Here is a 72,089-nt window from a genome sequence, read left to right on the forward strand (position 1 = left end):
GCTAGCATTAGTGCTGCTATCTTTCAGGGGTTTTCTCATTTTCTCTTATGGTTTCACTTCCTGGGGTTCTTGCAGAGGTACTCTCCTGGTTCTTGACTAGGCACCAGACGTGTCAACAGACGCCAGCTGCCGGGCGACAGTGGCCCTGGGAAAGGCTCTGCCAAAGTCACCCTTGCATTTACTGGGAGCTGGGTGAAGAGTATTCCCAGCCATCAAGGGTTCGCCTAGATGGGCAGTTTGTGCCAAGTGCATATGTGACTGCGCCTTTGTTGCTTTGGTATCAGTCTTGCTGGGTCCCCCTGCACAGAACATACCATATACATTGTAGGAGCAATTACACTCCTGTCAGTGTGTAGCTCGCTGCTGGGTAGAACAGTCACATCTGCTGACGTGACTGTTCTACAAGTGAGATCGTCATGGGACACTATGGATGACGTGGATTACGGTGGATAGGTGAGTATTATGGTGGTTTATTATTTTTTTCTCTTTTACAGGTGACATGGGCTTCCGGGATTAGGCGTTAATGAGAGTATTATGGTGTTTTGTTTTTACAGGGGACAAGAGCTTAAAGGGGTTTTCCCACGAACAAAAGTTAATTTTAAAAATTGGCTGTGTCTGACTGTGTACGGAACATGGTCTGATCATACCACATCTCCTGGGCAGAGGAGGACGCAAAAGAGTGTACAGATATTACAGCAGGGGATCGCAAAGGATTCATTTTGTGAGGTAAAATATTGTTTAAAAACAGGCAGTGAAATATTTTACCTCACAAAATGAATCCTCTGCGATCCTCTGCTGTAATGTCTGTTTTGTCTTTTGCTTCCTCCCCTGCCCAGGAGCTGTGCTATGTTCCGTACATGGTCAGACACAGCCAATTTTTAAAATGAACTTTTGTTCGTGGGAAAACCCCTTTAAGGTATTAAGTGTTAGATGAGTATAACTGTGTTTTTTATTTTTATTTCAATATGTATTTATTTATTTAACCTTTTTTTTCTTACTTTGAGCACAGGCGCTGGCTGATGACTATTCCCATCAACGGCGCGGCTCTGTTATCAGTGACAGCAGGTGTAGGCTGGTAGTGGTAGTAGTACTCTCATCAGCCTACACCTGTGACTAGCGGTAAGCTTTTTACTGGGGGTCACAGTCACAGCTGCAGGATCACGCAGACCTCTGACAGAGTGATCCCGCAGTGCTCTGACCAACAGTAACGCTCTTACTGCCGATCAGAGCCGGGAAACAGCCGGTGCTCTGGCTGCCGAACCCAAACAGTAACACGGAAGTTCATGTTCGGGGTCTGTGCCCGAACACTAGGTGTTCGGTACGGACCCCGAACTTTACTGTTCCAGTTCGCCCATCTCTAGTTAAGACTAGTGTTGAGCCACCCCCGCAGTGTTCGAGTTCGGTTTGTCGAACACCCGTGTGTTCGCTGAACTGTTCGTCGAACTGTTCATCGAACACCTTCGAACACCGTTAAAAACAATGGCAGGCAAACAAAAACACATAGAAACACATAGAAAACACCTTCAAAGGTGTCCAAAACCTGACAAACTGCTCAGAAGACACAACTAACACATGGAAAAGTGACAAGTACATATAGTCATGCGAAAAGAAAAGAGGTGGAGGAGTAAAAGGTGGGGGAGACACAGATATAGGCATGCTATGCCCTTCTAAAAGCAAAGAAGTGCGAAGCCAACACGGCCAGTCCATTCCTGCCCGTGCCACCTCCGTGTTGCCGGGTTTGTGCCAGAGCCGCGGTGGACCCTGACGGCCTGTCCCCCCTCTCCCAATACTGGTGCCTGTCCGCTGCTGGGTCGAGCCCCCCCGCGGTGGGGGGGGGGGGGACATCTGCAGAAGAAAGACCATCTTCCAGCCAAACTAAGATGTCGACATCTTTTCGTGGATAATGTGATAAGATCCCTTTCTTACGGCCACGCCAATCGCTACAAATTCCAGATGAGGCACAAAAACAGCAGGTGCTTCAACGGATATCAAGTGCTCCTTCAAGTGGGCTCTCCTCCACCTCAACTTCAACATCACAAATACTCCAGTCCTCAGAGGTGTCACCCCAATCGCACTTGCTTCCTCACAGCTCCCAAGTCTCCAGTTGCCCGTCTGAATATGGGGTAACACAGATGGTTGAGTCTGCACAGCTGTTTACTCATACTATAGCCTGGGAAACGGAGGTCTGCTCAAGAGCTTCTGTTAATCCAGACGAGGAAATGATCTGCACTGATGCCCAGAATCTTTATAAGTCGGATCCAGGACCAGATGAAGAAGGTTCTGAGCATAATTTAGACCCTCGTTCCCAAACTGTAACTCCTGTTCGTGGAGATAATGAGGAAGATGATGATGAGACTCAAATACCTGATTGGAGCGACAACTTGACTTTTCGGTCAGGGCAGGAAGAGGCTGGCTCTGAGGACGACGGGTGTGAGAACACACAGGGTGATGATGATGAGGTTGGAGATCCCACTTACTGTCAACCCACAGTCAGCCAGTCGATGAGGTCAGCAGAGGAGGTGGAGGAGGATGTGACTAGCCCAGGGGATGGGGATGACTCAGTACCCGGGCCTTTGCCTGGCCTTGGGGATGTCGCGGTGGTCGGCTCCCTGGCCCGTACCCTGGGGTCACTCTTTAAAAGGGTGGATAATTGTTAATTTAATAAGAGTTTGTGATGCCACCTGTGGTATCTGGTGAGAAGCACCAGCGCTGCAGCAGTCCACTGAGGCCTGTGATAAGGCAGCTCGATGGTATAGCTTCCCACAGGTGGAGCTAGGTCTCAGGGCAGCGTATGCAGGGGGAATGCAGGACAGGCAAGACCCAGCTGGGTCAGAGCAAGAACGGGAACGGACATGGTAGTCACTTCAGTACCTTTTACTGATGGAAATTCAGGCACATCCCGGAGCACTGTAGGGTGAAGGATGCATATCAGGATCCTCCCCAATGAGCGGGTTTAGGGCCTCCTGTTTCTTGCCTCTGCGTAGTAAGTTTCTGACCTGCCTGGAGCTAGGCCTAACTTTGTCTCTGTCCTGCGCTGGCTGACCTTGTGGTAGGGCCTTCTCTTGGAGTTCACGCTCCCAGTATGCGGGGCCTAAGCGTCTCCTGGCTCTGTTACGTATCAGCACCTTAGCGATCCTGCGACTTGTAGTTCTCCAGGGATTTTGGTTATGCCTTACTGGGTCATAGAGATCCCGGTAAGCTCGGATCCGTTGCCCGGTAAATGCTTCAGGGTGAGCTGGTTAAGCTCATCTGCCCCTTATGTACTAACTTTCCATTTGCCTTCGGCCTACTCGGGCCCTCACTAGGCTATACACACTAACAGCAGCTTGCTGCGCTTCACCGATCTTATGACGCCGGCACACCTTAAGCTCTATGTGGGCTCCCTGAATCTAGCTAGCAGGAGCCTCGTGCTCCACTGCTGAACTATTAACTGAGTTCTCTAGACTAGACTGAGCTCCACTGCAAACTGACCTCTCTTAGGCTTCTCTACTGCAGGAACTCTTCAGAGGAACTGAACTGCCTAGCTCCACCTTCCCTATTTATATCCCTAACGGGCTCCCTCTGCTGGTCTGAGGTGGAAGGTGGAGATGTGTGAATGTTTATGGGGGCCTCTTGTGGAGGGTTCCATCAATGCACTCTTCTAGGATCTGTTATACCAAGCGCAGCGGGGCGTCACAGATGCTACTGAGGATGAGGTTAGGTTGTGCCTTCCTGGACAGAGACGGAGTACTGGAAGCACGTCAACAACTGCATCCTCAACCACAACTCTGCCTCTGACCACAAGTCGTGGTGGCTCTTCAGGTCGCATGGGCTCTAAGCCTTGCATAGCCTGGGCATTTTTTCAGATCGATAAGGATGACCCAACTCGTGTTATCTGTAATATTTGTCACCAAAAGCTAAGTAGAGGCCAAAAAATCCATAGTTTGAGTACTTCATGCATGTACCGTCACATGGATATGAAGCATAAGTTGCAGTGGGAAGCTCACTGTGCTACAATGCGGCCTAGCGGGCCGGGCCAACCACTGTCTGCCCCATCTTGTGCATCTGCAGCCTCTTCATCCTCTGTGACTGGGGGGACAGCAGTCACACATGTTTTTGGACGCAGACCTGCCACCTCTTTAGCAGCAACAGCCAGTGTGATTGGCAGGTCGTCAGTTCATTGGGAAGTGGAAACACCTGCTGGTGTTGAGCCCTCTCCGACATCGAGAGCACCACCTTTGGATCAAGGCAACCTAACATGTCCGCCTGCATCTTCCTCACAGACCGGCAGTTTGCCGGGGACACCCTTCTCAACCCCGTCTAAGCACAACAGCCAGCCCTCGGTCCCTCAGATGTGGACAAGTAAAAGACCATTTCCTCCTAGCCAAGAGAAAGCTAAGAGGTTGAATTTCACCATCTGCAAGCTCTTGGCTACAGAAATGCTTCCTTTCCGCCTGGTGGACACAGAGGATTTTCGAGACCTTATGTCCGTCGCAGTGCCCCAGTACCAGATGCCCAGTCGGCACTACTTCTCAAAGAAAGGTGTGCCTGCGTTCCACCAGCATGTCGCACACAACATCACCACTTCTTTGAGAAACTCTGTGTGTGACAGGGTGCATTTCACCACAGACACTTGAACGAGTAGGCATGGACAGGGGAGTTACATGTCGCTGACTGGGCACTGGGTAACTATGGTGACAGCAGGACAAGGGGCTGCTGTCCAAGTCTTGCCGTCCCCATGAGTTGTGCATCAATCCTCTTTATCTCAAAGTTCCTCCACTGCTTCTGCCTCTTCAACCTCCTCTCGGTCCTCCACCTGCACCCAAAGCCTGTCTGGTCATGCCACAAGCTTTCTAATTGCGCAGAAGGGATCCTGCACACCTCCTTACTATGCTGGCAGCAGGGCTCAACGTCATCAGGCGGTTTTTACTTTGAAATGTCTGGGAAATGTGAGTCACACAGCTGAGGAGTTGTGGTCAGCTCTGGAGACCCAGTTTCATGAATGGTTGTCTCCACTGGACCTGCAACCAGGGAAGGCCTTGTGCGGCAATGCTGCAAACCTGGGTGCAGCCCTTCGCCGGGGCAATGTCACACACATGCCTTGTATGGCTCACGTGTTGAACCTGGTTGTCCATCAAGTTTTAGCCCACTAGCCTTCTGCAGACGGCACTGTCTCTGTGTGCTCAGTTCCGCCATTCGCATCCCGCAGCTCAACGACTTACATCTGTACAGAAGTCGTTGGGCCTACCAGTTCACCGGCTGAAATGCGATGTGCCGACTCGGTGGAATTCAACTCTGCACATGTTGCAGCGACTGTGGCAGCACCGACAAGCCCTGGTGCAATACGTTCTGACATATAGCATGGGCCAACGAGATCCAGAGGTGGGGCAAATCACGCTGCAGGAGTGGTCTCAGATCAGGGACCTATGAAGTTGACGCGCCCCCTGGGCCGTGGGATACCCGGAGCCGGGCCGGTAGACGCTGGGGGTTGTAGTCACTGTGGCGGTGACCCGGTCCGTGACCCAGGGCGGTCAATCCAAGGGTAATTTGTATATATGGGTTTTATAATGTCAGACTATGCCACCTCTGGAGTGCGGCAAAAGGGGCCGCCGCTGCGGAACAGTCCTCTGAAGCTGGTGGTTTTGCAGCAATGGTATTATTACTCCCCACAGGAAGAGTGTAGCTTCAGGGCAGTGTGGGTGGATGATGGTGGTTGTAGTGCAGGGAGTCAGTAATGAACATAGAGTCCGTGTGATGCAGTCCCAAGATCTTTACTCACAGTTGTTGCAGTCCAGATTACAGGTACCAGAGCAATCTCCCCCGTCGTGCTGTGCGTACTCAGTGAGGGGCTCAGTCCACCCCCAGATAGCTCTGAAGTACTTAGCAGGACCCCCTTCTGTGTGTCCTTTCTCTGGCCTTCTCCCTGCACCTCACACCCAGTGACACTTCTATCCGGTATCCTCGGGCCTTGGCGGGCGACGTGTGTTCCGTCCCCTGGGTCCTATGTGGCTACCTTCTTAGTGAGACTGGTGTGGACTTTGGCCTGCAGTACATGAAATGCTGCAGCCTCCGGTTTCTAGTTTAGCCTTGCTGTTTCTCCACTAGTTGAGGGACCGGTTCCCCTTATCTGGCCTGACCCCTCTATCTCCTGGTAGCAGCGGGAGTACGGGTGGCCTTCTGCACAGCCCATACCCCTAGGGTCCCTTCGGTTCCTGGAGCCTTCCTGCTCCCACTCCTCTCTTCTCTCCTTCAGTCCTGGGCCTCCCAGGCTAGGCCCGCCTCTGGAGCAGAGCTCATGCAGAGCCTCTGCTCCTGTCACTTTTCCTCCTCTGACTGGCTTGCTCTTTCTAAGATGGCTTCCTATTTATACTCTCCCTGTCATGTGCTCCCCTAAGCACCCACTGCATAGGACCCTCCCGCCAGCTAGGGACCTGGGACTGTGCTCTCCCTTAGGAGTAATCCTTCCTTACCTGAGGGTGAGATACCACACCTCTGGGTGAGATGCAGTAACTCTGTGGCGACTGAACCCTCAGGGGTGCCACACACCCTTCTGCACAGTTTTGAAATGGTGACGAAGATGTTTAGTGCTGACGACGATGCCATTATCAGCATGACTATTCCGGTGATTTACATGCTGGAGCACACATTAAACAGAATTCAGAGTCAGGTGGTGGGACAAGAGGAGGTGGAGGAAGTAGAGGAGGAGTCGTATGCGGAAGGGATAACATCTCCAAGGTCCAGACGGTCGGCAGCACCAAGGCGGCAGGCATGTGAGGGTGGGGGAGAGGGATTAACCAGGGCGCATGGTAGCAGCTAAACTGTTGAGGAAGGTGCAGGAGCTGAGGAAGAAGTGGAGGACGAACTGGCGATGGGCATAGAAGACTCATCAGATGAGGGAGACCTTGATCACATTTCTGTTGTGCGAGGTTGGGGGGAGAGGGCAGAGGAAGGAAGCATGGTTCTTACCTCGCTACCAACACAACAAGGACTTGGTCCTCCTGGATGCGCAAGACACATGAGTGCCTTCTTGCTGCACTACCTGCAACATGACCCTCGGATTGTCAGAATTCGAAGTAATCCTGACTACTGGGTTGCCACACTCTTAGATCCCCGGTTCAAAAGTAAATTTGCCGAAATAATTCCTGCCATAAAAAGGGATTTAACCATGCAGGAGTATCTGCAGACGCTGTTGCAGAATCTTACATGTGCTTTTCCACAAAACACCAGTGGTGCACGTAGTAAATCTCACAGTTCTAACTTGCCAACCGTGGGACTGTCGAGTCTTCATCACTCAAACCGTAACAGTAAAACAGTATCTGCTGGTAACAGCAATTTTGTGGAATCGTTTCACCTCTTTTTTAGACCATCCTTTGCAAGGCCACAGGAGACAAGAAGTCTGACACATAGTCAACGCCTAGACAGGATGGTACAGGAGTATCTCGAAGTAAACATTGAAGCCATGACTGTGTCACTGGACCCTTGCTCATTTTGGGATTCCAATCTGGAAAAATGGCCGGAGCTCGCCACTCACGCCTTGGAGACCTTGTCATGCTCCGCAGCCAGCGTTCTCTCTGAACGTGTGTTCAGCGCTGCTGGTGGTGTGCTGACAGATAAGCGCACGCGGCTCTCCACTGATAATGTAGACAGACTCACTTTCATAAAGATGAACAAATCATGGATTCGCAAAGACTTTTCTACCCCTGTGTCATCCTGGGGGAGACTAAAAGCTTGAGGATTTCGTAAAATCACCTCACCAACCGTTTTAAGCAACTGTGGGGCAATTGATGCCACTTAACCCTAGAACGCATGACCATAAAAATCTACACTTTCACATACCTGGGACCTTTTAGGCCCGTGTGCAAATAACATGGAATAACTCAAAGTCAAATGACAAACAACTATATACATGAAGAATACCTAGAGTTTCAAAATTCTAACTAAAGTAATCTTGCAGAAAATAGAAAACATCAGGGCGGGCCTGCGAGGCCCCTGGTATGCGTTCTAGGGTTAAGTGGTGTCTGTGCCACAATTTTGGGAAAAAATGGAGACTCTTTTTGGAGTCCCCTTGCTGTGTCTTACGTGACGTTGGCATCGTCAATTCCAGGTGGGTTGGGTCGCCCCCCCCCCTTTTAACTGTAAGAAACTACATACACTATGGCTTGGGGTAACACAGATGGTTGAGTGTGAAGAGCTGTTTACTCAGAGGTCTGCTCCAAAGCTTCAGTGTCTGCTAGTCAGTGTAGAATTTTTAACTGCATCTAGCCTAGGCAATACTTTGGGCGTAGTAGTCCAGCTGCGAAGCAAGCTGCACCGCCTGTGTATCTAATAAGAATTTTTAAATGCATCTAGCCTAGGCAGACTGTGGGGACCCCCAACCAAACCCAGACGCTCAGCCCCCCTACCGCCCCCCTTTCATTGACAATACAATAATGTAACTCTTACAACTGGATGGGTGAGGATCGGTCACAGCTTTATTAACTCTTTAACTCAATCCATTAGAAAGGCATTTTATTTCTAAAATAATTCAGCTTGTTGCAGCATGCCCTGGGTCTCCACTCCGGCAAGTTGGCCAACAAGTGTAACTCTCCAACATGTCCTTTCTATTTCCAGGCCACGCAGGATCCTGCGTACTCGTATGCAGGACTCTGACCCCCACCCATCACTCTTAACGCTTGTTCCACTCCATCCTGGAGTCCTGACAGGAATATGTCCAGTCCAATATCCATTAAGTGAAAACCGTCGGGCCGTATAAGGCCTGCTTTATCTCCTTCCAGTTGTCGGTGTCTTATCACTACACCGCCTCTGTCTCTTCTAAATTTTGCCATCCGAATATTTATTACCCGCCTTGTCCGTTCGATGGCCGTGATGTCTCGCGCACCTTGCCATACCGTTCTCGGCACAATCTCTGACCATACTATAGCTAGTTTTGTGAAAAATTCTCTGAAGCGCTCAGTGCCTACTTTCATTATTGCCATTAGTTATGCGCTCTTGTGATGACCTCGGTTGCTTCCCCCGGCCTGTATAACTAAGATGACCAAACCTCTTGCCTCTCTCCCTACCTTGATTACCTCCATTAGTACCTGTGGCCATAGCAGGCCTCTAATACCTCTCCAGTTGAAATATGTGTTATGAAACTCTAATTTCCTCCCGCCTGGGCGGACTTTCGCCCTTTTTTCTGCCAAATATATATACGAGTGGCCTATCACCCACACTGTTGGCTTAGCGTCACCTGTAAAAGAAACAAACCACGTTAGGATAATAAGTCCGGTCTTATGTATCTCGCCAAACACCTGGATCGCCATCTCCCTATCGTCTGAACTTCCGTTTCTGACAGTCCTGCTCTTGCTGCTTCTGTGGTCGCGCCTATGTGGAATGAGTGTGTCCTGTAATATTTGGGCTGGTTCCCTGCCGATGTTATGCATTTATTAAACATAGCTTGGAACTGGTATCTTGATAATGGCGTTCCATCAATGTGTGATAGGAAGAAATTACTTTGTGATCTGATGGTTATATATGTTTTTACTATTGTTACCCGACTCAGTGTACCGTTTGTGGGTTGTAGAAGTACCCAAGTGCCCCTGCCCGCTGGAACCGTTTTCGATTGGCGTATGCGTAGACGTATTGCATTATTGGCTATGACTACGTCCTGGTGTAATAAGCCTCCACTGGTGGTAATTTTGGATTGAGGGACTAATTCGCTTATGCATAGCGCCCCAAAGAAGGCGATCGCAAATGCAGTAGACAGTAGTGTTGCTTCAAATTGTGAGTGTCATATTAATGGTGTTAGGGATATGATGTGAGAAATCAGTTTTAGTGACACGGGACGGGACGTCTACACTCCTGACTTGGCTGACCCCTTTTCCACCCTTTTATGGATTGTCTGATGATGAATCTTTGTCACATGTCCCCAATTCAGTAGTTGGAAGTGAAATGCTACTCCGGTCAGACACTGCTGCGCTGACGCCCCTGATATGCCCCTCATCATTAGCTGGTGGAGAAATTCTATGGTGACTTGTCATCTGGCTTATTCACATTGGTCAACCCGTCTGCCTGCTACTAGTCGTGTCCACTCTTCCCGTGCCTTACCGTATGCTTGCCACATCGACGGGGCAACTGACGCTCTGATTAATGGCATCAACTATTCGCCACTAGATCCCATAGGGAGGGTGGGCAACTGCTGCCCGATGGGTGGGCGTTGGGGAAGAGCTCTGTGAAAATCTGCCAATTAAATTTTTATAAAGCGTTAGCAGCAGCTTTACACCCCTCAGGATAGTGGCTAGCGCGGACCCATACATTGTGTTTTAGGAACAGGAATACTAGCCTGGGTAGTAGGCCTAGCACTGGGAGAGACGATGATGCCATCTTATTAATGCAATGCGCTAGTCTGGTGTTTTTTGTTATGAAGCGCATATTTTTGTTAGCCAGGCGCGCCCCCCATATTTCTATTGCTACCACTATTGGGAAGAAAAATTATTTTCAGGGCTAGATGCAGCTAAAAATTATTATTAATTTCAAAGCTGGTGGAGCTTGGTACAGATGGCCTAATACAATGAGTACCACACACTGCTAGAAGCAGAAAGATTTTTTCAGAGCTAGATGCAGAAAAAAATTATATTGAATTTGCAACCTGATGGAGGTCAGTATAGATGGACTAATAGACCAAGTCCCACACACTGCTAGAAGCCCAAATATTTTTTCAGAGTTAGATGCTGAAAAAAATTATATTCAATTTGCAACCTGATGGAGGTCAGTATAGATGGACTAATAGACCAAGTCCCACACACTGCTTGAAGCCCAAATATTTTTTCAGAGCTAGATGCAGAAAAAAATTATATTGAATTTGAAACCTGATGGAGGTCAGTATAGATGGACTAATAGAACAAGTCTCACACACTGCTAGAAGCCCAAATATTTTTTCAGAGCTAGATGCAGATAAAAATTATTTTTAATTTGCAACCTGGTGGAGGTTAGTATAGATGGACTAATAGACCAAGTCCCACACACTGCTAGAAGCCCAAATATTTTTTCAGAGCTAGATGCAGATAAAAAATATTTTTAATTTGCAACCTGGTGGAGGTTAGTATAGATGGACTAATAGACCAAGTCCCACACACTGCTGGAAGCCCAAATATTTTTTCAGAGCTAGATGCAAAAAAAAATTATATTGAATTTGCAACCTGATGGAGGTCAGTATAGATGGACTAATAGAACAAGTCCCACACACTGCTAGAAGCCCAAATATTTTTTCAGAGCTAGATGCAGATAAAAATTATTTTTAATTTGCAACCTGGTGGAGGTTAGTATAGATGGACTAATAGACCAAGTCCCACACACAGCTAGAAGCCCAAATATTTTTTCAGAGGTAGATGCAGATAAAAATTATTTTTAATTTGCAACCTGATGGAGGTCAGTATAGATGGACTAATAGAGAAAGTCCCACACACTGCTAGAAGCCCAAATATTTTTTCATAGCTAGATGCAGATAAAAATTATTTTTAATTTGCAACCTGGTGGAGGTTAGTATAGATGGACTAATAGACCAAGTCCCACACACTGCTGGATGCCCAAATATTTTTTCAGAGCTAGATGCAGAAAAAATTATATTGAATTTGCAACCTGATGGAGGTTAGTATAGATGGACTAATAGACCAAGTCCCACACACTGCTTGAAGCCCAAATATTTTTTCAGAGCTAGATGCAAAAAAAAATTATATTGAATTTGCAACCTGATGGAGGTCAGTATAGATGGACTAATAGAACAAGTCCCACACACTGCTAGAAGCCCAAATATTTTTTCAGAGCTAGATGCAGATAAAAATTATTTTTAATTTGCAACCTGGTGGAGGTTAGTATAGATGGACTAATAGACCAAGTCCCACACAGTGCTAGAAGCCCAAATATTTTTTCAGAGCTAGATGCAGATAAAAATTATTTTTAATTTGCAACCTGGTGGTGGTTAGTATAGATGGACTAATAGACCAAGTCCCACACACTGCTGGAAGCCCAAATATTTTTTCAGAGCTAGATGCAGAAAAAAATTATATTGAATTTGCAACCTGATGGAGGTCAGTATCGATGGACTAATAGACCAAGTCCCACACACTGCTAGAAGCCCAAATATTTTTTCAGAGCTAGATGCAGAAAAAATTATATTGAATTTGCAACCTGATGGAGGTCAGTATAGATGGACTAATAGAACAAGTCCCACACACTGCTAGAAGCCCAAATATTTTTTCACAGCTAGATGCAGATAAAAATTATTTTTAATTTGCAACCTGGTGGAGGTTAGTATAGATGGACTAATAGACCAAGTCCCACACACTGCTAGAAGCCCAAATATTTTTTCAGAGCTAGATGCAGATAAAAATTATTTTTAATTTGCAACCTGGTGGAGGTTAGTATAGATGGACTAATAGACCAAGTCCCACACACTGCTGGAAGCCCAAATATTTTTTCAGAGCTAGATGCAGAAAAAAATTATATTGAATTTGCAACCTGATGGAGGTCAGTATAGATGGACTAATAGACCAAGTCCCACACACTGCTTGAAGCCCAAATATTTTTTCAGAGCTAGATGCAGAAAAAAATTATATTGAATTTGCAACCTGATGGAGGTCAGTATAGATGGACTAATAAAACAAGTCCCACACACTGCTAGAAGCCCAAATATTTTTTCAGAGCTAAATGCAGATAAAAAATATTTTTAATTTGCAACCTGGTGGAGGTTAGTATAGATGGACTAATAGACCAAGTCCCACACACTGCTGGAAGCCCAAATATTTTTTCAGAGCTAGATGCAGAAAAAAATTATATTGAATTTGCAACCTGATGGAGGTCAGTATAGATGGACTAATAGACCAAGTCCCACACACTGCTAGAAGCCCAAATATTTTTTCAGCGCTAGATGCAGAAAAAAATTATATTGAATTTGCAACCTGATGGAGGTCAGTATAGATGGACTAATAGAACAAATCCCACACACTGCTAGAAGCCCAAATATTTTTTCAGAGCTAGATGCAGATAAAAATTATTTTTAATTTGCAACCTGGTGGAGGTTAGTATAGATGGACTAATAGAACAAGTTCCACACACTGCTAGAAGCCCAAATATTTTTTCAGAGCTAGATGCAGATAAAAATTATTTTTAATTTGCAACCTGGTGGAGGTTAGTATAGATGGACTAATAGACCAAGTCCCACACACTGCTGGATGCCGAAATATTTTTTCAGAGCTAGATGCAGAAAAAATTATATTGAATTTGCAACCTGATGGAGGTTAGTATAGATGGACTAATAGACCAAGTCCCACACACTGCTTGAAGCCCAAATATTTTTTCAGAGCTAGATGCAGAAAAAAAAATTATATTGAATTTGCAACCTGATGGAGGTCAGTATAGATGGACTAATAGAACAAGTCCCACACACTGCTAGAAGCCCAAATATTTTTTCAGAGCTAGATGCAGATAAAAATTATTTTTAATTTGCAACCTGGTGGAGGTTAGTATAGATGGACTAATAGACCAAGTCCCACACACTGCTGGAAGCCCAAAGATTTTTTCAGAGCTAGATGCAGAAAAAAATTATATTGAATTTGCAACCTGATGGAGGTCAGTATCGATGGACTAATAGACCAAGTCCCACACACTGCTAGAAGCCCAAATATTTTTTCAGAGCTAGATGCAGAAAAAATTATATTGAATTTGCAACCTGATGGAGGTCAGTATAGATGGACTAATAGAACAAATCCCACACACTGCTAGAAGCCCAAATATTTTTTCAGAGCTAGATGCAGATAAAAATTATTTTTAATTTGCAACCTGGTGGAGGTTAGTATAGATGGACTAATAGAACAAGTTCCACACACTGCTAGAAGCCCAAATATTTTTTCAGAGCTAGATGCAGAAAAAATTATATTGAATTTGCAACCTGATGGAGGTCAGTATAGATGGACGAATAGAACAAATCCCACACACTGCTAGAAGCCCAAATATTTTTTCAGAGCTAGATGCAGAAAAAAATTATATTGAATTTGCAACCTGATGGAGGTCAGTATAGATGGACTAATAGAACAAGTCCCACACACTGCTAGAAGCCCAAATATTTTTTCAGAGCTAGATGCAGATAAAAATTATTTTTAATTTGCAACCTGGTGGAGGTTAGTATAGATGGACTAATAGACCAAGTCCCACACAATGCTAGAAGCCCAAATATTTTTTCAGAGCTAGATGCAGATAAAAATTATTTTTAATTTGCAACCTGGTGGAGGTTAGTATAGATGGACTAATAGACCAAGTCCCACACACTGCTGGAAGCCAAAATATTTTTTCAGAGCTAGATGCAGAAAAAAATTATATTGAATTTGCAACCTGATGCAGGTCAGTATCGATGGACTTGTAGACCAAGTCCCACACACTGCTAGAAGCCCAAATATTTTTTCAGAGCTAGATGCAGAAAAAATTATATTGAATTTGCAACCTGATGGAGGTCAGTATAGATGTACTAATAGAACAAGTCCCACACACTGCTAGAAGCCCAAATATTTTTTCACAGCTAGATGCAGATAAAAATTATTTTTAATTTGCAACCTGGTGGAGGTTAGTATAGATGGACTAATAGAACAAGTTCCACACACTGCTAGAAGCCCAAATATTTTTTCAGAGCTAGATGCAGAAAAAATTATATTGAATTTGCAACCTGATGGAGGTCAGTATAGATGGACGAATAGAACAAATCCCACACACTGCTAGAAGCCCAAATATTTTTTCAGAGCTAGATGCAGAAAAAAATTATATTGAATTTGCAACCTGATGGAGGTCAGTATAGATGGACTAATAGAACAAGTCCCACACACTGCTAGAAGCCCAAATATTTTTTCAGAGCTAGATGCAGATAAAAATTATTTTTAATTTGCAACCTGGTGGAGGTTAGTATAGATGGACTAATAGACCAAGTCCCACACAGTGCTAGAAGCCCAAATATTTTTTCAGAGCTAGATGCAGATAAAAATTATTTTTAATTTGCAACCTGGTGGAGGTTAGTATAGATGGACTAATAGACCAAGTCCCACACACTGCTGGAAGCCAAAATATTGTTTCAGAGCTAGATGCAGAAAAAAATTATATTGAATTTGCAACCTGATGCAGGTCAGTATCGATGGACTTGTAGACCAAGTCCCACACACTGCTAGAAGCCCAAATATTTTTTCAGAGCTAGATGCAGAAAAAATTATATTGAATTTGCAACCTGATGGAGGTCAGTATAGATGTACTAATAGAACAAGTCCCACACACTGCTAGAAGCCCAAATATTTTTTCACAGCTAGATGCAGATAAAAATTATTTTTAATTTGCAACCTGGTGGAGGTTAGTATAGATGGACTAATAGACCAAGTCCCACACACTGCTAGAAGCCCAAATATTTTTTCAGAGCTAGATGCAGATAAAAATTATTTTTAATTTGCAACCTGGTGGAGGTTAGTATAGATGGACTAATAGACCAAGTCCCACACACTGCTGGAAGCCCAAATATTTTTTCAGAGCTAGATGCAGAAAAAAATTATATTGAATTTGCAACCTGATGGAGGTCAGTATAGATGGACTAATAGAACAAATCCCACACACTGCTAGAAGCCCAAATATTTTTTCAGAGCTAGATGCAAATAAAAATTATTTTTAATTTGCAACCTGGTGGAGGTTAGTATAGATGGACTAATAGAACAAGTCCCACACACTGCTGAAAGCCCAAATATTTTTTCAGAGCTAGATTCACATAAAAATTATTTTTAATTTGCAACCTGGTGGAGGTTAGTATAGATGGACTAATAGACCAAGTCCCACACACTGCTAGAAGCCCAAATATTTTTTCAGAGCTAGATGCAGAAAAAAAATACATTGAATTTGCAACCTGATGGAGGTCAGTATAGATGGACTAATAGACCAAGTCCCACACACTGCTAGAAGCTCAAATATTTTTTCAGAGCTAGATGCAGAAAAAATTATATTGAATTTGCAACCTGATGGAGGTTAGTATAGATGGACTAATAGACCAAGTCCCACACACTGCTTGAAGCCCAAATATTTTTTCAGAGCTAGATGCAAAAAAAAATTATATTGAATTTGCAACCTGATGGAGGTCAGTATAGATGGACTAATAGAACAAGTCCCACACACTACTAGAAGCCCAAATATTTTTTCACAGCTAGATGCAGATAAAAATTATTTTTAATTTGCAACCTGGTGGAGGTTAGTATAGATGGACTAATAGACCAAGTCCCACACACTGCTAGAAGCCCAAATATTTTTTCAGAGCTAGATGCAGATAAAAATTATTTTTAATTTGCAACCTGGTGGAGGTTAGTATAGATGGACTAATAGACCAAGTCCCACACACTGCTGGAAGCCCAAATATTTTTTCAGAGCTAGATGCAGAAAAAAATTATATTGAATTTGCAACCTGATGGAGGTTAGTATAGATGGACTAATAGACCAAGTCCCACACACTGCTTGAAGCCCAAATATTTTTTCAGAGCTAGATGCAGAAAAAAATTACATTGAATTTGCAACCTGATGGAGGTCAGTATAGATGGACTAATAAAACAAGTCCCACACACTGCTAGAAGCCCAAATATTTTTTCAGAGCTAAATGCAGATAAAAAATATTTTTAATTTGCAACCTGGTGGAGGTTAGTATAGATGGACTAATAGACCAAGTCTCACACACTGCTGGAAGCCCAAATATTTTTTCAGAGCTAGATGCAGAAAAAAATTATATTGAATTTGCAACCTGATGGAGGTCAGTATAGATGGACTAATAGAGCAAATCCCACACACTGCTAGTAGCCCAAATATTTTTTCAGAGCTAGATGCAGATTAAAATTATTTTTAATTTGCAACCTGGTGGAGGTTAGTATAGATGGACTAATAGAACAAGTCCCACACACTGCTGAAAGCCCAAATATTTTTTCAGAGCTAGATGCAGATAAAAATTATTTTTAATTTGCAACCTGGTGGAGGTTAGTATTGATGGAGTAATAGACCAAGCCCCACACACTGCTAGAAGCCCAAATATTTTTTCAGAGCTAGATGCAGAAAAAAAATATATTGAATTTGCAACCTGATGGAGGTCAGTATAGATGGACTAATAGACCAAGTCCCACACACTGCTAGAAGCTCAAATATTTTTTCAGAGCTAGATGCAGAAAAAATTATATTGAATTTGCAACCTGATGGAGGTTAGTATAGATGGACTAATAGACCAAGTCCCACACAGTGCTTGAAGCCCAAATATTTTTTCAGAGCTAGATGCAAAAAAAAATTATATTGAATTTGCAACCTGATGGAGGTCAGTATAGATGGACTAATAGAACAAGTCCCACACACTGCTAGAAGCCCAAATATTTTTTCAGAGCTAGATGCAGATAAAAATTATTTTTAATTTGCAACCTGGTGGAGGTTAGTATACATGGACTAATAGACCAAGTCCCACACAGTGCTAGAAGCCCAAATATTTTTTCAGAGCTAGATGCAGATAAAAATTATTTTTAATTTGCAACCTGATGGAGGTTAGTATAGATGGACTAATAGACCAAGTCCCACACACTGCTGGAAGCCCAAATATTTTTTCAGAGCTAGATGCAGAAAAAAATTATATTGAATTTGCAACCTGATGGAGGTCAGTATCGATGGACTAATAGACCAAGTCCCACACACTGCTAGAAGCCCAAATATTTTTTCAGAGCTAGATGCAGAAAAAATTATATTGAATTTGCAACCTGATGGAGGTCAGTATAGATGGACTAATAGAACAAGTCCCACACACTGCTAGAAGCCCAAATATTTTTTCACAGCTAGATGCAGATAAAAATAATTTTTAATTTGCAACCTGGTGGAGGTTAGTATAGATGGACTAATAGACCAAGTCCCACACACTGCTAGAAGCCCAAATATTTTTTCAGCGCTAGATGCAGATAAAAATTATTTTTAATTTGCAACCTGGTGGAGGTTAGTATAGATGGACTAATAGACCAAGTCCCACACACTGCTGGAAGCCCAAATATTTTTTCAGAGCTAGATGCAGAAAAAAATTATATTGAATTTGCAACCTGATGGAGGTCAGTATAGATGGTCTAATAGAACAAGTCCCACACACTGCTAGAAGCCCAAATATTTTTTCAGAGCTAAATGCAGATAAAAAATATTTTTAATTTGCAACCTGGTGGAGGTTAGTATAGATGGACTAATAGACCAAGTCCCACACACTGCTGGATGCCCAAATATTTTTTCAGAGCTAGATGCAGAAAAAATTATATTGAGTTTGCAACCTGATGGAGGTTAGTATAGATGGACTAATAGACCAAGTCCTACACACTGCTTGAAGCCCAAATATTTTTTCAGAGCTAGATGCAAAAAAAAATTATATTGAATTTGCAACCTGATGGAGGTCAGTATAGATGGACTAATAGAACAAGTCCCACACACTGCTAGAAGCCCAAATATTTTTTCAGAGCTAGATGCAGATAAAAATTATTTTTAATTTGCAATCTGGTGGAGGTTAGTATAGATGGACTAATAGACCAAGTCCCACACAGTGCTAGAAGCCCAAATATTTTTTCAGAGCTAGATGCAGATAAAAATTATTTTTAATTTGCAACCTGGTGGAGGTTAGTATAGATGGACTAATAGACCAAGTCCCACACACTGCTGGAAGCCAAAATATTTTTTCAGAGCTAGATGCAGAAAAAAATTATATTGAATTTGCAACCTGATGCAGGTCAGTATCGATGGACTTGTAGACCAAGTCCCACACACTGCTAGAAGCCCAAATATTTTTTCAGAGCTAGATGCAGAAAAAATTATATTGAATTTGCAACCTGATGGAGGTCAGTATAGATGTACTAATAGAACAAGTCCCACACACTGCTAGAAGCCCAAATATTTTTTCACAGCTAGATGCAGATAAAAATTATTTTTAATTTGCAACCTGGTGGAGGTTAGTATAGATGGACTAATAGACCAAGTCCCACACACTGCTAGAAGCCCAAATATTTTTTCAGAGCTAGATGCAGATAAAAATTATTTTTAATTTGCAACCTGGTGGAGGTTAGTATAGATGGACTAATAGACCAAGTCCCACACACTGCTGGAAGCCCAAATATTTTTTCAGAGCTTGATGCAGAAAATTTTTTTATTGAATTTGCAACCTGATGGAGGTTAGTATAGATGGACTAATAGACCAAGTCCCACACACTGCTTGAAGCCCAAATATTTTTTCAGAGCTAGATGCAGAAAAAAATTACATTGAATTTGCAACCTGATGGAGGTCAGTATAGATGGACTAATAAAACAAGTCCCACACACTGCTAGAAGCCCAAATATTTTTTCAGAGCTAAATGCAGATAAAAAATATTTTTAATTTGCAACCTGGTGGAGGTTAGTATAGATGGACTAATAGACCAAGTCTCACACACTGCTGGAAGCCCAAATATTTTTTCAGAGCTAGATGCAGAAAAAAATTATATTGAATTTGCAACCTGATGGAGGTCAGTATAGATGGACTAATAGACCAAGTCCCACACACTGCTAGAAGCCCAAATATTTTTTCAGAGCTAGATGCAGAAAAAAATTATATTGAATTTGCAACCTGATGGAGGTCAGTATAGATGGACTAATAGAACAAATCCCACACACTGCTAGAAGCCCAAATATTTTTTCAGAGTAGGATGCAAATAAAAATTATTTTTAATTTGCAACCTGGTGGAGGTTAGTATAGATGGACTAATAGAACAAGTCCCACACACTGCTGAAAGCCCAAATATTTTTTCAGAGCTAGATGCAGATAAAAATTGTTTTTAATTTGCAACCTGGTGGAGGTTAGTATAGATGAACTAATAGACCAAGTCCCACACACTGCTGGAAGCCCAAATATTTTTTCAGAGCTAGATGCAGAAAAAAATTATATTGAATTTGCAACCTGATGGAGGTTAGTATAGATGGACTAATAGACCAAGTCCCACACACTGCTTGAAGCCCAAATATTTTTTCAGAGCTAGATGCAGAAAAAAATTACATTGAATTTGCAACCTGATGGAGGTCAGTATAGATGGACTAATAAAACAAGTCCCACACACTGCTAGAACCCCAAATATTTTTTCAGAGCTAAATGCAGATAAAAAATATTTTTAATTTGCAACCTGGTGGAGGTTAGTATAGATGGACTAATAGACCAAGTCTCACACACTGCTGGAAGCCCAAATATTTTTTCAGAGCTAGATGCAGAAAAAAATTATATTGAATTTGCAACCTGATGGAGGTCAGTCTAGATGGACTAATAGACCAAGTCCCACACACTGCTAGAAGCCCAAATATTTTTTCAGAGCTAGATGCAGAAAAAAATTATATTGAATTTGCAACCTGATGGAGGTCAGTATAGATGGACTAATAGAACAAATCCCACACACTGCTAGAAGCCCAAATATTTTTTCAGAGTAGGATGCAAATAAAAATTATTTTTAATTTGCAACCTGGTGGAGGTTAGTATAGATGGACTAATAGAACAAGTCCCACACACTGCTGAAAGCCCAAATATTTTTTCAGAGCTAGATGCAGATAAAAATTGTTTTTAATTTGCAACCTGGTGGAGGTTAGTATAGATGAACTAATAGACCAAGTCCCACACACTGCTGGAAGCCCAAATATTTTTTCAGAGCTAGATGCAGAAAAAAATTATATTGAATTTGCAACCTGATGGAGGTTAGTATAGATGGACTAATAGACCAAGTCCCACACACTGCTTGAAGCCCAAATATTTTTTCAGAGCTAGATGCAGAAAAAAATTACATTGAATTTGCAACCTGATGGAGGTCAGTATAGATGGACTAATAAAACAAGTCCCACACACTGCTAGAACCCCAAATATTTTTTCAGAGCTAAATGCAGATAAAAAATATTTTTAATTTGCAACCTGGTGGAGGTTAGTATAGATGGACTAATAGACCAAGTCTCACACACTGCTGGAAGCCCAAATATTTTTTCAGAGCTAGATGCAGAAAAAAATTATATTGAATTTGCAACCTGATGGAGGTCAGTCTAGATGGACTAATAGACCAAGTCCCACACACTGCTAGAAGCCCAAATATTTTTTCAGAGCTAGATGCAGAAAAAAATTATATTGAATTTGCAACCTGATGGAGGTCAATATAGATGGACTAATAGAACAAATCCCACACACTGCTAGAAGCCCAAATATTTTTTCAGAGCTAGATGCAGATAAAAATTATTTTTAGTTTGCAACCTGGTGGAGGTTAGTATAGATGGACTAATAGAACAAGTCCCACACACTGCTGAAAGCCCAAATATTTTTTCAGAGCTAGATGCAGAAAAAAATTATATTGAATTTGCAACCTGATGGAGGTCAGTATAGATGGACTAATAGAACAAGTCCCACACACTGCTAGAAGCCCAAATATTTTTTCAGAGCTAGATGCAGATAAAAATTATTTTTAATTTGCAACCTGGTGGAGGTTAGTATAGATGGACTAATAGACCAAGTCCCACACAGTGCTAGAAGCCCAAATATTTTTTCAGAGCTAGATGCAGATAAAAATTATTTTTAATTTGCAACCTGGTGGAGGTTAGTATAGATGGACTAATAGACCAAGTCCCACACACTGCTGGAAGCCCAAATATTTTTTCAGAGCTAGATGCAGAAAAAAATTATATTGAATTTGCAACCTGATGGAGGTCAGTATCGATGGACTAATAGACCAAGTCCCACACACTGCTAGAAGCCCAAATATTTTTTCAGAGCTAGATGCTGAAAAAATTATATTGAATTTGCAACCTGATGGAGGTCAGTATAGATGGACTAATAGAACAAGTCCCACACACTGCTAGAAGCCCAAATATTTTTTCACAGCTAGATGCAGATAAAAATTATTTTTAATTTGCAACCTGGTGGAGGTTAGTATAGATGGACTAATAGACCAAGTCCCACACACTGCTGGAAGTTCAAATATTTTTTCAGAGCTAGATGCAGAAAAAAATTATATTGAATTTGCAACCTGATGGAGGTCAGTATAGATGGACTAATAGAACAAGTCCCACACACTGCTAGAAGCCCAAATATTTTTTCAGAGCTAAATGCAGATAAAAAATATTTTTAATTTGCAACCTGGTGGAGGTTAGTATAGATGGACTAATAGACCAAGTCCCACACACTGCTGGAAGCCCAAATATTTTTTCAGAGCTAGATGCAGAAAAAAATTATATTGAATTTGCAACCTGATGGAGGTCAGTATAGATGGACTAATAGACCAAGTCCCACACACTGCTAGAAGCCCAAATATTTTTTCAGAGCTAGATGCAGAAAAAAATTATATTGAATTTGCAACCTGATGGAGGTCAGTATAGATGGACTAATAGAACAAATCCCACACACTGCTAGAAGCCCAAATATTTTTTCAGAGCTAGATGCAGATAAAAATTATTTTTAATTTGCAACCTGGTGGAGGTTAGTATAGATGGACTAATAGACCAAGTCCCACACAGTGCTAGAAGCCCAAATATTTTTTCAGAGCTAGATGCAGATAAAAATTATTTTTAATTTGCAACCTGGTGGAGTTTAGTACAGATGGACTAATAGACCAAGTCCCACACACTGCTAGAAGCCCAAATATTTTTTCAGAGCTAGATGCAGATAAAAATGATTTTTAATTTGCAACCTGGTGGAGGTTAGTATAGATGGACTAATAGACCAAGTCCCACACACTGCTAGAAGCCCAAATATTTTTTCAGAGCTAGATGGAGATAAAAATTATTTTAAATTTGCAACTTGGTGGAGGTTAGTATAGATGGACTCATAGACCAAGTCCCACACACTGCTAGAAGCCCAAATATTTTTTCAGAGCTAGATGCAGAAAAAAATTATATTGAATTTGCAACCTGATGGAGGTCAGTATAGATGGACTAATAGACCAAGTCCCACACACTGCTAGAAGCCCAAATATTTTTTCAGAGCTAGATGCAGAAAAAAATTATATTGAATTTGCAACCTGATGGAGGTTAGTATAGATGGACTAATAGAACAAGTCCCACACACTGCTAGAAGCCCAAATATTTTTTCAGAGCTAGATACAGATAAAAATTATATTCAGTTTGCAACCTGGTGGAGGTTAGTATAGATGGACTAATAGAATGATGCTATGCCCAAAAGGTTTTACTTCACTAGGTGCAGTAAAAAAATTGGTATTCTATACACAGGTGGTGTAGCTTGCAACACAGATAGGCTACTCCACTGACTAACTCACAATGCATGAGGCCAAAAATGATTCGCTTTGCTAGATTTAGCCAAATGCTGTGAAGAAAACTTGCACAGCACCGGCACAGACCTGACTGGCAAAAACTGATAGGAACTGATGTAACTTAGTCCTGAAAAGGACTGCAATTACAATTAGTCTTTACTCCCAACCTATCTATTTAAGACCACAGACCTGCCTGATAAAAGTCGTAGGAAATGCTGTAACCTAGTCCTTAAAAGGACTGCAATCACAACTCTTCCCTACTCCCAAGCTATCTGTAGATTTGTGCGAAAATTGGCTTGAAATTAACAAGGTATAGCGCACACAGCAACAGCGGTGCCATCTAACACGCAGTTGCAGCAGTGAGAAAATGGTGGCGACGGGGAAAATGGCTGGGTCTTATAGGGCAAGGACATGTGACATACACTGCCAATGACACATGCCCTTGCTTGTGTGAAAAAAAGCAGTTCGCTCCGTGTGTGTGCTGCTGATAGGCTGACAGATTGCACCTCCCCACTGTAAATGCGGGAAAGAGAAAAAAAAATGGAGATCTTCATTGTTCCTGCAGAGATCCATCCCCTGCCCCTCCCCCCGCCCTCTGTACACTCAAACTGCGTATTATCATTAATTTTCAGCATTACTGAGAAAAAATCCAGTTATGATTTTGGTGCACGAACAGTTATCGAACATAACCTCGAACAACCGAATTTTTTTCAAATCGTTCGTGTTCGCCGAACGGCTCTAACACCGCTCAAAACAGCTCGAATTTGAGATTGGCGAACAGTTCGAGTCAAACAACGCTCATCTCTAGTTAGGACCATCCCGACTGGGTACAATTTGGCGCTAGTGGGATGGATTTTATGCTTTTTTTTAAATCAAAAACAGTGTTTACTAAGTACCCTATGTTATTTATATGCCCTGTTGCTTTTTTACTTACTGCAGGGTATATGTTCATTTTGTTTCTTTGTTAGGTTTTTACTAGAGTAAAAAGTGGCATCATGTAATTCAGTGGATGATGAACAGTTTCTATACTTTTCTACACTTTAACTCTGATATCTACGTCAGGTATAGGATTTATACCATAATAAATCAATGAATTTCAATTTGAAAAGAGGAGAAACTGCATCAATAGCAGACAAAACCATTTTAAGTCTTCCACAGTAATGGAATTCCAGGTTTTTTATATCTGTGTGCTAAGAGTATTGGTCATAAATGTAACAATTCATCAAACATGGCAGACGATAAATAGATATGTTGGCCGTATTACTCTGAGAATATCAACATTAATGTATCTCATTTTGACATTTAAGATAGCGTATAGCTTTGTAGTGAAGATGATTATTAGTAATGTCATTAATGTTTTCCATTGTCCACTCTCTAATGTATATAAACATTACTTAATGTCGTGTTTGTTCTCCCAAAAGGAAGAACAGTAATTTTTGATTGATTCAAAGAATCACAGAAGTCACAGATTCCATTATCTTCTGGATTGATGATGTGATTTTCTAGATTTACATTACAGTTTGGTTAGTTGTGGTTGAGGTAGAACATTATTCATGATATAATGCAAAATTGAAGCTTAGCAGGTCCTTAGCGACAATCCCTTTCCTTCCGATATCATCTATAGTCATAGGTCAAGAATAAAAAATGTTCTTTGTAGCATAAATATAACTCTAAAAAAGAGATCTTTCAGTTAGGAAAATGTTTTTTTTATTCAAGATCATGTCTTAGTTAGAAGATATTTATGTTATTTAAATAAGTATGATGACATCATTTTAAAGCATTGTCTAATCTACAGGGTGGGCCATTTATATGGATACACCTAAATTAAATGGAAATGGTTGGTGATATCAACTTCCTGTTTGTGGTTCATTGGTATATGGGAGGGTGAAAACTTCTAGATGGGTGGTGACCATGGCGGCCATTTTGAAGTCGGCCATTTTGGATCCAACTTTATTTTTTTCAATGGGAAGAGGGTCATGTGACACATCAAACTTATTGAGAATTTCATAAGAAAAACAATGGTGTGCTTGGTTTTAACGTAACTTTATTCTTTCTTGAGTTTTTTACAAGTTTATGATCACTTATAAAATGTGTTGAAAGTGCTGCCCATTGTGTTGGATTGTCAATGCAACCCTCTTCTCCCACTCTTGACACACTGATAGCAACACCACAGAAGAAATGCTAGCACAGGCTTCCAGTATCCATTGTTTCAGATGCTGCACATCTCGTACCTTCACAGCATAGGCAACTGCCTTCAGATGACCCCAAAGATAAAAGTCTAAGGGGGTCAGATCGGGAGACCTTGGTGGCCATTCAACTAGCCCACGACGACCAGTCCACTTTCCAGGGAACTGTTCATGTAGGAATGCTCGGACCTGACACCCATAATGTGGTGATGCACCATCTTGTTGGAAAAATCTCAGGGAACGTGCCATCTTCAGTGCATAAAGAGGGCAACACATCATCATGGTGCAATTTCAGATATCCAGTGGCATTGAGGTTTCCATTGATGAAGAATGGCCCCACTATCTTTGTACCCCATATACCACACCATACCATCAAGATACGAGATGTGCAGCATATACTAATGTGCCACAAACAGGAAGTTGATATCACCAACCATTCCCATTTAATTTAGGTGTAGCCATATAAATGGCCCAGCTTGTACTTATACCAATAGATCAAAAATGATATTAGGAATTATATATTGGTTGTACACATTAGATAAATGAAGGCAAACCTGTCACGAATACGCCGCTCACTGTGTCCTAGGGATGCAGTGAGTGACAGCTCAACCACCCAATAGATGGCAGGGGCAAACTGGACTGTCAGAATTGTTCATGGGATAGTCCAGCTGCCCAATCAGGGACAGGAACGTACTGATTAACCTCATTCTAGGGCAGCATGGTGGCTCAGTGGTTAGCACTGCAGCCTTGCAGCGCTGGGGTGGGTTTCCTCCGGATTCTCCTGTTTCCTTCCACACTCCAAAGACATACTGATAGGGAATTTAGATTGTGAGCCCTGATGGGGACAGCAATAATTATGTATGTAAAGCGCTGTGGAATATGTTAGCGCTATATAAAAATAAAGATTATTATTATTCTAATTAGGGATAGTCCAGCCGCCCAATCAGGGGCTGGGATGTGTTGGGCTATCCCCATGCAAATTATAGATTTCCCAGCAGCCCAATCACAGGTTGGGCCTGTTGGGCTTCTTCCAGGTGTCAGCCTTTCAGGGTGAGTGCCTGTTATTTAGCTGACTGACAATGGTCATACCATTGCCAGTTGTAGCTTTGCTCGGTGGTATGCCTGTCTTTTCCTTCTGTGTTCTGCTCTTCTGATCTTTTGCTGGCTGACCTCGGATCTTGCTTTCGACTATTCATTTGCCTAGCCCCTTTGTCTCAATGCGCTACTATTTTGTAATTGTGACCTCAGACTGTGACCCGTTCACACTCTTTGTCTTGTCTCCCTGCATTTGACATATCCTCTTGGTATTTGACCCTGGACTTCTTGACTCCCGTTTCTCGGCTTGTCCGTGAGACGTGACTATAGCCAGTGTCACAAAACCCCTTTGTAATCATTAGGATGTACCTCCATCTACTGTTTATAATGCCTCCTAACCAGGGTTGCCAGCTAGACTTTTTATCTTTTCTGGACAGCTTATCAAAAAATCACGGACAGACAATATTTTTTATGGACACACTTGAAAAACATAATAAATCATTATGATTATAAGCGATACATGTCTACAGCCCATAATTCTGATATGAAGACCTAAGCTGCAGTCACTGTAAACTGTAAAATGATGATAATTATGGTCAAGTTAATCTGCATAATTTTCTTCAGCTTCAAAAAAATCATGGACGCCTTACATTTTTTTTACGGACTGGTCAAAAAAGAGCCCTATTTTTACGAACTTTCCTGGAATTTCTGAATGGTTGGCAACCTGCTACTGACCTTCCCCAAGACATTTTTCTGCCGGGAAATAATTTGTCTCCAGAATTATTTGGCAGTAACTTGTCTACCTTTTCCCAACTGAGTAAACATGCAAATTTGACTGATCTTACATATAAATGGGAAAGCTAGGTGAGATAGATGTCAGACAGACATGCATTTTTCCAACAAATATCTTTCAATATTGTATGGCCATCTTTAGTGTGGGTACAGACATGCCAATAATTTAGCAGATCTATTTCATAATAAGTGTTGAAAATGGTATAATGTCACCATCTCAAAATGGGCTTTCAAGTTCAGACATGATACAGGACACTCTGTTTAGTAAAATCTAAAAGCTATGTGTTTTTCACCCCTTTACACAGATTCAGACTTAACAGTTTTATTACATGTGAGGATTGTCTATTTCTTACACATTCTTCACATGTAATAAAGCTGTCAAACAGTTGCAAATCATGCACACGGGAGCAATTCAACCATATCACCGAGCAGCTATAAATACTCGGAGCTCGGCCCGAGCGTACTCGGACAGAACATACTTGCTCAACACTAATAATTAGTGAACAATACAAGAGTTATTTGGATTTAGCTTAAAAGTGGAGGATTTTACATTGAAATAATACTTGCTATCTATAGAAGATCCACAGATTGGACTGGACTGTTTGTCATCGTGAAGTCTTGCATGCGTCATACGGATTTTCGGTGTATATTGTTTGTGTTGCGAATATTAAACAGCCGGCAAATGATATGTCATATGTGCTCCTGAGTCTGGATGATCTCCCAGTGCAGTAAGCATTTGCTACATATTAATAAATTGTTTTCAGTCAAGCTTCATTAATCTTTACCGTAAAATTACCCCAACATTTTTCATCTGCACAGCCATTTCAACACGATGTTTCCTGACAAATAATCACCATAAGCTCTTAAAAGATGAAAGCAGCAGCAGGAGCTATTCACATATTTGCACAACTCATTACTATATTAGTTGAAGAAATGGTAGGCTAGAATTAGGCCACTTGAAATGCTTCTGAAAGACTGGATGACTTCTGAATACTGTGCAAACATCAGAAATTGCAAAAATGTAATGATTTTTTTTAATATAACATTATTAGAAAGTATTAATACGGCCCTGATAATGGCAAGACTAAAATTAATGATTTGTACTTGAAAAAAGTGTATCATAATGCAAATTGTTTAAATTAGTTTTGCTTGTAGCAGCGTTGTCTTTATTTGCGTCAAATTTATCAAAGCGCTGCATGATGTTTGGTAAATTTGCGGCATCTTTAGGTATAACAGAGCTGTCATTGCACATTATATATCATTGACCTTTTTGCAATGAGAATTGTAACTTTTGCAAGACTTTTTAAAAAGTTGCAATTCATAAATCTGGCTTAGGGTGCTTTCACACTGCGTTTTGGCACCCATTCGTTGGTTCTGTCGGGGCTTACGTCCGAATCCCCCCCACTATGGTGCCGACAGAGTGAACGTTGTTGTGCATCATTTTCTGGGGTGTACGCATACTGGAGATGCACACCCAGTGTCTTATGTCTTAGTGTCAGCCTCCGGTAGGTGTATAAGCCCGAAAATGATGCATGACAGAGCTCATGTTCACTCTGTCGGCACTATTATAGTCTATGGCCCCATCAATGCATACGTCCAAATCCCGTTTTATGGAGGTTCAGACGTAGTGCACATTCACGCTGTTGGCCCCATAGCAGGGGTATTCGGATGTAAGCCCTGACGGACCAACAAACGGGTGCCAAAACGCAGTGTGAAAGCACCCTTAGACTTATTTGCTCAGCTAACCAGGCCTACTTTCCTACCCACATTTCAAAAGTGGCGTGTGGCATAAAAATCACAATTTTTTGAGCATAACAACTTGCAATTAAATTTGTAATTATTTGAATCTTAAAATCTGTCAAATAAACTTGATAAATTTGGATCTAAAGCCCTGATTCTTTAAAGGGAATCTGTCAGCAGTTTTTGCAATGTAATTTGACAGAAGTATTAGGTAGGGAAAGAGACCCTGATTCCAGTGATGTATCATTAAGTTTACTGGGTGCAGCAGTTATAATCTAATCACAGAATGCTGAGCTGTGTATAACCCCGCCCACACCACTGATTGGCAGATTTCTGTGTACATTGTATAGTGAACTGCTAATCAGTGCTGGGTGCGTGGTTGGACTACAAGGAATGAGGCAGCTTGTCCTGTAATGATAATCTCCTGCTGATAAAACACTGATTGTATTGAAACAGCAAAACAAAGCTCAGTAAGAGGCACATCACTGGAATCAGGGTCTCTGCCCCAACATCATGGTGCTGTTAGATTACAAACAAAAACCTGGTAACAAATTCTGCACGCCAGTCTTAATGAAGGAAACACCGGAGTAAGATGCACTTTTCTAATAGTTGGTGAAGCTGGCTAAGAGTGGCATAAAAAATGCCAAATGTCATAGCGTTTTTGGCAACATCAACTTGAGCAAACATGCTACATTTTTGCTCAAGTTGCTCATTTTTGCTACATTTCAGGCAGTTTTACCCCAGAATTCTGTTGAAAGCTGCTTGATGAATTAAGCTCTAAATGTTTCAAACTTTTGCTTTCATCAAGAAATCCTCCACCTGCAACAGATGTGTCCTTGCTTACCTTTCCTTTTTAACTGACATATCCCAAGATGGTTGACACGAAATGACCAGATTTGAAACATTATATTCTAACAGGAGACATACAGGTGCTTCTCAAAAAATTAGATCATCAAAAAGTTAATTTATTTCAGTTCTTCAATTCAAAAAGTGAAACTCATATATTATATAGATAGAGTCATTACAAACAGAGTGATCTATTTCAAGTGTTTATTTCTGTTAATGTTGATGATTATCTCAGTAAATTAGAATAATTAACAAAAAACACCTGCAAAGGCTTCCAAACCTTTAAAAAGGTCCCTTAGTGTGTTTCGGTAGGCTCCACAATTATGGGGAAGACTGTTGACTTGACAGATGTCCAGAAGGCAGTCATTGACACACTCTACAAGGAGGGTAAGTCACAAAAGGTCATTGCTAAAGAAGCTGGCTGTTCACAGAGTGCTGTATCCAAACATATTAATGGAAAGTTGAGTGGAAGGAAAAAGTGTGGTAGAAAAAGGTGCACAAGTATCCGTGATAACCGCAGCCTTGAAAGGATTGTTAAGAAAAGGCCATTCAAAAATTTGGGGGAGATTCACAAAGAGTGGACTGCTGCTTGAGTCATTGCTTGAAGAGTCACCACACACAGACGTATCAAGGACATGGGCTTCAAGTGTCGCATTCCTTGTGTCAAGCCACTCATGACCAATAGACAATGCCAGAAGCATCTTACCTGGGCCAAGGAGAAAAAGACCTGGACTGTTGCTCAGTGGTCCAAGGTGTTGTTTTCAGATGAAAGTAAATTTTGCTTTTCATTTGGAAATGAAGGTCCCAGAGTCTGGAGGAAGAGTGGAGAGGCCACAATCCAAGCTACTTGAGGTCTAGTGTGAAGTTTGCACAAGCAGTGATGGTTTGGGGAGCCATGTCATCTGCTGGTGTAGGTCCACTGTGTTTTATCAAGACCAAAGTCAGCACAGCCATCTACCAGGAAATTTTAGAGCACTTCATGCTTCCCACTGCCGACAAGCTTTTTGGAGATGGAAATTTCATTCTCCAGCAGGACTTGGTACCTGTCCACACTGCCAAAAGTACCAATACCTGGTTTACACACAACAGTATCACTGTGTTTGATTGGCCATCAAATTCGCCTGACCTATTGTCCAGAGGAAGTTGAGAGACACCAGACCCAACAATGCAGACGAGCTGAAGGCTGCTATCAAAGCAACCTGGGCTTCCATAACACCTCAGCAGTGCCACTGGCTGATCGCCTCCATGCCACGCCACATTGATGCAGTAATTGATGCAAAAGGAGCCCCGACCAAGTATTGAGTGCATTTACTGAACATACATTTCAGTAGGCCAACATTTTGGATTTTAAAAACATTTTTCAAGCTGTTGTTATAAAGTATTCTAATTTACTGAGATAATGACTTTTGTGTTTTCATTGACTGTAAGCCATAATCATCAACATTAACAGATTTAAACACATGAAATAGATCACTCTGTTTGTAATGACTCTATATGAGTTTCACATTTCGTATTGAAGAACTGAAATAAATTAACTTTTTGATGATATTTTAATTTTGTGAAAAGCACCTGTATATGCTATGTGTCGATATGTGGCCACACTATGGTTGTACAGTAAATGGCAGCCGATCAAGGATTTTGCTTGCATGTCACAATAATGTACTGAATTTGTCTTGTGTCTTGAAATTTGTTAATTGTTTTGGCCAATTCTTTATAGAGAGAATTAAGCTGAAAGCTTCTTTCCTAAAAAGTTCTTCAAAAATCTGCAACATTGCTTTGTGTCATTGTCCTTTTGTAGGATAAAAACCGTTCCAAACTTCATTTAACATTACATACTGTTGCAAAATGGAGTGATAGCTATTGGTGATTGAGATTCTGTTTGACAAGTATGTAAGGTGCCAGAGGACGGTAGTTGTGGTTGAGTTGCTGCTCACATCAGGGGACACCTAGTTCGTTTCAACATTCAAAAGTTTACTGGCCAGTTCAAGTAGATCAGATTGTAACACGCAGTATCGGGCACAGCACCCTCCGGTTCTAGTTTCAGTAATACTGTACATTTTCCGTTTCACTTTTAGTTCCGCCTGAAACATCCCTACTCTTACTGGTTCCTTCAGTCCCAGGGATTTCCCTTCCGGCCTCACAATATTGTGGAGATCCACTACTTTTCCCACACACGGTTCCACGTCCATCTTCCTCTGTATGGAAGGGGTTATGGTACTCTCCATAGCATCTGTTTCGAGCCTTAGGCTTCGAACGTTGCCGGAATGTCCGCAGGGCATGTTGTAAGGTCTCATATCACCCAACACCAAATGTACTCCTCTAGCTGTCAGCCCACTGCTCCTTGAACTTTACCATGTCACTGTCACCAAAGAACTTTCTCACTAACTAACTAAAACAGGAAGTGATTCCATTTTTACTTGCCCCACCCCCTCCCATTCTGGGCTAGTCCCAAAACATTAACTGTATCCTGCCCTAATGTACCTATAGTCATGATCTATTTCTAACCTAAGAAACTAAACTGTGTGTTATGCTATGCTTACCATATACTGATGCTGGAGAGTACCTTACTCAAGCTAGGCATTATCGTCACAGTACCTACACAGCAGCACCATTACCTTAATACATTACATTCCTTAAAACCGCATGACATAGTTCACACTTCACATATCATAATACATGTATAAAAACGCATGACACTTTACTCGATTGTTGTCTTCAAGGGCAGGAACACGACACTACAATCCACACCCTTACATGCACACCCCCAGTCTAACCTCAAACTCATCTGATTTAAATCGCTCAAACTTCGATAGGTCAATTAAACTTTAGTGCAAAAATTATGGATAATCATTCAGTTGTTTAATGTTGTTGAAAAAAAGCAGATCACAGACATGGCACAAAACTAAAGTCATTTCAAATGGCAACTTTATGGCTTTAAGAAACACTAAAAGAAATCAAGATAAAAAATGTGGTACTCAGTAAGGGTAATTTTTTTCAGATCAAGCGGAAGGAAAAAATTATGGAATCACTCAATTCTGAAGAAAAAAATATGGACTCACCCTGTAAATTTTCATTTCCAAAACTAACGCCTGCATCAAATTAGATCTGCTCGTTAGTTTGCATATAAAAAGGAGTGATCACACCTTGGAGAGCTGTTGCACCAAGTGGACTGACATGAATCATGGCTCCAACACAATTGATCATGTCAATTGAAACAAAGGAGAGGATTATCAAACTCTTAAAAGAAGGTAAATCATCACGCAATGTTGCAAAAGATGTTGGTTGTTCACAGTCAGCTGTGTCTAAAATCTGGACAAAATACAAACAACATGGGAAGGTTGTTAAAGGCAAACATACTGGTAGACCAAGGAAGACATCAAAGCGTCAAGACCGGAAACTTAAAGCAATATGTCTCCAAAACAGGAAATGCACAACAAAACAAATAAAGAACGAATGGGAGGAAACTGGAGTCAATGTCTGTGACCGAACTGTAAGAAACCGCCTTAAGGAAATGGGATTTACATATAGAAAAGCTAAACAAAAGCCATCATTAACACCTAAACAGAAAAAAACAAGGTTACAATGGGCTAAGGAAAAGCAATCGTGGACTGTGGATGACTGTATGAAAGTCATATTCAGTGATGAATCGCGAATCTGCATTGGGCAAGGTGATGATGCTGGAACTTTTGTTTGGTGCCGTTCCAATGAGATTTAAAGATAAATAAAAAAAATATAAAGATGACTGCATGAAGAGAACATGCAAATTTCCACAGTCATTGATGATATGGGACGGCATGTCTAGTAAAGGCACTGGGGAGATGGCTGTCATTACATCTTCAATAAATGCCCAAGTTTACATTGATATTTTGGACAGTTTTCTTATCCCATCAATTGAAAGGATGTTTGGGGATGATGACATCATTTTTCAAGATGATAATGCATCCTTCCATAGAGCAAAAACTGTGAAAACATTCCTTGAAAGAAGACACATAAGGTCAATGTCATGGCCTGCAAATAGTCCGGATCTCAATCCAATTGAAAATCTTTGGTGGAAGTTGAAGAAAATGGTCCATGACAAGGCTCCAACCTGCAAAGCTGATCTGGCAACAGCAATCAGAGAAAGTTGGAGCCAGATTGACGAAGAGTATTGTTTGTCACTCATTAAGTCCATGTCTCAGAGACTGCAAGCTGTTATTAAAGCCAGAGGTGGTGCAACAAAATACTAGTGATGTATTGGAGTGTTCTTTTGTGTGTTTGTTTTTCATGATTCCATAATTTTTTCCTCAGAATTGAGTGATTCCATAATTTTTTTCCCTCTGCTTGGTCTGAAAAAAATTACCCTTACTGAGTACCACATTTTTAATCTTGATTTCTTTTAGTGTTTCTTAGAGCCATAAAGTTGCCATTTGAAATGACTTTAGTTTTGTGCCATGTCTGTGATCTGCTTTTTTTCAACAACATTAAACAACTGTATGAACATCCTCCGAGCCCGGTGATTCTATAATTTTTGCCAGGGGTTGTACAATAAAGAAATCATGTATGAGACAGAGGGAAATGTGTTAATTTTAGTTGTAAGGATCCAAAAGGGCCAGGCTGGAGTAAGTTCTTTGTTATATGGGGTTTTCTTGTCCAAAATTAATGAATCTGGGGAAACTTTATAATTATGATTTATTTATTTTATTATTGCCTGTTCTAAGTGCATGAAAGATGAGTAATAAAGGATGACATTTTTTGTGCATACATTAAAAACATCATCACTGTCAATGGTGTCAGCAGATGGCACTAATCTGACATTTACAATACATGTCACTACAAGTTCTTCAATTCCAACAGGGCAGAAGCTGAAGTGGATGCCGACGTATCAGTTACACCCAGGCCCTGGTGTCTGAGGGAGTCCAGAGTCCTCTCCTGTACATAAGAAGAATTCAGTATTATCAGTGAAACATACTAGATGGGGGGCAGGAGGGAGGGTGCATTAACAATTTTGCATTAAGGTTTAGGAGCCTTAGGATACACATAAGTGTTAAAAAATAGCAGCATATGTATGTTGATGATTTGAAAAATTGCTATAAGTTAATACAGCTTTAAAGGTACCCATCATATTGTATATTCAGTCCTATCCTTGGGCAGCATTGTATATGTTACACACCTGTCTAGGGTCCAGGCTCTGCTCCTCTCATCCCAGTCCACTGAATTCTGCTGTGCTTCACGTCAGGCTTTTGCAAGTGGCCCGATGTGCTCCTATGTGAGTCTATATAAGGCGTACCAAGACACACACCTGTTTCTAGGTATTACGACTTTTAGTGTTTCTGAGTCCTGTTTGAGTGCTACCTGTCTGCAGCCTCCAGGACATCTGCTCTCTATCTGCGGCCTCCAGAACCCCTGCTCACTGACTGCGGCCTCCATGAACTCTGCTACCTGACTGCAGCCTCCAGGACCTCTGCTCTCTATCTGCGGCCTCCAGGACCTATGCTCCCTGACTGCGGCCTCCAGAACCTCTGCTCCCTTTCTGTGGCTTTCTGAACCTCTGCTACCTGTCTGCGCTTTCAGGACCTCTGCTCCCTGTCTGCGGCCTCCAAGATCTCTGCTACCTGTCTGCGGCCTCCAGGACCTCTGCTACGTGTCTATGGCCTCCGGGATCTCCGTCTCCTGTCTGCGGCCTCCAGGACCTCCGCTACCTGTCTGTGGCCTCCAGGACCTCTGCTACCTGTCTGCAGCCTACAGGACCCCTGCTACCTGTCTGCGGCCTCCAGGACCTCTGCTACTTGTCTATGGCCTCCGGGACCTCTGCTACCTGTCTGTGGCCTCCAGGACCTCTGCTACCTGTCTGCGGCCTCCAGGACCTCTGATACCTGTCTGTGGCCTCCAGGACCTCTGCTATCTGTCTGTGGTCTCCAGGATCTCTGCTACTTGTTCCCGGTCTCTTGTCTGTCTACGGTCCTTAGTACTTCTGCTATCTGTGCCCACCTGGACCTTGGCCTGAGGGATACACTTCACTAGGTGAGCCAAAACAGTATAGAGAAAGAGGAGTCGATCAACTTGATATTTCGTTTTGTGGAAAAAAGTTCAATACAACTTGTATTATTCATTCACTGTAAATTCATGCTCATTCTACATTTAGGAGTCCAGTGGGTGGTCCTGTTTAGCGATTGATAATTATCTCTTTATGCACAGTCATATAGAGAAGCCTACTGTACATTTATGTGTCTGCAAGATAAGGTTCCCTTTAAGGAGAACATGTGATCATAACCTGTAGATGGAAAAATGACAAACCATAAACTGTGCAGATAAGATGAATAATTTATTTATATACAGTAAGCATTGGTAGATGTATTCTGTTTAAAAGAAATAAAATACAGTAACAAAAATATTTTCAGCATAAGACCTACAGTATAAACCAAAAGTGTGACAAACTGATTCTGTTGTTGAGTTGTAAAGAACACAAAGCCTGGTGTAACAGATTACAAGTTGCATTGTTAACTAAGACAGTAAAAAACTGTACAGTGCAGGCAACACATTACAATAAAATATGGTCAATGAGGCAGTCTTTTTGATAATTGGATAACGGGGCTAAAATCTCATAAATCCGCCATATCTCTTATCCATTTCTGGGGTCTCTTTGGAATAGCTTTCACCATCTTCATCTGAAGGGAGAAGAGAATCTGCAAAGCGCCTCATGAACCCTCCATATCTTTTCTGGTAGTCTTGCCACCATTCTGGCCTGCCTACTCTTCTCATAAAGCCTCCATATCGCTTCTGTAGTTCCCTTCCTTCATCTTCTATGTCTGAACTTCTTCGGTAATCTCTCATGAACCCCCCATATCTTTTGTTGATCTCTCCTGGTGTCTCACTGTTGTTTTCACGATAAAGACCAGATTCAGGATCCACACCAGTGCCCAGAAGCTCCCTTAGGAGATCTGATGTGTCACTATCGTACTCTTTCTTCATGAACCCTCCATATTTCTTAGCAAGAATTTCTCCACCATTGGATTCCTCTTCTGGTTCAACATGGTACAGCTCATCCATTTTCTTCTTCATGAAGCCGCCATATCTTTTCATAAAACCTCCATACTTTTTGGCAAGTAAATGGCTATCGATGCCTTGTTCTTTCTCCGCCTCTTGAGAGTTATCTTTGGCAGTTTGCAGAAACTCTTTGCAGGAATTCCATGCTCTGGCTGTTGGTAGCTTACCCTCACATTCCAACGTGCAAGCCTAAAAAGAGGGAAAAGTCATTTAATGAAAAACAGTCATTTTACTTTTCATATTTGTGAAGATTAGCTTCAACTCAACCCAGCCATGTGAGAGATTAGTTATGACTTTCTGATTGTATCAAAAACTATATTTTAACACTTATAGTAATTAGATATTTCTTTTTCTGGTAGATGTTCCGTAATGCCTCTTTTGAAGAAGGATTTATTAAATTATAAAGTTTAAACTCTAAGTACATGTCCTATAGAACACTCTCATATGTCACCCTAAAATGCATTCTGACATCTTTTTAATAAACCGTTTTGAAGAACTGAATAAGTTGGAAGCAGATCTGTTCTCTAATTGCCCTGTTTTTTTCAAATGAAGTGATAATTCATATTCATGTTTACACAGGCAGACTGCAGTAAGTGATGCACACTGGATGATAAGTAGTAGATCACTCAGTGTGCATACTGCCATTTTTCCCGGCAGTGCGAGTACTGTTTAGACATGATACACTGCCGAGAAAGATGATCTTTTGCTGTGAACAAAAGTTCATTTCACCTGATGGACGTGCGTTTTGCTCATTCATCGAGTGATTGAAGAATCATGGAAGGACATAGACTCAGAACCTGGTCAGAATCCTCAGTGAGCAATCAAGACTTAAAGGGGTTTTCCCACGAACAAAGTTAATTTGAATCAACATTTTAATCAATAGATCTTTGAGTAATAATATTTTCCACAATTTGATGTGTTAAAAAAAATGCTCCTGTGCTGAGATAATCTTATAAATGTGCCCCTGCTGTGTACGGTGTAATGGCTGTGTCTGACCGTGCAGGAACATGGTCTGATCATCCCACAGCTCCTGGGCAGGGGAGGAAGCAAAAGAGTATACAGACATTACAGCATGGGATCACAGCTGACTCTTTCTCTGAGGTAAAACAGTGCTGAAAAACAGGCAGTGAAATGTTTTACCTCACAGAAAGCCTCAGCTGTGATCCCATGCTGTCCTGTCTGTATACTCTCTTTTGTGTCCTCTCCTGGCCTGAAACTTTATTCATGGGAAAACCCCATCCACCCAATCCCCTAAACTGAGAAACATTCACATCTGTGGGGCTAACTGTAGGACCACTGTGTAGTTTACGTCTGGCCCAGATGCCAGTGTAAATTTATACAGCCTCCATAGAGTAACATGGAATATAAAGAAAAAACTATGTAAAGCACATAGGCAAGATTTAGCTAGGCTTTCCTTCACTACCCTAGCCAAGTATCTAAATATGACTGCTATGGCAAAGTTGCTTACTCTCTCCCCTCCCCCAATTTCCCACCACCCAGCACTTACATGCCCCACAAGACACCTCCAACTATGTCCCTCAGCATGCATGCTCAAACCAAAAGAAGAGGAATGCATTTTTTTATTATCCTCAAATGTGTTACCATAATTCTTAGCATTTACCTGTCAGCTATAAATTCATATATCAGAAATAAGCAGAGATGCCATCTTGATTTTTTTTTTTTCTAGACAGCTTATGGAAGAAAAATTATGGACATACTAATTTTTTTATGGACACATTGGAAAACCATAATCGAGTTTAAGTGATCCATGTCCACAGCCTGTAATTCTTATACGAAGACATTAGCTGCATTCGTTGTGAACTAGAAAATACTGATAACTGCAGTGATAATAATCTGCACAAGTTTCTCCATCATGGACCCATCATTTTATTTTTAAGGACAGAGGAAAAAGGTGCTCAATTTTTAAGGACAGTCCAGAAATATCTGGATGGATGGCAACACTGGGCCTGAGGTTGTCACTGTTTCACTGCTACTGCCCAATACAACTCATTGATGCCATGTATGCTGATGTACAATTCTTATATTATCCATTTGTTAAGGCAGAGATGTACTTACAGCTTTGTTTCCTATGGGGCAAAGTACCAAAAATCAGTGTGCCCCGCCTGGTACTGCTATTAGGGGGTTGCCCTGCAAAACCAGGGGAGGAGTCCTGAGGAGATAATTTGCATATTCCCACTGCATTTTGGGGTAAGTGAAGAGTCTCCGCGAGCTCAAAGAACACTGGATTTTGGCTGTTGGAGCTGAAAAGAGGACATCAGTAAACCAGGGGAGGAGTCCTGAGGAGATAATTTGCATATTCCCACTGCATTTTGGGGTAAGTGAAGAGTCTCCGCGAGCTCAAAGAACACTGGATTTTGGCTGTTGGAGCTGAAAAGAGGACATTGGTAAACCAGGGGAGGAGTCCTGAGGAGATAATTTGCATATTCCCACTGCATTTTGGGGTAAGTGAAGAGTCTCCGCGAGCTCAAAGAACACTGGATTTTGGCTGTTGGAGCTGAAAAGAGGACATCGGTAAACCGCGCGCCTGCCGGCGCGCGCATTTTGAAGCTTTTTTCTTAAGCTTTTTTTCACTGTTTTCAGAACATTAACAATAAGAACATGGAAGAGTCCAGGAGCCATTTGGTGAGCTGCATATCCTGCTACATGTTCACAGACTTGCCAGTGGAAAAGCCAAACTTCACATGCCAGAAATGCAAGCTTGTGTCCCTGTTGGAGGAAAAGTTGCGAAATCTAGAAGAGAGGTTAACTACCTTGAAAATCATTAAGGAAGGTGAAGAGTTCTTAGACAGAGCAGAATTATCTCTTCATGATTCTGAAAGAGAAGAAATTCGAACTGCACCTGACGAAACAGAGGATTGGAAGCATGTGACCCACAGAAGCAGGAGGATCGAGAGGCAGTCAGCACCCATACTGCTCAGGAACCAGTACCAGGCTCTCACGCAGGAGAACCATGAAGAAATACAGCAAAATAAGACTTTGCCAGCAATGAATAACCTTGTAAGCCCTCAGAATCCTCCTGGATGGAGAAAGAAGAATGTTGTGAAGAAAAAACGGAGAGTGGTGGTCATGGGGGATTCCCTGTTAAGAGGAACAGAGGCCGCTATCTGCAGACCAGACATAACCTCAAGAGAAATGTGCTGTCTTCCAGGAGCAAAAATTAAAGATGTGTCTGACAGGATATCAAGACTCTTCAGACCTACAGATCACTACCCATTCCTGCTAATACATGTGGGGACAAATGACACCGCAAGAAAGGACCTGGAAACCATCTGCAGTGACTTTGAAGACTTAGGCAAGAAAGTGAAAGAATTAGGAGCGCAGGTGGTCTTCTCATCCATCCTCCCAGTGGATGGCCATGGAACAATGAGGTGGAATAAGATTCTACAGGTGAACAACTGGCTACGTCGATGGTGCCGTCAACAAGGATTTGGATTTCTGGATCACGGAATGAATTACCTATACGATGGACTACTTGCTAGAGATGGGGTGCACCTTACGAAGACTGGAAAACATGTATTTGGAAGTCGCCTTGCTACACTCATCAGAAGAGCTTTAAACTAGAACAATGTGGGAAGGGAAGCAAAAGGCCAGAAAAAGCCATACAGCTGACAAATACTATTGAGATCTCTGCTACTGGAAGTGGAAAGGAAGAACAAAGACAAAACAATTTAAATAATAAAAATATGGGAGGAAGAGAAACCAATCACAAACTAAAATGTTTTTATACAAATGCACAAAGCATGGGCAACAAACAAGGAGAATTGGAACTACTAATGCAGGAAAAGGAATATGATGTCATTGGAATCACTGAAACTTGGTGGGACGATACACATGATTGGAATAAAAGGCTAAAAGGATACAACTTATTTGCAAGAAACAGACTTGATAAACGAGGAGGAGGTGTTGCATTGTATGTTAGAAAAGCGTATATCTGCACAGAGATTGAAGCTTCAGAGACTGGGAGTTCTGTGGAAACTGTTTGGGTAAGAATACAAGGAGAGAACAACGGAAAGGACACCATTGTAGGCATTTACTACAGGCCACCTGAGCAAGCTGAAGATATGGATGAACTCTTTATGTATCAAATGACCAAGTTCTCCAAAAAATATGACGTAGTGGTCATGGGAGATTTCAACTATCCAGACATTTGTTGGGAATCTCTCTCAAGTAAAACTAACAGGTCAAGCAAATTCTTATCCTCTCTTGCTGACAACTTTATCTTCCAAAAGGTAGGGGAGAAAACAAGGGGATCTGCTACTTTGGATCTAATCCTTATAAACAGGGAGGAAATGGTTGAGGAGGTAAAGGTGGCTGGGACCCTAGGAGGCAGCGATCATGCTATTATAGAATTTTGGATAACTAGAGGAGGAAGACATGTGAAGACTCAAACTTCAAGGTTAGATTTTAGAAAGGCAGATTTTAAGAGACTCAGAAAGAGAATAGGAGGGATCCAATGGCTGGATGTCCTTAAGGACAAAAATGTCCAGGAAGGATGGGAAATTTTTAAAAATGAGATTCTCAAAGCACAATCGTTAACAATCCCGAAAAGTAGGAAGAATGGGAAGCATTTAAGGAAACCAGGATGGATGAACACAGAACTTAAACACATGCTAAAAAGAAAGAAAGAAATGTTTATTAAATGGAAAGAGGGAGGCATATCTAAAGAAGATTATAATGCAGTCTGCAGATCCTGCAGGGCACGTATCAGGTTAGCTAAAGCTGACAATGAATTAAGGCTTGCAAGAGATGTCAAAAGCAATAAAAAAGGATTTTGGGGGTATGTCAAAAGTAAAAGAAAAGTCAAAGATGCTATAGGATTTTTACAGGATGAAAATGGAGAAATGGTAAGAGAGGATGTTGAGAAGGCCGAACTTTTTAATTCCTATTTTGCATCTGTTTTCTCTCAGAAAGAAAATGTAACATCAACTGATATTCACTGTCCTTTTAAAGGAATAGAGGAATCCAAGTTATCTGTAAACAGAAAGATTGTGAGGGAATATTTAGCTAACATAAATGAGTTCAAGTCTCCAGGTCCAGATGAATTACACCCCAGAGTACTGAAGGAGATCGTAGAAGAAATTTTAGAACCACTCTCCATAATCTTTGAAAATTCTTGGAGAACAGGAGAAGTCCCAGAAGACTGGAGAAGAGCAAATGTTGTTCCTATCTTCAAAAAGGGGAAGAAGGTGGACCCTGGGAACTATAGGCCGGTGAGTCTGACTTCTATACCAGGAAAGATCTTTGAACAAATTATTAAACAACATGTATGTAAGTACATGGATAAGAATGAAGTGATTAACCAGAGTCAGCATGGGTTTGTAACTAACAAGTCATGTCAGACTAACTTAATTTCCTTCTATGACAGAATCACTGACTGGGTGGATCAGGGAAATGCTGTAGATATAGTATATCTTGACTTCAGCAAAGCATTTGACAAAGTATCTCACACCATCCTTATTGAAAAAATGACCAAGTATGCAATGGACCAGGCAACTGTTAGGTGGATTCATAACTGGCTTAGTGATCGGACTCAAAGGGTGGTTGTAAATGGCTTCACATCCAGCTGGATGAATGTCTCAAGTGGGGTACCACAGGGCTCCGTCCTGGGACCTGTATTGTTCAACATCTTTATCAATGATTTAGATGAAGGAATTGAGGGTAAACTGATTAAATTTGCTGATGACACAAAGCTAGGAGGGATAGCTAATACTAGAGAAGAGAGAGAGAGGATTCAAAAAGACCTAAATAAACTGGAGCAGTGGGCAGCAACCAACAGAATGGTTTTTAACAGGGAAAAATGCAAAGTACTACATCTGGCAATAAAAATGAAAAAAGCATATACAGAATGGGAGGAATAGAGCTAAGCAACAGTACATGTGAAAAAGACTTAGGTATACTAATAGATCATAGACTGAACATGAATCAACAGTGTGATGCAGCAGCAAAAAAGGCAAATACAATTCTGGGATGTATTAACAGAAGCATACAGTCTAGATCACGTGAAGTCATTATCGGTCTTTACTCCTCTTTGGTCAGACCTCATCTGGAATACTGTGTACAGTTTTGGGCACCACATTTTAAAAAAGACATAGACAAACTGGAGCAAGTTCAGAGAAGAGCGACCAGAATGGTGACTGGTCTGCAAACCATGTCCTATGAGGAACGGTTGCAGGATTTGGGAATGTTTAGCTTGCAAAAAAGAAGACTGAGAGGAGACTTAATAGCTGTCTACAAATATGTCAAGGGCTGTCACATTGTAGAAGGATCATCTTTATTCTCATTTGCACAAGGAAAGACTAGAAGCAATGGGATGAAACTAAATGGGAGGAGACACAGATTAGATATTAGAAAAAACTTTTTGACAGTTAGGGTGATTAATGAGTGGAACAGGCTGCCACGAGAGGTGGTGAGTTCCCCTTCAATGGACGTCTTCAAACAGAGGCTGGACAGACATCTGTCTGAAATGATCTAGTGAATCCTGCTTTGAGCAGGGGGTTGGACCAGATGACCCAGGAGGTCCCTTCCAACTCTACCATTCTATGATTCTATGATTCTATGATTCTATGTCTTACCATGAAAAGTACAGTGGGTACGGAAAGTATTCAGACCCCTTTAAATTTTTCACTCTTTGTTTCATTGCAGCCATTTGATAAATTCTAAAAAGTTCATTTTTTTCTCATTAAAGTACACTCTGCACCCCATCTTGACTGAAAAAAAACAGAAATGTAGAAATTTTTGAAAATTTATTAAAAAAGAAAAACTGTTATATCACATGGTCATAAGTATTCAGACCCTTTGCTCAGACACTCATATTAAGTCACATGCTGTCTATTTCCTTGTGATCCTCCTTGAGATGGTTCTACTCCTTCATTGGAGTCCAGCTGTGTTTAATTAAACTGATAGGACTTGATTTGGAGGAAAGGCACACACCTGTCTATATAAAACCTCACAGCTCACAGTGCATGTGAGACCAAATGAGAATCATGAGCTCAAAGGAACTGCCCAAGGAGCTCAGAGACAGAATTGTGGCAAGGCACAGATCGGGCCAGGGTTACAAAAGAATTTCTGCATTACTTAAGGTTCCTAAGAGCACAGTGGCCTCCATAATCCTTAAATGGAAGAAGTTTGGGACCACCAGAAGTCTAGACCTGGCTGTCCAGCCAAACTGAGCAATCGTGGGTGAAGAGCCTTGGTGAGAGAGGTAAAGAAGAACCCCAAGATCACTGTGGTTGAGCTCCAGAGATGTAGTAGGGAGATGGGAGAAAGTTCCACAAAGTCAACTATCACTGCAGCCCTCCACCAGTCGGGCCTTTATGGCAGAGTGGCCAGACGAAAGCCTCTCCTCAGTGCAAGACATATGAAAGCCCGCATAGAGTTTGCTCAAAAACACATGAAGGACTCCCAGACTATGAGAAATAAGATTCTCTGGTCTGATGAGACGAAGATAGAACTTTTTGGTGATAATTCTAAGCGGTATGTGTGGAGAAAACCAGACACTGCTCATCACCTGCCCAATACAATCCCAACAGTGAAACATGGTGGTGGCAGCATCATGCTATGGGGGTGTTTTTCAGCTGCAGGGACAGGACGACTGGTTGCAATTGAAGGAAACATGAATGCGGCCAAGTACAGAGATATCCTGGATGAAAACCTCTTCCAGAGTGCTCTGGACCTCAGACTTGGCCGAAGGTTCACCTTTCAACAAGACAGTGACCTTAAGCACACAGCAAAAATAACAAAGGAGTGGCTTCAGGACAACTCTGTGACCATTCTTAACTGGCCCAGCCAGAGCCCTGACCTAAATCCATTTGAGCATCTCTGGAAAGACCTGAAAATGGCTGTCCACCAACGTTCACCATCCAACCTGACGGAACTGGAGAGGATCTGCAAGGAAGAATGGCAGATGATCCCCAAATCCAGGTGTGAAAAACTTGTTGCATCATTCCCAAGAAGATTCATGGCTGTACTAGCTCAAAAGGGTGCTTCTACTCAATACTGAGCAAAGGGTCTGAATACTTATGACCATGTGATATTTCATTATTCCTTTTTTAATAAATTTGCAAAAATGTCTACATTTTTGTTTTATTTTCAGTCAAGATGAGGTGCAGAGTGTACTTTAATGAGAAAAAAATGAACTTTTTAGAATTTACGAAATGGCTGCAATGAAACAAAGAGTGAAAAATTTTAAGGGGTCTGAATACTTTCCATACCCACTGTAAATCTGCTGTGAAAATAGTATATTGTATATTGCCATTATTATATAAATGATGTTACAAGAGATACTTTTCTAGACACAGTGCCCCTCTTTTCCATAGGTTTTGTCTGGTATTACACCTCAGCGTTTTTCACTAGTTGCTGTAAAGGTAGTAAGAACCCATGGTAAGGACGCTGATTCTAGCAAACATTGTAGAACTAGATGGCATGCACACAAAACCTTTACATATCCCCTTGCAGACACATTGTGCCAAACTTAGATCAGCACCTTTATATCACTATATGGTATAACTTCTTATTAATTTGCCTAATGATAGCAGTTTTTCATTCCTTTTCATGAATAATATATCTGAGTAATTTTTCATAGCTTTGGGATATGAAACATCTGTTCTATGGATACAGTTGCAGCTTAGCAACTCAGGGCACGGAAAAGACCCAAATTTGTATTTTACTTATAATACGGAGCTCAAAGCACAGAACAAAAGAAATAATAAAGTGTAATAAAACAAATGATGAATGAGATTGCATTAGTGTGTATTGGGAGCACAATGGTAGAGCGGGAGTGTGATTTCTCTTTCTAGCTCCGTCTTTAGGTCTCTCTTTTTTCACTCTCTTTTTATACTTATTATTGTATCAAGTAACACAATGATGCCACTCTTTCTGCGTACAGGATATAGCATGATGTATGCATCAGTTGCCATATATCTCATGAAGATATATACGGCTTGAAAGCATCTGTTTTTTTTTTTAATACTAAAAATAATATTCATAGTTTTATTTGACCAGTATGTTATTTTGTAAGTAACCGATCTCTTACGTTATGTTCACACTGGTCTCTATTATTTTCAAACCTGGTCTCTTGGCAGTAAAAAAGCAGCGTCAAAAAAGCTGGTTTTGCTGAGATTTTGCAGTGTCTTTTGCTGCGTTTTTGCATTTACTCATTGCTTTCTATGGGTGAAAAATTGCTTGAAGAAGTGACATGGTACATTTTGCAAAAACACAGCTGTTTGCCAAATCATTCAGGAAAAAAAACCCAATGTGTGTGCATGAGATTTCTGAAATCTCATAGCCTTTACTGGTACTGTAAAACGCAGCTTAAAATTTGCATCAAAAAATGCAGCAAAAAAACCCGCAGCAAAAACACAACGTGTGAACATAGCCTTAAAGGGTTAATTTAGCTTCTGGCATAAAGACATTTCAGAAGAAAAGGTGGAGAGAGCTGAGTTAAATTTCAGATATCACATGTTGGATACTTGATGGTAGAGTGTTTCTTTATAATGGAAGTTTTGTCATGTTTTAGCTAATTTATCTGTCGTGACTTTTTACAGACAGTTTAGATTTTATGATAGTGAAGGAAGAAGATAGAGGATTTGGGTTGTGAGCCATGAATAAGGAAGTTCTCTTCCGAAACGCGTTGGATGTTTGATGACCTGTGTTAAGTGGTTTTAGCACGTATGGAATAAAGTTACAAGAAACACTGAGTTTCTCAAGAAGGACGGAGTGCTGGCTTTTCTCTAAGGGTATGTGCACACGGTCGGTATTGGCAGCGCTTTGAACGCAGCATACTTTGCGCTGCGCATAGGTGAATCCGCATGTGCTCATTGAACCATGCGGATTTACCGCATCCTATCCATTACAGTGATATAATTTTTGTTGCGGAGACTAGTGTCTCCGCAAGAGAAATTGACTTGCTGCGGTCTGTAAAGACGCACCGCATGTCCGTGTCCGGGGGTGATCTACAGGAGCATGGAGACACATAGTGGGCATGGGATTTCTTGAAATCCCATCCACTATGCTCTAACATCTGGCCGCTGCGGATTGCACGCACCGCAAGTGCGCTGCGTCCAATCCGCAGCAATTACTGATCGTGTGCACGTACCCTTACAGGATTGTGTTCTGATAGACTGCTGGATGATTTATCAGGGGCTTGGGATATAAATTAATTGCAGATATCAATCTCTACCACGATATTATTTGCTAGACTAAGGACTGAACTGCGTCACACTTTTTATAATTGATGACTTAATTCACAATTTGTATTTTTTTTTTTTTGTCTATTAACAACATTGATATAAAACTAAGTACTGTAGCAAAAAACTATATAGAAAATAAATGTATACTGCATTACAGGAGTTAAACTGCCCAATCTATGAAATGCTCCAAAAGCAAAACATATACGAGCTGCAGTATTCAAATGGGCATTAATCAAATCAGTAATGTTATCTCATGGGGGTTAATGTATTATTATGGCAAACTACAATGCCGGCTGATCAGAATTGACTCATTATAGACAGTAATGTTGTATTTGCATAAGACAATATGATAGATAATTATGTTTTTTAGGGTGAGATACAAATGTTGCTGAGTCAAATGTGTAATTTTTTTGGTGGAGGAGTATGGGGGTGATCACTTTGATTTCCATATTTAATGTTAATGATGACAATGGACATTGTAATTTCTTTAAAATATAGCGTGAGAAAAGGCAGCATGGTAGCTCAGTGGTTAGCACTGCAGTCTTGCAGCATTGGGGTCCTGGGTTCAAATCCCACCAAGGAAACATCTGCAAGGAGTTTGTATGTTCTCCCCATGTTTGAGTGGGTTTCCTTCGGGTTCTCTGGTTTCTTCCCACATTCCAAAGATATTCTGATAGGGAATGTAGATTGTGAGCCCCAATGGGGACAGTACCAATAATGTCTATAAAGTGCTGTGGAATTAATGGTGCTATATAATGAGTAAAGTAAATTTACTAGATAAAAAGAATGCAGCATTTATAAGTCCATGAGAAAGGATTCCTTATAGCTCTATGGGATCCAGATTGTTTTCTTAGTAAAGTCTAACGTATGAAAATGAAACCGTTATCAGAAACTACATAGTCATATTGCTACAGGGTAACTGTGCCCATCGAAAAAAGTAAGAAGACAGAAAGCTGGCTGTAGTGCACCCTGCCCGCAGCAGTAGTGATAGTGCTGACAGGAGCGTTTAACACAGTTACATAGTTAATAAGGTTGAGATGAGACATATGGCCACAGTCCATCAAGCCCAACGATGGGATAGGAGAGGTGTGGATAAAGGGAATGGGCATTAATAAGGTTCCTAATCAAACAGAATCCTGAAATAGTATTCATTTTATATTAAACAGCAAAAGAACATTTCCCAATATTACTTGTTATACTTGCTAGTGTACTACATCCGTGCATGCAGCAGAGCTGATTTTGTCATATGGTCATTGTAATCTCAGGGTTTATTTTGCATTTGTTTTACAGGTAAATCTATTTAATCAACTTGAGGACTTAGCACCAAGCACAAGTAATGTAGAGTTTCATTACAAATTCAGCTCTGCTACATCTGTACAAGAATACAATTATAACTAACAACCTTACGCTTGCAGATTATTTTCACTAAATATCCACTCATTTAACCTTTTTATTTAGCGTGATAAATAATTAATTAAAATATGTCCATTCTATATCTGTTTTATCTGTACATTCATTACAAGTAGTGAATGACAAGTGAGGTTCAACTCTCCCATTGCTGCTATATCTAATAGTAACAGAAAGCTTATCAATATGGTCCATTTTTCCATTTATCAAGTCATCTAATGCTAGTAATAAATGTACAGATTGATTATGAACAGTAAGATTATAGTAAGAATATAATTTATTTTAGATATACTGTTAATTTGTTTTAGAATTAATCTTAGTAAATATATTTGACTAATGCTATAGTATAAACATTATACTACACATCTTAATGTGTCATGACATGTGGACTAAGATGTACTAAGTAATCTAAATAAAGGTCAATACATACATACAGTTTATAGATTGCATTTTAGTATTTAAAAATGATGTAAGATTGCATGCACTTATCTATCTATCTCTCTCTCTCTCTCTCTATCTCTCACTCTATCTATCCATCTATCGCTTTCTGTATCTATAGTCTACACGTCCAGCAGTTAATACACTTTCCAGTAAGGCACTTTATTTTAATTTAGAATTCTTCTTCATCCTTTCCTCTAAAGAGTGAATCTTGTTAAATATATTCCTGTTTAATCTTATCTCTGATTTGCTTAAATTGTAATTATCCTGTATTATTTAGTAATTCATGGGGATTCTGCACTATTTGATCCATTCCTACTAATGATCACATGTGTCTGTACAATCTGATATACATCATGGGCGATTCACAGCAATAAAGTAACAACCAAAGAATAAAATATACTCATCTATGTGACTTTATGACTCTTTCAATTACTACAAACTTTGGGATTGATAATAAATTTATCTGACTCCTCCATCCATAGTTGACTGTGTTTTGTGCCTAATAAATTCGTGTTAGCAGATTGTGAGTTCCTCTGACCATACAGACAGGAGTGAGTGAGTACATAAGTGCATCAGTAGTCCTATATAGTATTTATGTATATCTACATACCTGCACCACGTTAAAATGTAACTTTCCTCCTCTACATGATTCTGACATGATTGAGCAATTCTGCTGTCCAAGGTGCTGAACTGTTATCCGAGTTGAGTTGAGCACAAGTTGCACAGTATGTATGTAATAGTATATTGTAGAAGAAACTTACCAAAGAGTTGATTTCAGTTGTTTGTCCCATATGATAAGCACAAGACACACAGTCCTTGCTACAGTCTGCTCGGATTGCCACAGCAAGATATGTGGTTATAGCCAGGACTAGACAGTAGTATCTAGCAACCAGCTCCATTGACTGTAATACAAAAGTGGATAATCAGGAATACAGAACACTATTCTGCAAACTTCTAGAGTGCATGAACACAGGGCTAAAGTAATAGTATTGTAAATCTATCACATAATATAGCACTTGTCACACTAATAATATATGTATATATACAGTATATATATATATATCATATGTATGTACGGTATATATATCACATAATATAGCACTTATCACACTAATAATATATGTATATATATATTATATGTATGTACAGTATATATATCATATATATATGATAAAATAGGATTCGTCACAAGTCTATCTATCTATATATACATCGCATAATATAGCACTTATCACACTAATATCTACATAATATAGCACTTACACTAATATCTACATAATATAGCACTTATCACACTAATATCTACATAATATAGCACTTACACTAATATCTACATAATATAGCACTTACACTAATATATACATAATATAGCACTTACACTAATATCTACATAATATAGCACTTATCACACTAATATCTACATAATATAGCACTGATCACACTAATATCTACATAATATAGCACTGATCACACTAATATCTACATAATATAGCACTTATCACACTAATATCTACATAATATAGCACTGATCACACTAATATCTACATAATATAGCACTGATCACACTAATATCTACATAATATAGCACTTATCACACTAATATCTACATAATATAGCACTTATCACACTAATATCTACATAATATAGCACTTATCACACTAATATCTACATAATATAGCACTTATCACACTAATATCTACATAATATAGCACTTATCACACTAATAAGTGCTTGCAGTGAATTAGTGTAAAACTCTCCTAAACTCTCCTAACACTCATTCTCAGCAGTATGATATGATACTTACTTGCATGGCAGCTTTGCGGACGATCCACAATAAATAGTCTGGCAGCAAAGTGTGTAGAGAGGAGCAGGACAGGTTTCTAGTGGCTGATGAGCAGCAGAGATGGCGAGCAATAGCCCAGGTTGTTGTCTGTCAGCAGCAAGCCTTGCAGCCACCTCTTGTAGATGTGAGCTAGAGAGAGAGCAGCAATCCTCTCCCAGCCCTCAGCTTTCTTGCAGGACTTGTGCCTGGTTGGAGGCTTGTTAGAAGAATCCCAGAGCTGGGCTACTTTATAATTACTTAAAAAAAGAGAGCAGGGAGCTTCCCCCAATAGCCTGTGGGCTCCATCTGACGCAACTGCTACGTTTCCTACTCTCTGTCCCATAACTTCCAATAATTAAGCACAGTCATGATCACCATCAGCATTTCTGGGGGAGGACAGACTCTCCATACCTGCTGGGGATGATGTATATGTTGCAATATGATGGCATGCCTGTAGAATCCTTAATAACTTCATATGGGGAATTTACTATCACATCTACCTGTACAATAAATGAGAAAGTCATACATGTTAAAGAACACAAAACATACAAAGTGAATGCAAGCACTACTATTACTAATATACATGTATAGTACAATGCAAGTGGTTTTATATGCTATATAATAAGTATGATCTTTGTTTTACATGTTTGCCTTAAAATTGTCGGATTATACAGAAGTTACAATGCTCTATAGAATATAACAGTTGTCCTCTAGGGGGCGCCCAACACCTTATTCAGGCAATGATGACATTGGTGAGGCTTACACTACATATATACATATGGACTCATACCTGTCTATCATTATATTGAATAACATAATCCGTAATATATTGTTTTTTTTTGCATTAAGGAATATATATTTTAGAAATAAATGAATATATATATATACATATACAGTATACACATACACATGTACGCACGCACGCACACCCATATATTACAACTATTCCTTACATAAAGGGTCTTCATAGCGGGTCCTGCAGTATACAATAACTGAATGAATGATGTGTGTGATCTAACCTTTAACATGCGCACCACAACTTTAATTACTGCAGTTTGGACACAAGTAGATGCATTCAAAACCCCCTGTGGCTGCAGTCCATACATAATTGTTTTCATAGAATATAGCTTGAAAATGTGCAAGAAATATGTATACAGTGAAATATATTGTTATATAAATATGGATAAAATAAGACAGTATATCTAACTGTACATCTGACTAGTGTAAACCAGACTTTCTGGTTTTTCTAGGTTGGGGCTAATATTTGTTTTTCTGCCATAGCCATGTAGCTACACAAGCCAACGCAGGAAGACTTATTGGTGCCCCTCAGTGTAGCACCCAGGTGCAAAAACGTTGGCTGCATGAGCGCCAGTGCTGTATGACATACACATGCATATATATATATATATATATATATATATATATATAGTACAGACCAAAAGTTTGGACACACCTTCTCATTTAAAGATTTTTCTGTATTTTCATGACTTTGAAAATTGTACATTCACACTGAAGGCATCAAAACTATGAATTAACACATGTGGAATTATATACTTAACAAAAAAGTGTGAAACAACTGAAAATATGTCTTATATTCTAGGTTCTTCAAAGTAGCCACCTTTTGCTTTGATGACTGCTTTGCACACTCTTGGCATTCTCTTGACATGACAGATAAGTGAGGTCATAACATCACTGACACTACTCACATCCACACCCGCTGATAGTTATATTTGCATTAACATTACATAGACATATGTGTCCACATACTATAATATAAAGAAGTGTATATGTGTATGCAATAACGATACTAATTTTATTTCTATATATCCAACATATCCCGCAGCACTTTACAAATCAGGATAGAGGAATCACTACTCACTTACTGCTTTTATAGTCTTCTAGTAGAGAGGTATAAATCCTCTTTAAAGCAATGTGATATAGCCTACGCAGAATAAGTGCCTGTTTGAAAAGCGAACAAGAACAAATCGGGTTCACTTTCTTTTTCATGTGTCTACAATAGGTTTGCTTGGTTAAAATGCTGCAGACTTTCTGATCTGCTTTTGAGATTGTGTCGTAGTAAATGTGCAGATGACAGGGTCAAAATTTGGGGTTTTCAGGATCTAACAGGCATTTCCGTAACCTATATAGTGTGACGAAGATCAAAGGAAATTCACATCTCATATTCACGTCTCTGATATGATCTGATAGTATAATATATAACTTGAAATGGGCTGAAAAATTCTCCACCCTGACATGAAGAGAGAAGGATTTCACAAGTGCAGAGCCGTGTGCGTCAGTGCTCAGCAGTTATTAAAGTGACGATGTGAGTGAGCTCCTCATAGCGGTTACTTAACAAGGATAGATTTATATGTTTATGCCTCTAACTACTTTATAGGGTGGCAGCATCATGGGGTAATGGTGCATCAACTTGAACCGACCATTTGTTCATTAAAGGAGTGGTCCAAAACTAACACTGATTTAATCCTAAATGCCTGTCTAATTTATGTAGTAATCCAATTGCTTTTCTAGTTAATTAAAAATTCCCTATCGTTCCTTCACTACACTATCCAACTGCTTTATTTTCTTTTGCACCGACTTCCTGTTTGATGATGCTTCGCTTGAGAACCCGCAGTGCAGTCACTGCTGCAGCCTCTGCCCCCACACTGAATCGAAGGATCATTAGTGTCGTCTGTTTCAGGGACTGGACTAGTCTCTGCTTTAACTGCTCGTCGGTTTATCTCCTGACAGTGCGCTCTCTTGCTGGCTCATCACTTCTCATCAGAGCTGGTGAGGAAGTGCACTGTCACTGTGCTTTTAAAGGGACTCTGTAACCAGGTTGTTGCTACCTCATCTGAGAGCAGCATAGTGTAAGCAAAGAGACCCTGATTCCAATGGTGTATCACTTAGCTTACTGGGTGTAGTTGTCTAAAACAATTTGAGTTTTTATATTTAGCAATACAGTAGAGCTGAGAAAGTTGCCCCCAGCTACACCAGGTTCTCTGTGTACATAGCTATAGACCCTGTCAGAGACAAGATGCTTTCTCTCAGGTAGAATGATCTGCATCGGTAACCAGGCTGGTTGATGAAGACTAAACAATAAAGACATGCACACCAGGAAGTCTCGTTTATTATAACATGAGCCTATCTTTTATAGGGGACTCTGATTACATAGACTATTTTACAATATTACACAATGTTTGCCAGGGATATTGGTAAAAACAATCATTTGGCAGAGACCATGACTTTGATATGATGGATTATATTTGTGGTGCCATCATGACTCCTAGAATATGTCTCAAAAATAACAATAAACAGTTAGTCCTTGACTAGAATAGAACATTTCTGTGCTTTCTCATGGATTGTAAGTAAAAGGGTGTTTTGTACAGCCAAAGACTCCCATCCTGTCAAGGTGAACTATTGCTCACTTTTAGGAGAAAAGAATGCTTATAGAAACATAGATGATAACCACAGAAAAACTAATTTATTCTGAAAAACAGATTTTAACCATTTCTTTAACAACCCTGAGCTGTTTATCACAGAAGGAGGCGGAGTTGGACTACCAGGCATGTGCTGCTGTGTCCAGCAATGATAATCTCCTGGTGTAAAAACAATCATTGCAAGTAAACAAAACCAGGAGCTTGATAAGAGAGGCATCCCTGAAATCTGAATTTTAACCCCTGCATCATACTATCTTCAGATTACATAGCAAAAACCTGCTGACTAGAGGAATAGCTAGGGGTTCAGCTCGGGGTGGGGGCGGGGACATCTGAGCGAGCCCCAACCCCTGACTACAACTATGGTGGCACACTCTAATCATGGGTATAGGGGAACCTCAGCAGATGACCGGGCTGTAACTGGAAAAAAATCTCCACAAAGACCGACACTAATATTACTGCCATACGGTGACCATATAATGGTAGATACCAGTCCTGCAGAACCTGTAAGAAATTACAGTACAGCACAGTTATAGATGATGACTAACAGCTGACGTTCTTCTGGTGGAGTTGTTCACTTTTCCCGTTTTTTCCATCTGGCCCAGACCGACATGACGAGTTCTCCAGCCAAGACTCATCTGCAGAGATTGCAACAAAGACACATCTGACTTCTCACATTTCCAGCACCATCCCCATCTATTCCCAACCTGCACAATCTACTTATCCTGCTGATACCCCAATAATGTCCTTATTACTGTGGTACAAAAGCAATGCTCCTTATACTGCCCCACATAATAATGTCACTTCTGTGCCCCTTACATAGTAAAATGTCTCCTTTGTGCCCTCACACTTGTCTCCAAACTCTTTAATGGGCCCTACAGTAGCCCCTACACTGTATAAAGTCCCCCACACTGTATAAGGGCCCCCACAGTAGTCCCCACACTGTTATATGACCCCCCACAGTTTATCATAATCCCTCACAGTAGCTCCCACACTGTATATAGGACCCTAAACTGTATGATAGCCTCCACAGTAGTCTTCAAACTGTATAATGGTCCTCGTATTAGCTCCAATGCCTTCTGGTCTCTGTCTGTCCCTTTTTGAGGGCTGCAACTTGCAGAGCCATGATATATATGACAAAGAGATAAATAGAAGAAAATAGAAACAGCTAGTAGGTGCGTATAGAGGCCCACACATGGGTACAGCTCCATGAATGTATCCAGATAACCCTAAAAGGAATACTCTTGTATCGACAAGACCCCAAAAAGGGAACGGAAAGAAAGAAGGAATCAGAAAAAAGAAAAAGAGGTAGAATATTACACATTCAAAGAAGAAAGTGCACCCCCTGGTACATCTTCTTTTTCCTTTCTCTCCCTTTGCTTGTCTTGCTGTCCAGACTGAGTATACATTCAGGGGCCTGCACTTATATGTGATTGTCTATACGCACCTAATGGCTATTTCTATTTTCTTCTGTTTGGCTGTTTATCATATACAGTATATTCATCCTCAACTTTGTGGGGATTTATTTTTTTAATAAAACATTTTATAATGGGATTTTTTTTGTTTGTCACCCTGGAGTTACAATATGAGATGATACAAATACTGCACTGATAGGACCCTGACCCCGGCTACAGGACTACCTCACATGGTATACAGCTCTGGCAAAAATTAAGAGACCACTGCAAAATTTTCATTTTCTCTGATTTTTCTCTTTGTAGGTATATTTTTGAGTAAAATGTACATTGTTGTTTTATTCTATAAACTACTGACAACATGTCACCGAAATTCAAAGCTAAAAATTTTGTATTTATTTGCAGCAAATGAGAAATCGTCAAAATAATAAAAGAGAAACAGTGCTTTCAGACCTCAAATAATGCAAAGAAAACAAGTTCTTATTCATTTAGAAACAGCAATACTCATGTTTTAACTCAGGAAGAGTTCAGCAATCAATATTTGGTGGAATAACCATGATTTTTAATCACAGCTTTCATGCGTCTTGGCATGCTTTCCACCAGTCTTTCACACTGCTTTTGGGTGACCTTATGCCACTTCTAACGCAAAAATTTAAGCAGTTCTTCTTTGTTTAATGGCTTGTGACTATCCATCTTCCTCTTGATTACATTCCAGAGGTTTTCAATGTAGTCAAGGTCTGGATCTGGAGATTGGGCTGGCCATGACAGGGTCTTGATGTGGTGCTCCTTCATCCTCACATTGATTGACCTAGCTGTGTGGCATGGGGCATTGTCCTGGAAAAAACAGTCCTCAGAGTTGGGGAACACTGCCTGACCAGAAGGAAGCAAGTATTTTTCAAGGATAACCTTGTATGCGGCTTGATTCATACGTCCTCCGCAAAGATTAACCTGCCCAATTCCAGCCTTGCTGAAGCATCCCCAGATCATCACCGATCCTCCACCAAATTTAATAATGGGTGCAAGACACTGTTGCTTGTATGCCTCTCCAGGTCTCCGTCTAACCATTAGACGACCAGGTGTTGGGCAAAGCTGAAAATTAGACTCATCAGAGAAGATTACCTTACTCCAGTCCTCTATGGTCCAATCCTTAAGGTCTTTGGCAAACTTCAGCCTTGCTCTCCTTTGCTTCTCATTGATGAAAGTTTTTTTTTCTAGCTTTACATGACTTGAGGTCTGCCTCTAGGAGCCTGATACGAACTGTTCTTGCCGTGCACTTCACCCCAGCTGCCATTTGCCATTCCTTTTGTAGGTCACTTGATGTCATCCTGCGGTTGCTGAGTGACATTCGACTATGATGACAGTCATACCGGTCAGTGGAGAGTCGCTTTCATCCTCTGCCGGTCTGTAGCTTTGTTGTCCCCAATGTCTGCTGATTGACCTTGTTGTAATGGACTGCCGTCTCCGAAATTTTAAGGATGGAGGCAACATGATGCTCACTGTATCCCTCTACTAGTAAAGCCAGAATTGAGCCCTTCTTTTCCTCACTCAAGACTTTTCTTTTCAACTCCTTTGGCATGGTTAAAAGTTATTTTTTCACTCAAATTACTTTTGGGCTATTCCTGGCACTTGTTTTTCCATCCAGCTTGTTCTATTGGTAGAGGATTGTGAAGACCACAGTAGTGTTTCTTATACTTTACCTCGTTACATAAGATTTGGTTCAGGTAATCACCTAATCAGAAGCACATTAAGTAGAATAAGGTGTAATTTGGTTGGAATTCAACTGACACTGGAATGGAATGGCTGTCAGACATGTAGAGATGGGGATTTTTAGAAAACTGTGCAGTGGTCTCTTAATTTTTGCCAGAGCTCTATATGTATAAATGAAGAGGGAAAGAGACATATTTAAATCAGTGGTGTCCTGCAGCCAGGGTAACTTTTATCAGTGCAGTGCACAATACTGACCAGTCACGTCTGCCCTGTCTATCTGATACAGGATGAGATTTATGGCAGCTGCTTTGAAGTCTTTTACAGATCGGGTGATGCTCGGACAGATCGGGTGATGCTCGGGCAAATCGCATGGACAGTGACCCGATCTGTTTAAAAGTTCAAGCAGCCCCCATAAATCTCCCTGTACCCCAGATAGCAAGACCACAGAAAAAAGACAAGTCCTGCCACCTCCTCCCTGCACAATGCAGACACCTCGGGCCCGGGTGCAGGCAGCAACCTGAGCTGTTACTTACAGCTCCACAGCGTCTCCTGTCCTGCTCCTCTCTGTAGGGAAGAATCAGCACTGTGTGTCCTAACGTCTCTGCAGCAGACGCCCACACAGCGTGCAATGTAGGCATACAGGTACAGTGCCGGCACCCAGCGTCCCAGGGGGTATATGCTCTTGTGCCGCCCAGCCCGCCCCTAGGTCTAAAGAACAGACTACGGTAGTGCAGGGAGATTATGTCTCCCTGCTCTACCACGGAGATGAACTATGTCATCGTGCTGCGCACGCTTATATAGTTAAGTGTAGCGTAGCTCCGGGTGGGCCCCTCTAAGCACAGGGCCCGGGGTGACCGCACCCTCTGCCCCTCCGGTAGCTACACTACTGCTGCTGACAGATTGCCTTTAAAAAGAATATTGCACAGTGATAAGATCCTACTGAGCAGACATGGGAATTGACACTCCCACATGCTCAGTAGTAGTGACCATAGCCTCTGACCCCTGATGATGTCTAATTTGAGTATCCCAGCATGCACTGGGGATTCTAAAATGAGGCGTCAAACAAAAAGTAGGTAAAAAAGAATAAAGCAGTTAGATAGAGAGAGGACGGTAGGGAATTTTTAATTAAAGTATTTTAGAAAAGATATTAGATTATTACATTAAATAGATGTTTAGGATTAAATCAGTGTTAGTTTTGGACCACCCTTTTAAAGGGAGTCTATCAGAACAAAATGAGTGTCCAACCTCTGCACAGCACCTTCAGATTGTTTTAATCCACTACTGTGTTTGCCTGAAATCCCCCTTTATTAAAATTGCTAATAAGGTGCTCGGTGCATTGCCAAGTGGTTCAGAGCATCCTCTTACCTACTTGTTATATATGTATCTCCGACCCTTCCTCCTTAATTAGCGGTGCTGGCTCCTGTAAAAGGTATATTTAACACGTTGGTGGGAAGGAGCACTGAACCACTTGGCCACATCATTGGTGCACCGATCATCTCATTAACATATTTGATTAATTTGGTTTCCACAAAAAAAGCAGCAATGGATTAAAACACTGAAGGCACAGGTTTTAATTATGACTATGTGCCCTACCCATTGTTATGCTTATTTTGGACTCTCATTTTGTACTGACAGAATTCCTTTAAAGGGAATCTGTCACCAGGTTTTTGCCACCTATTCTGAAAGCAGCATAGTGTAGAGATGGAGATGCTAATTCTAGTGATGTGTCACTTACTGGGCTGCTTGCTGTAGTTTTGATAAATTCACAGTTTTATCAACAGGAGATTATCACTAGAGGACTTATAAACCTGCTGTCATGTAGACCTCCATATTCATGAACTCTGTATGACCCCGCCCCCACCACTGATTGTAAGCTTTCTGCCATTGCACAGTGTACACAGAAAGCTGCCAATCAGTGGGGTGTTCGGGGTTATACAGAACTCAGCAGTAGAGATGAGCGTTGTTCTACTCGAACTGTTCGCCAATCTCAAATTCGAGCTGTTTTGGGCGGTGTTCGAGCCGGTCGGCGAACACGAACAATTTGAGAAAAATTCGGCTGTTCGAGGTTATGTTCGATAACTGTTCGTGCACCAAAATCATAACTGGATTTTTTCTCAGTAATGATGAAAATTAATGTTAATACGCAGTTTGAGTGTACAGCGGGGCGGGGGGAGGGGCAGGGGATGGATCTCTGCAGGAACAATGAAGATCTCCATTTTTTTTTCTCTTTCCCGCATTTACAGTGGGGAGGTGCAGTCTGTCAGCCTATCAGCAGCGCACACACGGAGCGAAGTGCTTTTTTTCACACAAGCAAGGGCATGTGTGATTGGCAGTGTATGTCACATGTCCTTGCCCTATAAGACCCAGCCATTTTCCCCGTCGCCACCATTTTCTCACTGCTGCAGCTGCGTGTTAGACGGCACCGCTGTTGCTGTGTGCGCTATACCTTGTTAATTTCAAGCCAATTTTCGCACAAATATACAGATAGCTTGGGAGTAGGGAATAGTTGTGATTGCAGTCCTTTTAAGGACTAGGTTACAGCATTTCCTACGACTTTTATCAGGCAGGTCTGTGCTCTTAAATAGATAGATTGTGGGAGTAAAGACTAATTGTAATTGGAGTCCTTTTCAGGACTAGGTTACATCAGTTCCTATCAGTTTTTGCCAGGCAGGTCTGTGCCAGTGCTGTGCAAGTTTTTTTCACAGCATTTGGCTGAATCTAGCAAAGCTAATCCTTTTTGGCCTATTGCAGAGTGTGTTAGTCAGTGGAGTAGCCTATCTGTGTTGCAAGATATACCACCTGTGTATAGAATACCAATTTTTTTACTGCACCTAGTGAAGTAAAATCTTTTGGGCATAGCATCATTCTATTAGTCCATCTATACTGACCTCCATCAGGTTGCAAACTGAATATAATTTTTATCTGCATCTAGCTCTGAAAAAATATTTGGGCTTCTAGCGGTGTGTGGGACTTGGTCTATTAGTCCATCTATACTGACCTCCATCAGGTTGCAAACTGAATATAATTTTTTTCTGCATCTAGCTCTGAAAAAATATTTGGGCTTCTAGCGGTGTGTGGGACTTGGTCTATTAGTCCATCTATACTGACCTCCATCAGGTTGCAAATTAAAAATAATTTTTTTCTGCATCTAGCTCTGAAAAAATATTTGGGCTTCTAGCAGTGTGTGGGACTTGGTCTATTAGTCCATCTATACTGACCTCCATCAGGTTGCAAATTAAAAATATTTTTTTTCTGCATCTAGCTCTGAAAAAATATTTGGGCTTCTAGCAGTGTGTGGGACTTGGTCTATTAGTCCATCTATACTGACCTCCATCAGGTTGCAAACTGAATATAATTTTTTTCTGCATCTAGCTCTGAAAAAATATTTGGGCTTCTAGCGGTGTGTGGGACTTGGTCTATTAGTCCATCTATACTGACCTCCATCAGGTTGCAAATTAAAAATAATTTTTTTCTGCATCTAGCTCTGAAAAAATATTTGGGCTTCTAGCAGTGTGTGGGACTTGGTCTTTTAGTCCATCTATACTGACCTCCATCAGGTTGCAAATTAAAAATATTTTTTTTCTGCATCTAGCTCTGAAAAAATATTTGGGTTTCTAGCAGTGTGTGGGACTTGGTCTATTAGTCCATCTATACTGACCTCCATCAGGTTGCAAACTGAATATAATTTTTTTCTGCATCTAGCTCTGAAAAAATATTTGGGCTTCTAGCGGTGTGTGGGACTTGGTCTATTAGTCCATCTATACTGACCTCCATCAGGTTGCAAATTAAAAATATTTTTTTTCTGCATCTAGCTCTGAAAAAATATTTGGCCTTCTAGCAGTGTGTGGGACTTGGTCTATTAGTCCATCTATACTGACCTCCATCAGGTTGCAAACTGAATATAATTTTTTTCTGCATCTAGCTCTGAAAAAATATTTGGGCTTCTAGCGGTGTGTGGGACTTGGTCTATTAGTCCATCTATACTGACCTCCATCAGGTTGCAAATTAAAAATAATTTTTTTCTGCATCTAGCTCTGAAAAAATATTTGGGCTTCTAGCAGTGTGTGGGACTTGGTCTATTAGTCCATCTATACTGACCTCCATCAGGTTGCAAATTAAAAATATTTTTTTTCTGCATCTAGCTCTGAAAAAATATTTGGGCTTCTAGCAGTGTGTGGGACTTGGTCTATTAGTCCATCTATACTGACCTCCATCAGGTTGCAAATTAAAAATAATTTTTTTCTTCATTTATCTCTGAAAAAATATTTGGGCTTCTAGCAGCGTGTGGGACTTGTTCTATTAGTCCATCTATACTGACCTCCATCAGGTTGCAAATTAAAAATAATTTTTTCTGCATCTAGCTCTGAAAAAATATTTGGGCTTCTAGCAGTGTGTGGGACTTGGTCTATTAGTCCATCTATACTGACCTCCATCAGGTTGCAAATTAAAAATATTTTTTTTCTTCATTTAGCTCTGAAAAAATATTTGGGCTTCTAGCAGTGTGTGGGACTTGTTCTATTAGTCCTTCTATACTGACGTCCAGCAGGTTGCAAATTGAATATAATTTTTTTCTGCATCTAGCTCTGAAAAAATATTTGGGCTTCTAGCGGTGTGTGGGACTTGGTCTATTAGTCCATCTATACTGACCTCCATCAGGTTGCAAATTGAATAAAAAAATTTTCTGCATCTAGCTCTGAAAAAATATTTGGGCTTCTAGCGGTGTGTGGGACTTGGTCTATTAGTCCATCTATACTGACCTCCATCAGGTTGCAAATTAAAAATAATTTTTTTCTGCATCTAGCTTTGAAAAAATATTTGGGCTTCTAGCAGTGTGTGGGACTTGGTCTATTAGTCCATCTATACTGACCTCCATCAGGTTGCAAATTAAAAATAATTTTTTTCTTCATTTAGCTCTGAAAAAATATTTGGGCTTCTAGCAGTGTGTGGGACTTGTTCTATTAGTCCTTCTATACTGACGTCCAGCAGGTTGCAAATTGAATATAATTTTTTTCTGCATCTAGCTCTGAAAAAATATTTGGGCTTCTAGCAGTGTGTGGCACTTGGTCTATTAGTCCATCTATACTGACCTCCATCAGGTTGCAAATTAAAAATATTTTTTTTCTGCATCTAGCTCTGAAAAAATATTTGGGCTTCTAGCAGTGTGTGGGACTTGGTCTATTAGTCCATCTATACTGACCTCCATCAGGTTGCAAATTGAATAAAAAAATTTTCTGCATCTAGCTCTGAAAAAATATTTGGGCTTCTAGCGGTGTGTGGGACTTGGTCTATTAGTCCATCTATACTGACCTCCATCAGGTTGCAAATTAAAAATATTTTTTTTCTGCATCTAGCTCTGAAAAAATATTTGGGCTTCTAGCAGTGTGTGGGACTTGGTCTATTAGTCCATCTATACTGACCTCCATCAGGTTGCAAATTAAAAATATTTTTTTTCTGCATCTAGCTCTGAAAAAATATTTGGGTTTCTAGCAGTGTGTGGGACTTGGTCTATTAGTCCATCTATACTGACCTCCATCAGGTTGCAAATTAAAAATAATTTTTTTCTGCATCTAGCTCTGAAAAAATATTTGGGCTTCTAGCAGTGTGTGGGACTTGGTCTATTAGTCCATCTATACTGACCTCCATCAGGTTGCAAATTAAAAATAATTTTTTTCTGCATCTAGCTCTGAAAAAATATTTGGGCTTCTAGCAGTGTGTGGGACTTGGTCTATTAGTCCATCTATACTGACCTCCATCAGGTTGCAAATTGAATAAAAAAAATTTCTGCATCTAGCTCTGAAAAAATATTTGGGCTTCTAGCGGTGTGTGGGACTTGGTCTATTAGTCCATCTATACTGACCTACATCAGGTTGCAAATTAAAAATAATTTTTTTCTGCATCTAGCTCTGAAAAAATATTTGGGCTTCTAGCAGTGTGTGGGACTTGGTCTATTAGTCCATCTATACTGACCTCCATCAGGTTGCAAATTGAATAAAAAAATTTTCTGCATCTAGCTCTGAAAAAATATTTGGGCTTCTAGCGGTGTGTGGGACTTGGTCTATTAGTCCATCTATACTGACCTCCATCAGGTTGCAAATTAAAAATAATTTTTTTCTGCATCTAACCCAGCCAATAGTTTTGGCCTAATACCACAGTTTGGCCACTCAGCTCTGCTCGGTTACCATCCATTGTTTTTTTGTGCAAACAACTCCAGAGTTGTGAATTAGTTACCCACCAAAATGAGTGGAAAAAGGCCTGCTGCTGGTGGAAAGGGGAATAGGCGTGTTGGGAAGGGGAAAAAAGGTTGTGTCCGTGGGGTAGGTGCAGAAGAAAGACCATCTTCCAGCCAAACTAAAATGTCTACTTCTTTTAGCGGACAATGTGATAAGATCCCTTTCTTACGGCCACGCCAATCGCTACAAATTCCAGATGAGGCACAAAAACAGCAGGTGCTTCAACGGATATCAAGTGCTCCTTTAAGTGGGCTCTCCTCCACATCAACTTCAACATCACAAATACTCCAGTCCTCAAAGGTGTCACCCAAATCGCACTTGCTTCCTCACAGCTCCCAAATCTCCAGCTGCCCGTCTGAGTATGAGGTAGAACAGATGGTTGAGTCTGCAGAGCTGTTTACTCATACTATAGCCTGGGAATTAGAGGTCGACTCCAGCGCTTCTGTGAATCCAGACGAGGAAATGATCTGCACTGATGCCCAGAATCTTTATGAGTCGGATCCAGGACCAGACGCAGAAGGTTCTGACCATAATGTAGACCCTCATTCCCAAACTGTAACTCCTGTTGGTGGAGACAATGAGGAAGACGATGATAAGACTCAAATACCTGATTGGAGCGACAACTTTAGTTTTTTGTCAGGGCAGGAACAGGTTGGCTCTGAGGACGACGGGTGTGATAACGCACAGGGTGATGATGATGAGGTCGGAGATCCCACTTACTGTCAACCCACAGTCAGCCAAGAGATGAGGTCAGCAGAGGAGGTGGAGGAAGATGCTAGTGACGACGAGGTCAGGTTGCGCCTTCCTGGACAGAGACGTAGTACTGGAAGCACGTCAACAACTGCATCCTCAAACACAACTCTGCCTCTCACCACAAGTCGTGGTGGCTCTTCAGGTCGCATGGGTGCTAAGCCTTGCATAGCCTGGCCATTTTTTCAGATCGATAAAGATGACCCAACTCGTGTTATCTGTAACATTTGTCAGCAAAAGCTAAGTAGAGGCCAAAAAATACATAGTTTGAGTACTTCATGCATGAACCGGCACATGGACATGAAGCATAAGTTGCAGTGAGAAGCTCAGTGTGCTACAATGCGGCCTAGCCGGCCGGGCCAACCACCGTCTGCCATATCTTGTGCATCCGCGGCCTCTTCATCCTCTGTGACTGGGGGGACAGCAGTCACACCTGTTTTGGGGCGCAGACCTGCCACCTCTTTACCCGCAACAGCCAGCGTGATTGGCAGGTCATCATTTTCTTTGGAGGTGGTAACACCAGCTGGTCTTGAGCGCTGTCCGACATCGATAGCACCACCTTTGGATCAAGGCAACCTAACATGTCCGCCTGCATCTTCCTCACAGACCGACAGTTTGCCGGGGACACCCTTATCAACCCCGTCTAAGCACAATAGCCAGCCCTCGGTCCCTCAGATGTGGACAAGTAAAAGACCATTTCCTCCTAGCCATGAGAAAGCTAAGAGGTTGAATTTCACCATCTGCAAGCTCTTGGCTACAGAAATGCTGCCTTTCCGCCTGGTGGACACAGAGGATTTTCGAGACCTTATGTCCGTCGCAGTGCCCCAGTACCAGATGCCCAGTCGGCACTACTTCTCAAAGAAAGGTGTGCCTGCGCTCCACCAGCATGTCGCACACAACATCACCGCTTCTTTGAGAAACTCTGTGTGTGACAGGGTGCATTTCACCACAGACACTTGGACGAGTAGGCATGGACAGGGGCGTTACATGTCGCTGACTGGGCACTGGGTAACTATGGTGACAGCAGGACAAGGGGCTGCTGTCCAAGTCTTGCCGTCCCCACGAGTTGTGCGTCAATCCTCTTTATGTCAAAGTTCCTCCACTGCTTCTGCCTCCTCAACCTCCTCTCGGTCTTCCACCTGCACCCAAAGCCTGTCTGGTCATGCCACAAGCTTTCTAACTGCGCAGAAGGGATCCTGCACACCTCCTTACTATGCTGGCAGTAGGGCTCAACGTCATCAGGCGGTTTTTACATTGAAATGTCTGGGAAATGTGAGTCACACAGCTGAGGAGTTGTGGTCAGCTCTGGAGAACCAATTTCATGAATGGTTGTCTCCACTGGACCTGAAACCAGGGAAGGCCGTGTGCGACAATGCTGCAAACCTGGGTGCGGCCCTTCGCCGGGGCAATGTCACACACGTGCCTTGTATGGCTCACGTGTTGAACCTAGTTGTCCAGCAATTTTTAGCCCACTATCCCAGACTAGATGGCCTTCTGCAGAGGGCACGGTCGCTGTGTGCTCACTTCCGCCGTTCGCATCCTGCAGCTCAGTGACTTACATCTCTACAGAAGTCGTTGGGCCTGCCACTTCACCGGCTAAAATGCGATGTGCCTACCCGGTGGAATTCAACTCTGCACATGTTGCAGCGACTGTGGCAGCACCGACAAGCCCTGGTGCAATACGTTCTGACGTATAGCCTGGGCCAACGAGATTCAGAGGTGGGGCAAATCACGCTGGAGGAGTGGTCTCAGATCAGGGACCTATGCACCCTTCTGCACAGTTTTGAAATGGCGACGAAGATGTTTAGTGCTGACGATGCCATTATCAGCATGACTATTCCGGTGATTTACATGCTGGAGCACATGTTAAACAGAATTCGGAGTCAGGTGGTGGCACAAGAGGAGGTGGAGGAAGTAGAGGAGGAGGAGTTGTATGCGGAAGGGCTAACATCTGCAAGGTCCAGACGGTCAGCAGCACCAAGGCGGCAGGCATGTGAGGGTGGGGGAGATGGTTTAACCAGGGCGCATGGTAGCAGCCAAACTAGTGAGGAAGGTGCAGGAGCCCAGGAAGAAGTGGAGGACGAACTGATGGAAGACTCATCAGATGAGGGAGACCTTGATCACATTTCTGTTGTGCGAGGTTGGGGGGAGAGGACAGAGGAAGGAAGCATGATTGTTACCTCGCCACCAAAACAACAGGGACTTGGTGCTCCTGGATGCGCAACACACATGAGTGCCTTCTTGCTGCACTACCTGCAACATGACCCTCGAATTGTGAGAATTAGAAATAATCCTGACTACTGGGTTGCCACACTGTTAGATCCCCGGTACAAAAGTAAATTTGCAGAAATTATTCCTGCCATAGAAAGGGATGCACGCATGCAGGAGTATCAGCAGAGACTGTTGCAGAATCTTACATGTGCTTTTCCACAAAATACCAGTGGTGCACGTAGTGAATCTCACAGTTCCAACTTGCCAACCGTGGGACCGTCAAGTGTTCAGCACTCAAACCGTAACAGAACCACAGTATCTGCTGGTAACATCAATTTTGCGGAATCATTTCACCACTTTTTTAGCCCATCCTTTGCAAGGCCACAGGAGACAAGAAGTCTGACACATAGTCAACGCCTAGAGACGATGGTACAGGAGTATCTCCAAGTAAACAATGAAGCCACGACTGTGTCACTGGACCCTTGCTCTTTTTGGGCTTCCAATCTGGATAAATGGCCGGAGCTAGCCACTTACGCCTTGGAGATCTTGTCATGCCCCGCAGCCAGCGTTCTGTCTGAACGTGTGTTCAGCGCTGCTGGTGGTGTGCTGACAGATAAGCGCACGCGGCTCTCCACTGATAATGTAGACAGACTCACGTTCATAAAGATGAACAAATCATGGATCCGAAACGACTTTTCTACCCCTGTGTCATCCTGGGGAGAGTAAAAGCTTGATGATTGGTTAAAATCACCCTACCAACCGTTTTAAGCTTTCAAATTACTAATCATGTTTATCTGTATCTTGACTGGAAAATAATTTGGGCTTTGTAGCAGTGTGCAGCACTGATCCTATTAGGCCATCTATAATAAGCTTCACCAGATTTAAAATTAAAAATAATTTTTAGCTGCATCTAGCCCGGAAAATAATTTTGGGGCTCCGAGATGCGCAAGACACATAAGTGCCTTCTTGCTGCACTACCTGCAGCATGACCCTCATATTGTCAGAATTCGAAGTAATCATGACTACTGGGTTGCCACACTCTTAGATCCCCCAAACTTTTCGATCAACCTTTTCATTTTAATAAAGACCAAAAAAATGGTCATTTTTGAAATTATAAGCATTAGCAGGTTGTTAGAAACTGAAATCAAACAGTTTTCAACTCAAAACTTTATTCTAGGTGATGTTACATTTTCACATAGGACCCCTTGTTCGAAAGGAGCTTCTGAACTCTCTCGTCCATTGAATTTGTCAGGTTTTAGATGGTTTCTGCTTCAATTGTTTTGCATGAGGACAGAATACCCTCCTAGAGCTGTTGCTTAGATGTGAACTGCCTCCCGCCATCATAGACACTCCTTTTAATGATGCTCCAAAGGTTCTGAATGGGGTAGAGGTCAGGGGAGCATGGGGGTCACACCATAAGTTTGTCCCCTTTTATGCCCATATCAGCCAGAGATGCAGATGTTTTATGTGCAGCATGAGATGGTGCATTATCATGCAGAAAAATGATCTTGCTGTGAAATACACGGTTCTTCTTCTTGAACCATGGCAGGAAGTGCTGTTTGAGAAAATCCACATACATTATGGAGTTCATCTTTAGCGCCTTCAGGGATCCTAAAGGGGCCGACAATCTCTCTCCCCATGATTCCAGCCCAAAACATTACTCCACCTCCTCCTTGTTGGCGCTGTAGCCGTGTTTGCGTGGGGTGTCCATCAACCAGCCATCCTCCACTCCATTCATCTGGACCATCGAGCGCTGCACGGCACTCATCCGTGAACAAAACAGTTTTGAAATCAGTCTTCATGTAATGTTTGGCCCACTGGAGCCGTTTCTGCTTGTGTGAAGTGGATAGAGGAGGTCGACAGGATGGCGTATGCACAGCTGCAAACCTCTGAAGGACCCTGCATCTTGTTGTTCGGGGGACGTTGGAGGCACAAGCAGCTTCAAAAACTTGTCTGCTGCTATGACAAGGCTTTTTTGCCGCTGCTCTTTCAACCTGACGTAATTGCCTGTAGGAAAGAGTCCTCAATTTGCCCTTATCAGCACGCACACGTGTGTACTGTGAATCAGCTACATACTTCTTGATTGCCAAGACACTTCATCCTGATCATCGCACAATGTTGATTGTAGTCATGCCTTGACCTAAACACTCCACAATTTGTTGCTTCTCAGCAGCCGACACATCCTTTTTCTTTCCCATTTTGGCAGAAAATGTAGGCTGCTTAATAATGTGAGAGAGCCTTCTTAAGTAGTCTTGCCTTTATTGGACACACCTGCCAAACTAATTAGCACAGGTGTCTGCAATTGCTTACAGTGATATAAAGAGCCCTGACACACATCACCATCAATGAGTTTAACTGACAAACAAACAAATTCTTCCCTTATCACTCCTAAACACTTTTTGCATAATAATTTGGAACGCGGTGTACATGTGCTTTTCCACAAAACACCAGTGGTTCACGTAGTGAATCTTACAGTTCTAACTTACCAACCGTGGTCTGTATGGAATTGTTCAATAAAGGGCCCAAAATTAAGATAACATAGATGGGAGAGGTCTCTATGAATAGGAATTCCTAAGTATTTGATACCCTGTGAGGGCCAGGCAAAGGGAAAGTTGGACTGGATGGAATCCTATATGGATTTAGGGAGGGAGACATCGAGGGCCTCAGACTTCGCTGCATTGATTTTAAAATTTTACCATGTAACAAAGTGATCTATTTCAGCCATAACAGCAGGGATGGATATATGTGATTGAGTGATATATACTAGGACATCATCAGCAAATAGAGAGCACTTGTACTCGGTGCCTCCCACCTCAATCCACCTAATATTGGGGTTATGGCGAATTGATGAGAGCAGGTGCTCCGTCACTAGGATGTATAAGAGAGGGGACAGAGGACATCCCTGCCTTGTCCCATTGGTGATTGTGAAAGGTGATGAAAATGTTCTGACGCACCCCCTGGGCCTTGGGACACCCGGAGCCGGACCCTTTTTGGTGGATGCTGGTGGTTGTAGTCTTCGTGGCGGCGATCCGGTTCCGTGGCTCAGGGCGGTCAAACCAGTGGCGGAACTATTTATGTGGTTTTGATGTTTAAATGTCCGACTACGCCACCCGTGGATTGCGGTCAGAGTGAACCGCCGCTACAGGGCAGACCGCTAAGGCTGGTGTTGTGGGTGCAGCAGAGCGTAGCATAACTCCCCACGGGAGGAGTATAGCCTCAGGGCAGTGTATGCGGAGGATGGGGGTGATGGTGCAGGGCAGCAGCAGTAACGACACGGAGTCAGTGATGCAGTTCAGGGCCTTTACTCACAGTTCTTATTATCTAGACCACGTCTGCAGGTAACGGCTGCCCACGTCGTACTGTGCTCACCAGGTGAGGGGCTCAGACAACTCCCAGATAACTTTGGAGCGCTTCACAGGACCCCCTTTGTGTGTCCTTTGTCTGGCCTTTCTTACCAACACTTCTGTCCGGCTGCCTCGGGCCTCCTCTTGGTAAACTTGGCGCCAGTTTCCCTGACCCTATGTGGTGCCTTCCTAGCGGTTGGAGCAAGGGGCTGCGCCACATAAAATGTCAGAGCCTCCGGTTTCTAGCTGAGGGTCGTTTCCTGCCTCCACTAGTTCGGGGACTGGTCTCCCCCTTTGGCCTGACCCCTCCACGCAGGTGGATTCGGGCGTGCGGTGGCGACTCGCCCGTCCGCACCCCTGGGATCCCTTCATTCCTCGTTCCTGGAGCCTTCTCCGCTCCTCTTCCTTCCTTCTCCCTCTTGCAGGCCTGGGCCTCTGTTACTAGGCCCGCCTCCGGAGCAGAGCTCATGCAGAGCCCCTGCTCCCTGCCACTTCTGCTCAGACTTCTCTGCACTGAACTAAGATGGTGCCCACCTTTTATACTCCCTTCTCAATGCACCCAGGAACTGCTTCCTCCCTGCTCCTGCACTGCAGGGTTCCCCTTCCTCAGTGTTCCCTCCCCCCACTCCAGCCAGGGACAGGGACTGTCGTGCCCATCTCAGGGGCATATTGGTCGCCCTGCCCCACGGCAATGTGGTGTAATGCATGCAGGTGTCGGGTCCTGATCCACACTCCATCCTTATCTGAGAGTGAGATATCACACCTCTGGGTGAGGTGCAATACGTCTGTAGCAACCGAGCCCTCGGTGCTACAGTTCCATTTATCTTCAGCCTAGGTGACGTATTGTGATACAGGGCCGTGATTTTGGCTATAAAAGGGTCCCCTAGACCCCTACCCCAAGCTTTTTAAGAGAATCATATATGGCGTGCCAGGAGACTCTATGGAATGCTTTCTCAGCATCCAAGGAGAGTATCTACTTACAAATTTTTAACTGCATCTAGCCCAGGAAATACTTTGTGCCTAGTAGCAGTGTCTGCTAGTCAGCGGATTATCCCGGCTGTTAAGCAAGCTACACCACCTGTAGTTTGGACACTTAATTTTTTCAAAGGAAATGCTTCGGGACCACGGGATACTTAGTGAAGAGCATCAGGAGGCACCCCAAGGCATAGGGGCTGGGCCTGGCACTAGGATGCCTTGCGGTGGACAGCCGAGCTCGATCCTTATAAAAGCTTTTTAACTGCAGCAGCTTTAGTGGACGCTACTGGAGCTGGAATTACGCGGCTGCTGGCATGAGACTTGCCCTCCAATAGATCCTTGTAAATGGATTTAAAGTGTATTCATTCAAATTAGAGGGACAATTTAAATTAAAAAGCTTAGAGCTGCCTCCACCACAGGGGGGCTCTCTCAACCCACCAGCGGACAGGCACCAGTATTGGGAGAGGGGGGCTGGCCGTCAGGGTTCACCGCGGCTCTGGCACAAACCCGGCGACACGGAGGTGGCACGGGCAGGAGCGGACTGGCCGTCTCGGCTTCTCACTGTTTGGATTTTAGAAGGGCATGACATGCCTATATCTGTGTCTCCCCCTCCTTTTACTCCTCCACCTCTTTTCTTTTCGCATGACTATATGTACTTGTCACTTTTCCATGTGTTAGTTGTGTCTTCTGAGCAGTTTGTCAGCTTTTGGACACCTTTGAAGGTGTTTTCTATGTGTTTCTGTGTGTTTTTGTTTGCCTGCCATTGGTTTTAACGGTGTTCGAAGGTGTTCGACGAACAGTTCGACGAACTGTTCGGCGAACACACGGGTGTTCGACGAACCGAACCGAACTCGAACACTACGGGGGTGGCTCAACACTACTCAGCAGTCAGAGAACTGATAGATCTGCAGCAGAAAAAAATGTGGTTTTATTAAAACTGTAGCAACCAATAAAGTAAGCACAAATAATGCATCGCTGGAATCAGTGTCAGACTTAGGTGCCAAGGGCCCACCAATAACATTGACTCCGGGGGCCCACTATTCAGCTATATGCAAATATTTCATTACCCTCATTCACAAATTTATCTATGCTTCTGTATAATAATTCACTGGGTAGTTTGTTGATCAAGTATATTGTGCCAACTACAGCTCATATACAGTGGGGAAAATAAATATTTGATACACTGCCGATTTTGCAAGTTTTCCCACCTACGAAATAAATAGAAAATCTTTAGAGGAAGCTGAAACTCAGTG

At 41.8% G+C, this 72,089-nt stretch overlaps 1 protein-coding gene across 1 annotated transcript; it reads right to left on the reverse strand.

The window, feature by feature from the left end:
* Nucleotides 1–34,526: 34,526 nt before the first annotated feature.
* On the reverse strand, nt 34,527–51,070 carry PENK (proenkephalin). Its single transcript, XM_073679321.1, has 3 exons — nt 50,756–51,070; nt 49,713–49,853; nt 34,527–37,084 (listed from the first exon to the last, which is right to left on the reverse strand). The coding sequence occupies exons 1-3, from the start codon at nt 50,759–50,761 to the stop codon at nt 36,443–36,445; spliced, it is 789 nt and encodes a 262-aa protein (XP_073535422.1). The 5' UTR covers nt 50,762–51,070; the 3' UTR covers nt 34,527–36,442.
* Between the last annotated feature and the right edge of the window lie 21,019 nt (nt 51,071–72,089).

This window comes from Phyllobates terribilis, unplaced genomic scaffold (genome assembly GCF_046119375.1).
Source record: "Phyllobates terribilis strain yellow unplaced genomic scaffold, ASM4611937v1 Scaffold_4__5_contigs__length_816908805, whole genome shotgun sequence".
NCBI lineage: Eukaryota > Metazoa > Chordata > Amphibia > Anura > Dendrobatidae > Phyllobates > Phyllobates terribilis.

Coding starts and splice junctions, on each gene's coding strand:
- PENK (XM_073679321.1), bottom strand. Junction 37,085..49,712: donor CAACTGAAATCAACTCTTTG/GTAAGTTTCTTC, acceptor CCCTCTTTTTAG/GCTTGCACGTTGGAATGTGA.